Raw genomic sequence first — 72089 nt, 5'->3', positions numbered from 1 at the left:
GCCAGCTGACGTGACCGCAAGGTAAGTACTTTCTTTTTCTTTTTTATTTTGCAGGATTTTTTTTTCATTAACAGCGCTGCCCCCCTTGTCACAACCAAAACTGCTGGGCCACATTTACAGGCGTGCTGGGCCGCGGGTTGGACAACCCTGGTTTAGATGAAATAAGCAGCATGTAAGGTCCTGGCCGTATCTGTAATTCTTATCACTGGATAGTCCACATTTCTGTCATTCTCAGATTGCTCTATAGCAGTAATACAGAAACCTTAGCTGTCGTGTCCGATTGTTTCATATATGCCTCCCTATTGCACTGAAACACTGGAATTAGTTGTTAAACAATGGCAGCCAAGCATTCTAAATTGCTTCAGCTTTGCAAAAGCATTGCCATACATACATAGTACACCAATCCAAATAACAGAAAGCAGTGAATTAATAGTTTCATCATCATGATAATGTCTTCGACAGGTGGACTGTGTACCAGGAGCTGACCAGCAGCAACTAAAGCCAATCACTAGGGCATTCCTTTTCAGACTTTGCTTGCTCCTACTACCGATAAGACAGACATCTAGTTTACGTGTCACCCTGCTTCTGGTGGGCGCACACGGTCTCTGGGTCTTGCAGCATTCAGGTAGGTCCAATCTAATCAGTCCAGCCTGTTAGCTTCAGCAGTCTGACAGGAGCTTTAACTGCTGTCTATTCAGCCTCTGCTATCACAGTTGCTCATCTTCAGCCGCTCGTAGCTTCCAGACTTCCCAATACTCTGTACTCCTGGACAGTCCAGCAGCAGCATTAGTACCCTGGTAGCCATGTCCAGAGGACAGTCTCCCGATGCCTTTGGTCAGTGCGCTTATCCCTGCTTCAGTTCACTCAGTGACTGTTTCTGGGTACGGAACGGGAGCTCCTGTCTGGCTTCTCGGTGGCTCTTATCCAGGTGCTGGATAAGGACCAAGGTTCTGCCCATCTCTCTTCTGGACCACAGCTAGAGGTGGGTCTGCAGATAACTCAATGAAGGATCCTAGTCATTGCTGATGCAGTCAGTGATGGGACTGTCTATGGACTTACTTCCTCCAAGTTTCTCAATTCCGGGCTGACTGGCGCTTTCTCTGGAGTTGGATCGGCTGCTGCAAAATCTGGCACTTGGTGCACCTATGACAGTATAGGATCGGGCTTCCCAGAGTGGCTAAAGCATTTTGGAGAACATTTTATAGTAGAACATACAAAATATTACAGGGTATATAACAGACCTTTCTTGGTCTATGGGAATAACTGGGGTAGAGAAAGGAGTATAAAGTATCCTGGTCAGTCCATTCACTGGGAGTTGTGGTGTAGTTATGGCATTGGAAATTTAACTCCTCATACAATTATACATTGGGTAGCACAGTGGCTTAGTGGTTAGCACTTTTGTCCCACAGCGCTCGGGTCATGAGTTCAATTCCCGACCATGGCCTTATCTGTGTGGAGTTTGTATGTTCTACTGTGTTTGCATTGGTTTCCTCCGGGTGCTCCGGTTTCCCCCCACACTCCAAAAAAACATACTGGTAAGTTAATTGGCTGCTATCAAAATTGACCCTAGTCTCTCTCTCTCAGGGAATTTAGACTGTAAGCTCCAATGGGACAGGGACTGATATAAATGAGTTCTCTGTACAGCGCTGCGGAATCAGTGGCGCTATATAAATAAATGGTGATGATGCCAGGCTAACAACCAGCCCATCCTCCGCTGAATCCGCCCCTGATCTTACATAATATATAACCACCATTAAAAAAAATAAAAAAATATTCCCTCCTCCATCATGTTATTCAAAAGAAGGTTTCCTCCCCTCCACCTGGTTATTAAATATCAATGAAATGCAGAAAATCAAAGTTTAGGTTGTAACGTTCTTACCAGAGAAGACAATTGGAGCTACCACATCTCCCTGTTCACTACAAGTTGCCAGGGCTAAGTTAGACACAATTTTGTCTTGAAAACAAACCCATCACTTACAGGGACTGTAGGCTGCCATCCTGTGGGCTGAGCCAGTATTGAATGAAGCAGGTTGTTCAATAGTCAGCATTTTAGTTCACTGGAAACTACTGACATCACCAAGATATTTACAGAGTTCACCTTAAATATGAGAGTATTCATATAATTAGATTGATATAGATTTCCTTCACACATCTTTCTGTTCAGTGTCCCTAAACAAACTAACATGGCAGGAGAAACGCTGCAGAGAACACTGAGTGAGGGCCATTGTCCTATTAACATTGCTACAACATGTCTAATTCTGGCAGCAAGAAAAACAAAACTGGACTTCTGCAAAGTACTGAGCTGCTTAATTGCCATTAATGTTTTGGGAGCAACAAGGTTCCTTTCTCAACACAAACATTACTTACAAAAGCAGCTATTTATAATAGTAAGCGTTTTTCTGGTCATGTGAGCCACTACACCCAATCCTATTACGGAGCCCATGGCAACCTTATGTATGCATGAGCAAAGCTAAAAACTAACAGAAAAAACTAATTTCAAAGAGGTTAAACTCATATGGAAATGTAGATGTAACGAAACGCAAATAACTATATAAAGGATAATTGTACCACTGTATGGGAAGTACCCAATATCACTGAACTCATTATCACTGAATTGGGATTTTGTATAAAGCTGGAACGAACGTTCGAAAATAACAAACATCTGTTGAGGGAGTTTGTACTGTGCACTTTGTAGTATCTATGTGAGCACTCACTTGTCACTGTGTACGTTACATGATCCTATGGGAAATATGACCTTTGTATATTTTATGGCATCATATAGATAAACCTTAACATTATAACTGCCAGAGAAGTGTATAACTCGACAGCCCAAGGATCATCTGTTTCTCTGTATCAGGAAATCTTTAGCAAACAAGACTGCTGATCAGCAAATAATTCTTAGTGTTTAGCAGTAGCCAAATGGCCTAAAAAACACACAAATGACAGAAAATAGAGTTATAATTCATGAACTATAGAACAGAGGGAGCTCGCAAAATTATTTTCGGCAGTGATGCACATGGTCAGTAACAATACTCAGGTGTGGTATTTATTGAACACTGCTCAATTGGTATTAAGGAGCCTAATGTGTGCCAAGAAAACATTCCCCGCACCATTACACCACCACCAGCCTGCGCTGTTGAAACAAGGAAGGATGAGTTCAGGGGTTTATTTTCTTTACACCAAATTCTGACCCTACTATCTGCATGTTGCAGCAGAAATAGAGAACTTGCCTCTTACTAGATGTTTTTTTGCTTTCTCTGTAAATTCTAGATACTGTTGTGGGTGAAAATCAAAGGAGATCAGCAGTTTCTGAGATACTCAAACCGCCCCGTCTGCCACCAACAGTCATTCTACCGTCAAAGTCACTCAGATCACATTTATTCCCCATTCTGGTGTTTGGACTGAACCTCGTGACCATGTCTTAATGCTTTTATGCATTTGGTTGCTGCCACATGATTGGCTGAAAGTATCTTTCTGACTTCCAGATTTGTTTGCTTCCCTTGCCCTTGGATACAACATAAATTTGCTCTGTGCATACAACTATATCCAATGTACAGAGAGGAGTGGTGTCTTCTACGCGGGGAAAAGCAAATTAACATCTCGGCCTGGAAAATGTAAAGGCCTTGGTGCAAATTACACATGAAAGCAATAAAGATAAAACATTTTAGTGAACGTTGCAGTATGGCATGTTCACTGCATTAAAGTAATCAGAAGGTGTAACATCCTTATAACATACAGTTCTGCCTGTACTTATAATGCAACGTTACTTGATTATATGAGACTCAGCTGAAATGTTTTGGCAGATTGGTGACATGGTTTGGGCAAATCGGGTGTGTGATCTAATTTGTCCTGATTTTCCAATCGGTAATGGTATTTGGTAGTTATACCAAATTCTTCTTTGTTCCCTTGGATAATTCCATTAAGAACTTTTGTCAATCTATATTAGTGAGGTAAAGCACAAAGGAAGGAATAGTCATGACAATGAGTCCATAAAGGAGAAGACTATAGTCAGAGAAGTCTATTCTCTAGGCAGACTGCTTTATCTCCTCTCCCATGGGTACAGTAAAAATAAGCTTATCTCTCCTTATCTCTGCAATTTTATCTACACACAGATCTGTTGTCATGGCAACAATCTAAGAGCAACAGAAACAAATCTGCTCTGAAAATAGAATTGTCAAAATGTGGTCACCCCCTTTAATGTCTACTCTGTGCAAAAATATCACAATTTGTTAGTATGAAGTAGCTCAGAAACTGTGAAGGCAAATCACACATAGCTCTGTTATCCAACTTGGGTGTGGCTGTTTCTTGGGCAGGCAAATATATCGGTACAACAGGTTAGTTGTTCTTGGTGTAACATGCAGGAGAACTTCAACTATAACTACAGCATTAAGTGTTTTTTTCTTATTATATAATATTCTGCTTTTACACTGTTTGTCAAAGAATTGTATTGTTAGTCTGATGGTTGGAGGTTATTAGCAGGGCCGTCTTTCCCATTGGGCACAATGGGCAGGTGCCCGGGGGCTCTGCAGCCCAGGGGGGCCCGTCAGAGGCAGCGCAAGAGAGAAAAAAAAAACCTGACAAAAAAAAAAAGATGAAAATACTTACCTCGCGGTCAGCTGGCGATCCGGCTCCCTCCCTGGTCTCCTCCTCCATGCGGCGCTCACAGTGCATGTCAGGCGTGATGTCATCACACCCGCCCGACATCCATTGCGGAGCGAGACGGAGGAGGAGACCAGGGAGGGAGCCGGATCGCCAGCTGACCGCGAGGTAAGTATTTTCATCTTTTTTTTTTTTTTCTCTTGCGCTGCCTCTGACGGGCCCCCCTGGGCTGCAGGGCCCATACATATAATCATTCTTTATATATATATATATATATATATATATATATATATATATATATATATATATATATAAATGTATATATAGGGGCCCCGGTGCACTGCTTTGCCCGGGGGCCCAAAATGTTGTTAAGAGGGCCATGGTTATTAGAGGTTGATTCAAATCGCTGATCGCATGTGTCTGTTACCCATACACAATCAGTGTGTATTTGTAACAGGGACAGATAGTTGGCACTTCAGAAGTAGTTTAAGATAGGATTCCACAGACCAGGTGGTATGGTACGTAGAGAGGCAAAGGTTATCCCAGGAGTGTTGGAATTAAACATGGGACAACGGGGTTAAGACTGTATAAACTTGTGGGTTTATTCTTTTTGCTTGTTGCATAAGGTTTTACAACAGCGGCAGATAAGTAGTAGTGTAGAGAAGTAATCATCATCATCATCAGCTATTTAGTGTCACTAATTCCGCAGCGCTGTACAGATACTCACATCAGTCCCTGCCCCATTGGAGCTTACAGTCTAAATTCCTTAACATATACACACACAGACTGAGAGAGCCTAAGGCCAAGACAAGACTTTCAATATGCAATGTTATTCAACATTACACAATATAAATAACTTATTTCAATATTATCAGCAATGTGCAAACATAAATCATTACAACACATAGGTCACTGAATAAGTATATTTTTCTGGGAAGTTAGGCACTAGTGCTTCAGTGAAATGGGTTTCACTGGATAAATACTTTAGAGAGACAAGTGATTGCTTACGGGTTAATTAGACAATTACACAAGTGCTTCTCCAGCAGATTATCTACACAAATCAATCACAATAGACATACGCAATTACACAGATTTCACTTATTACACAAAAATCAGTAGAGATGCAACAAGGATTAATCCAACTTGATCAAGTTAGACGCTTTAGAAGTAATGACTGCAGACTAGGGTAACTTTACAATAGACAGAACCTTGGGGTAAATTGTAAACTGCAGTTTAAAGCAAAGTTTCAGCAGGACACATGAAGATTATTAAATCAGTAGTCGACTTGACACATATGTGACTCCTCAGCTTGATGTCTCATTTGTTTCACTTTAATAACTTGAACATAGCAAAGCAAAATAAACCATAAACTTATCTCTCTTCAAATGAGTCCTGCTGACATCTGATGGGCCTTTTCCTTTACTTCAAAGATGTTTCCTTCTGGGCTGACTTTTACATCTGGAATTTTAGCTACAAACATCCCTCAGGGCAATAGTCCAGCAGCAGCACTCTATGGCTCCTGTGGGTAGATCCTCAATGAACTCAGGCATCAGTCACACAGCACAACTCACAGAAATCACCCACCAGCCTCCAGAAGTCCCTTTTTGGCTCCTCTCCTTTCCCCCATAAATATCCTGGAGCCTTCTAGTACATTCTGGTGACAAAATGCAATTTTTGCTGTCTTTTTGTAACTTTTTGCAGTGTCTGTCTCTGCATGCTTCTAGTGCAGTATGGGGCTCTAGTGTGCTGCCTGGGGCCATAGTTTGAAATTTGTCCATCCCAAAATGGCCAATACAATTTGCAATGAGTGCATTCTGGGATAAGTAGATTTCTGAATGAGTGCATGCAGTAATATACCTGTGATTTGCAGGGTATTATATATTGGCTGCATATCCAGTATGGCTATATTGCGTATTTTGTTCAAAGTGTGTTTATTACAAGTGTATGTAAGAGGAGGACACTCTACCTGATATCACTACTGCAAGAGGACATTATTGAGCATTCTTCTGTGAGTTCCTGCTAAGCCTGCAATGCCTAATGACCTGTTAGTATGGATAAGAACACTGCTGAATTACAGAACCACTTGCTAACCATATCTCCCATAACTGCTATACAATATGGTCCCTAACTATTATTGCTGTTCATGTCGCCAGCCTCCCCCAGTCTCCCAAGTGATTCCCTGGCTCCCCTGAGTGCTCCATCAAGTTCTATTTTTCTCTTCAAGTGACCTTCCATCTTAAGGACATTGACACTCACAGTTGTACTTACTTGCCTTGTATGTATTGCTGTGTCTACTACTTTGTATAGTAATTTATTGCCAAAGCTTGTATGTTTTCTCTGCACTCATCTCACCTTATAACCTGTCCTACTGGCCCTATTCCATCCCAATTTCTAGACTCCCTCTCCCCCTCTGTATGCCAACCTCTAGCTCACCTCTTCTTCCTATCTCTCTCCACTGGCACATTTCCATCCTCTAAAGAAACCACCTCTCAATCCAGCCTCTCTATCCTACCGCCCTATTTATCTCCTCTCTTTTGCCTCCAAACTACTGAAGCGATTGGTGTACAAACACCTGTCTCACTTTCTCTCCTCTCATTTCATTCTCGACTCTCTGCAATCAGGCTTCCACCCCCAACATTCCACTGAAACTGTGCTCACAAAAGTGAATAATGAACTACTTACTGCAAAGTCTGACAGTCATTTCGCTATACTCATTCTCCTGGACCTCTTTGCTGCTTTTTACACTGTTGATCACCCTCTTCTCCTACACACACTTCACTCCATTGGCCTTCGTGACACAGTACTTTCCTGGTTCTCTTCCTACCTATCAAAAGGCTCCTTTAGTGATTCTACCTCTGGCACATTCTCCCCTCCACTCCCATGATATGTTGCGGTCCTACATGGCTCTGTTCTTGGCCGTTTACTTTTTTCACTGTACACCTCTTCTCTTGGGGAACTAATTTGCTCATTCAGCCTCCAGAACCAACTCTGCGCTGGCGTCACCCACATCTATATCTGTTCTCATCTTGTGTAACCAACTGTATTTCTGCTATCTTCACATCGGTGTCGTAACACTATCTAAAGCTCATACCCAAAAAACAACTTATCACCTTCCCACCTCCCCTGAATTCTCCCTCACTGTCAGTAACACCAAAATTTCCTCAGTCTTCAAAGCCTTCTGCCTTGGTGTCACACTTGTCTCTGCCCTCTGCTTGATTCCTCACATCCAGACTCTCTCCCAGTCCTGTCAACTCCACCTTAGAAACATTGTCAGAATACTCCCTTTTCTTACCCAACATGCTACCAAAACTCTTATCTATCTCTTATCTCATCATCTCCCATCTTGACTACTGCAACCTCCTGCTATCTGGTATTGCTGATATCCATATATCCACAGTTCAATCCATCCTAAATGCTATTGCAAGCCTGATCTTCCTCTCCCACTGCTCCACATCTGCTGCACCACTTTGCAAATCCCTACAAATCCAATTCAATTTACTCACCCTTACCTACAAAGTCCTTAAAAACACTACCCCTGCATACATTTCAAATCTAATTTTTAAAATGCTCACCCTCCATCACACTGGACACCTCTACTAGACAGGCACCTCCTTGCTCCATATTCAGCTGCCCTACATTAAGCTCCTTCAGCCCCACCTTCTCCCCTACTGTCTGCCTTTACCTTTGTCAACTCATCAACCTTTCCCTCTCCCCGCACATTCCCCTATTCCTTCAAACACGTCTTTTTCTTCCCCATTCTCTAAAAGTCCTCTCTTGACTCTGCCTCACTGTAGAACCACCAACCAATATATCTCCTCTCTCCTCCCTTTGCCTCAAAAATATTTGAGAGTATCGACTACACACGCCTTGCCACCATCTTCTCTGACAACTCCTTGACCCTCTTCAATCTGGCTTCCAACACCTCCACTCCACTGAAAGTGCCCTGCCCAAAGTCACCAATGATCTTTTTGCCGCAAGATCCAAAGGTAATTTCTCCATGCTTATCCTTGTGGACCTCTTTGGGCCTACCTTTTGACAGCACCGAAGATATTTTCATTGATCTTGGCAGTCATGACTGTCCTGAGATCCAGGTGATTGACTGTCATTCTCTACCTGGACAAGACCTGCTCTCCAGCCTTGCTTCTGCCCCATGTGCAAGAGATGGCTTACACCTTGGATCTCACAGTTGGATCATCAACTACAAGAAATTCAATTTGATTCCTTCCCAGCAGATGGTCTTCTTTGGGCTGCAGTTCGATACCTGCCAGCAGAGGGTTTTCCTGCTGGAGGACAAAGTACTCTCTTTACAGGGACTGTTAAACTCCCTTTAACCCTGCCGACTGTCATCTGTTTCCTTCTGCTTGAATGTACTAGGCAAGATAGGCTTCAACTTCAAGGTGGTTCAGTTTCCACAGTCCCATTCAAGAGAGTTTCAGATTAAACTAATTTCAAAATGGAACAAGTCTCTCAGCTGTCTAGTCAGTGTCTCCAAGGGTGTGTTAGTTGCTCCTTTGGTGATTGATGCACAATAACATCAACATGGGTTGCCCATTCTCCATTTGGGATTGGACCATGGTGACCACAGAAGCCAGCATTCAGTACAGTTTTCAGGGCCTTTGAACATCAGAGGATGGATGTGAAGGTCAGAGCAGTTTTCAATACCCTGGTTAGTGCTGGTCCATTCCTGCGAGGAAGGGCTGTAAAAGTCAGACAATACCACCATGGTACCTCAATAATCAGGGAGTCGCCAAGAGTGCCCTGGCCATGACAGAGACCAGCGGGATCATTCACTGGGGAGAGCAAAATGTTCTGCTATCAAGACAATGTTCAACAGGCAGTCATTTCATCCTGTGGAATGGTCATTTTACCTGGAAGTTTTACAGCAGCTAATGGACATGTGAAGTCAGCCAGATATCCACATGACGGTATCACGGTTGAGCCAGAAGGTGGAGCACTAATACTCCAGAACAATGGACGCACCGACATTATTGGTAGACGTCATGTCGGAACCCTGGAACTTTCACTTGACTCTCAGCATGGCAGAGGACCTTCTGCGGTGTCTCCCTCTAAGACCAGACCTGCTAAGTCAGGTTACTTTTCTGCACCAGACTTTACCTTGGCTGACAGCGTGCCTGCCTTATAGGTTTTCTTTCAGAGAAAACAACCGCCTTTACCAGAAGTGCAGACCTTCTTACAGGGAGTGATACATGTGCAGCCTGCCAGTTCCGGGGGATGTTAACTTGGTGCAGACAGCACAATGGTCTAGTGGTTAGCACTTCTGCCTCACAGCACTGGGATCATGAGTTCCATTCCTGACCATGGCCTTATTTGTGTGGAGTTTGTATGTTCTCCCCGTGTTTGCCTGGGTTTCCTCCGGGTGCTCTGGTTTCCTCCCACTCTCCAAAAACTTACTAGTAGGTTAATTGGCTGCTATTAAATTGACCCTAGCCTCTCTCTCTCTCTCTCTCTCTCTCTCTCTCTCTGTCTGTGTGTGTGTGTTAGGGAATTTAGACTGTAAGCTCCAATGGGGCAAGGACTGATGTGAATGAGTTCTCTGTATAGCGGAATTAATGGCGCAATATAAATAACTGATGATGATGATGACAGCTTGAACCATTGGATTCGGTGGACGTAAAGTTCCTAACCTGGAAGACTAACTTTCTCTTGGCTATCTCCACAGTTCAGAGAGTTTCAGAGCTGGGGGACTGTGTCTTGTGATTCTCATTTTCCTTTCATGAAGACAGAACTGTCCTTTGGACTAAGCCTTCTTTTCAGCCTAAGGTGGTTTCCAGGTTCCGTTTCAATTAGGACATTGTGATCCTGGCCTTAGTTCAGGGTAGGTCTCCAGAAAAAGAGGGCTCTCTTCATGCTCTGGACTTGGTCAGGGTCTTGAGAACCTATATCTATATGGTGATGATGATGATGACCGGTGAAGCGGGCAGGACCAATGACCCCTCTTAGTCCCCTATGCAGACCATTGCCAGGTGGATTACTTCAGTAATTCACCAAGCTTACAAAAGGGCAAGTAGCCTGCCACGAAAATGTGACTGCACATTCTATCAGGTCGGTGGGTGCCTCCTGGGCATCACGGCATGGAGCCTCTGCTGAGCAGCTGTGTCAGACAGCCCCTTGGTCTTCAGTAGCCACTTTTACTAAGTTCTAGAGATTCAACATTTTTGATTCCAAAGATATCAGTTTTGGACGCAAGGTACCATACCCTGTTGTTTCTGAGTATTATTTCCCTTATAGACAGTTTTGGGATGTCCCCAGCATTTCCAGTGTCCCCTATAGGGTGAAAATGAAAATGGCATTTTTTTATACTTACATTAAATCCTTTCTCTGAGTCCAATGGGGAACACTGGATGCCCACCCTTTACCATCCTTGTTCAGTTCTTGATCTTTACTATTCTTATTGTTAAAGTTCTCATTCCAGTTGTTTTTTTGCAGAACCTTGTCCTTTCCTCTCTCTCGTTCTGTACTCCTAGCTCTGTCCCTGGGGCTTTGGTAGTAAATACTGGAGAGACCCTGGCAGCCCATGCAGTGTATTGGGGGATGAGCTTCAGTTTTTAGGAGGAAATTTCAAAAATGCCCAAGTTCCTACACTACACTCTATACCCAGCGTTTCTAATGTCCCCCATTGGACTCAGAGAAAAGGATTTAACATAAATATAAAAATACCATTATATGTCCTGATTCAAAACTGAATGCAACTTGGATGTAATTTCCATGTTTAAAAAAAGCATGCAACTTGTGCGTAGTTCCGCCTGCCTTCAAATCCAAAATAAAAGCGGATCTTTTCAAAGGATTGAAATTGACCGCATCTGCGATAACACGTCCTAATCAGTTCATGGCCTACGTTAGTCCGACCCGCTCCCTCCCCCTTTCCGCCTCTCAAGTTATAAGGATTTGTAAGTGTCAGATGCGTGCAAATATGAATTTACCTGCAATTGCGCTCATTGGCGTAGCGTCTGTTTCTGGGCTTGCGCAGTGTGCAATCAGGCAAGATACGCTGCACATAGAGACGGACATCCGAGCGTGAATAGGCCCCCTGTGTGCAATATGAGGCAGGTACAGTGTGTTCATATCGCCCATTGTACACATTCTGGTTCATTCATACACGAGACTTCAGCTAGGTGCAATGATATGAAAGACGAGGTCAGGATTAGTGCTGATCTTCATAGATGACCCTAATTGTGTCCAAAGAAATATATGTGCAACAAATAAAATGAAATGAGTTTCACTAAATGTATCACATTTAATCGTAGCAATATATATCCCCTAATTCTCTCTAGGCCTAATCTGCTCTTGAACAAATTTATCTGTCCACGAACATATATATGATATGTGACAGACATTATCATAGGCTCTATGAGAGAACAGTATGCATGCTAAGTGGATGGAAAATGCAAATAAAACCACAATGAGCTATTTATGCCCACGGAGTCTGGGTGGAGCAGTGACAGAAGGTTAATCCAAGACACAGTCACAGTTCTATGCCCACAATGATCAAACCACAGTGGCATATGCCTATAGATGTAAAGCCCAGCATCATAGAGAATATACATTACAATGATAGCATTGCAGATTACGATACCCACAAGAGATGACAGATAGCATATGGTATTAAGTAGCTGAATACATCATAAAGCAGAATACAGTGGTACAGTACACCACAGGCTGTGTCTCAGGGAAGCACAGAGTCGCTGACTAAATCAAAGGACAACCTGTGGTATCAGAAGATTCTGAAGAGATTGATGGTATTACCAGTGTACAGCAGCACAGTGCAGTACAGGAGGTATCACACAGAGATACACTGCATTAATGGTAGTAAATGGTATCACAGAGCTGTACAGTGAGGCACAATACATTACAAAGTATCAAACATTTCTAAGGAGATGCATGATATCACAGAGCAGTATACAGTGATGCTGACATCACAAGTGATGGATACTAGTAAGATATAGAGCATTCACTGCCCAGGGTATAATTATCGAAAGACCTAAAACTAAAGATAAATGACTTGTTGACACGTCCTTTAAAAGAGATGTCATCCCAAACAGCCTCTCACTTCCCAAATATTGGAAAGGCAGGAGAGTTACCCATTAGGGAGGCAGCAAACGGATGAGTTTCTCCTGGATGTCCGGTGATTCAGGCCTCGGACCCCTGCAGTAGTGACACCTAGTGGGGGTTTTGGGAGGAGGGGGTAATATTAAAGTTTGAATGTTTTGGTTGGACGTTTCCTTTGACGTTGTTAAAATGTGTGTGAGGACACTGGATTAATGTTAAGCTCTTTTACCTTGCCAGTTGACTGGTTTGCCCTGGGACACCCTTATGTATCGGCTTGGACCCCCTGGTACCTTTAGGGGGTTCAAAATCACTTAGACAATACTTGGTTAAAAACAAATACAGGCTTTTCACTAGAAAAAATACTAGGATGTTTAACACACTACTAACCTACTCACAAACCCTAACCCAAAGTAGATATTATCACCGTTTCCCAGAGCCAGGATCAAGATAACGAGCCCACGATTCACTACTCTACCAGCAAGGTAGGGACCATGCCCAATGTCTTTCTGCTTTTGGCAGGTGTACAAAGTGATAAAGTCCGAGGAGACTTTCGAATCCAAAGTATCGGTGACGACCCACGACTAGTCCGGCAGGTGACGTAACCCCAAGTCAGTCAGAGGGCGAATCCCCTCTTTTATCCCTGGACCCACCGGACTGGTACCTACTTATCAGAGGGGCTGTCTCCTTGCCTTACCCTGTTCCCCATATAGCAGTAGGTACCCTACAGTTTTTGGCTCCGACAAGTCTAGCTGACTTATTTGTGAAACATTGATCTCCCATGTAACCATAAAAAGAAGCATGACCTCCTGGGTATCTGAGCATCTTGAGCCTTGACCCAGTTTATTCCATTAAAGTCTCTTCAGGTGATTTCATGCTCAGGACTGCCAACACATGAATGACCGCTAATGGAGGAAGTCCCCCACAGTCTTAAGCCATCAGACTGCACAACTTCTCAGGGTGTCTCTGGTTGGCTGGGAACCCTGATGACCTCCAGGGTGAATATTGCTTGTAGGGAAAAAGTGACATATTTTAGCGGTGTCTGAACAACCCGCCTGGCAACATTTAACTACAACCATAAATCACATAAAGTAATATTAAGTGCAAATATACAGTATACAGTTACCGGCGATAAAGGATGCCAAATGGGCTTAACCTTTATTTTCAAGTTGTCTGCCACCCTGCTCTCTGCTCTCACCACAGTGTGTAATTGTGACTAGAACGGCTGTTGCTGTAAATGTGTTCCCAATTTCTGTCTCTTTATATGTAGCATGACGTGCGTGCAGCCAACTCACAGATTCCGAACATGTCTCACTCTCCCGCTTTTGTTTGCATTCACAAAGTAATGTGCTCGTCTCACTTCCCACATTTCACAACTTGTGATTTAGGTATAGGGTTACAGAATGGCACAATATGTCAATGGTAGATTATGGTACTATTGAGCAGTATTGTGTGTCACTATGTGTTAAAAGTGCAGCTGCCATTTACACATTTCTCTCCTGAACCAATCTGCATCTTATTAATTCACTAAGGGCTAGTGGCTTCTCTGAGTGCTTCATGCCATAGTGATACCACAGTACCAACCGAACTCATAGGCTGTATTGTCATAAATATTGGTTCAGCAGAGAAAATGGCTGCCTCCATTGTGTGGACAGGTGCGCATCACATGGTATTAATTCTTTCTGATACCAGGAAACACCACGCTGTCAGAGTTGTTAATTAATGTCCTGGTAATTCATACTCTCTTATTAGCTGTCCACAACTACTGTTGTCTCCTGGGCATTAACCCCTGACACTGAGAGCAGTGATCCTAATCTTTGGTGCCGATTTTACCAGGCTAATTTTTGTCTGGACTATAACTGCAAATACCATACCAACTCCAGTTGGTCATATTCTGGAGATATTCCAAAGTTGGCGCAATTTATTAACTATAACCGTTGTGCAGCCACCGGTCATTGGGGTCCATTGCCTCAAACGCCAGCTGCACAGATTGTCACCAGCGGTCATTCCACCTAGCAGCACGGATTTATTGGGGGAAATTATGTTAAACTAATCTGAAAAAAATGTTCAACTGGGTGACTTAGCTGTACGTGTTGCATATCTAGATTTTAGTCGGCCTTTGACACTGTCCCACATTGAAGACTGATAAATAAAATGGAATTCTTTGGATTCAGAGGTGGTTACAGGAATATGATATCGGTAGCAGGATAGATGGCAGAGTGATGTAGTGGATGGAATGCATTAAGAAGAGATAGCAGTTACTAGTGGAATACACCAGGGATCTGTACCGATCTTTATTGGCAACAGGACTACTAGTACTGAAGTATGAAACAACTGAATGATTGAATAAAGCTATGTGAATAAAGCATAATAATAGCATAATCTTCCAATACAGATAGCAGAGGCTAATATGGTAGAGGAATTTAAACATGATTGGGATAAACATTGATTGTAATAGTCATACAGCCATGCTAAAACTGCAAATCTCTAAGGGTCAAATAGGGTACGAGGTTTTTAGGCATAGAAATGTTTGTCTGGTTCTTGTTTGCCATGAATGTTTCTATGTTTTACGTAGATTTAAATCAAACACAAAACAAATTAAGAGCCAGTAAAAGTTTGTATGCAAAACAGATGGGATACAGTCAAACAGAAGAGTGCCCCCATCGCCTTCATTGATCTGGTAAATGTAAGAGAGTGCCCCCATCACCCTCATTGACTTGGTGAATATAAGATAGTGCCTTCATCACCCTCATTGTCCTGGTAAATATGATAGTGTCTCCATCACCCTCATTGTCCTAGTAAATGTAAGAGAGTGCCTCCATCGCCCTCATTGATCTAGTAAATGTAAGAGAGTGCCTCCAACACCCTTGTTGTCCTGGTAAATTTAAGAGAGTGCCTCCATCACCCTCATTGTCCTGGTAAATGTACGAGAGTGCCTCTATTACCCTCATTGTCCTGGTAAATGTAAGAGAGTGCCTCCATCGCCTTCATTGTCCTGGTAAATGTAAGAGAGTGCCTCCACCCCCATCATTGACCTGGTAAATATAAGATAGTGCCTTCATCGCCCTCATTGTCCTTGTAAATATGATAGTGTCTCCATCACCCTCATTGTCCTGGTAAATGTAAGAGAGTGTCTCCATCACCCTCATTGACCTGGTGAATATAAGATAGTGCCTTCATCGCCCTCATTGTCCTTGTAAATATGATAGTGTCTCCATCACCCTCATTGTCCTGGTAAATGTAAGAGAGTGTCTCCATCGCCCTCATTGACCTGGTAAATGTAAGAGAGTGCCTCCATCGCCTTCATTGTCTTGGTAAATGTAAGAGAGTGCCTCCACCCCCCTAAAGACCTGGTGAATATAAGATAGTGCCTTCATCACCCTCATTGTCCTGGTAAATGTAAGAGAGTGCCTCCATTGCCCTGGTAAATATGATAGCGTCTCCATCACCCTCATTGTCCTGGTAAATGTAAGAGAGTGCCTCCATCACCCTCATTGTCCTGGTAAATGTAAGAGAGCGCCTCCATCACCCTCATTGTCCTGGTAAATGTAAGAGAGCGCCTCCATCACCCTCATTGTCCTGGTAAATGTAAGAGAGCGCCTCCATCACCCTCATTGTCCTGGTAAATGTAAGAGAGTGCCTCCATCACCCTCATTGTCCTGGTAAATGTAAGAGAGCGCCTCCATCACCCTCATTGTCCTGGTAAATGTAAGAGAGCGCCTCCATCACCCTCATTGTCCTGATAAATGTAAGAGAGTGCCTCCATCACCCTCATTGTCCTGGTAAATGTAAGAGAGTGCCTCCATCACCCTCATTGTCCTGGTAAATGTAAGAGAGCGCCTCCATCACCCTCATTGTCCTGGTAAATGTAAGAGAGCGCCTCCATCACCCTCATTGTCCTGGTAAATGTAAGAGAGCGCCTCCATCACCCTCATTGACCTGGTAAATGTAAGAGAGACACCCTCATTGTCCTGGTAAATGTAAGAGAGTGCCTCCATTGCCCTGGTAAATATGATAGCGTCTCCATCACCCTCATTGTCCTGGTAAATGTAAGAGAGCGCCTCCATCACCCTCATTGACCTGGTAAATGTAAGAGAGCGCCTCCATCACCCTCATTGTCCTGGTAGATATAAGATAGTGCCTCCATCATCTTCATTGTTCTGGTAAATATAACACAGTGCTTGAATCACCCTCATTGTCCTGGTAAATGTAATGTCTCGCTGAGGGAGATTTAATGAGAAATCGTGTGCGTAATAAAAGGGTTCTCACATCTGAAAGCGGACATGTTTATTATCATTCCATTATATGTAACTACATTATATAAACACCTACATATTATTATAGCTAGAGGAATAGGAAGAAGTGAAGGCAATAAACTGATTTATGGGTTAAGAGTTCAGTCCATAGGATCCAAGTCAGTTAATACCAGTGACCTGCTAATAGCTTCAAACACCCTTTGTTTAAACAACTTAAAAATGTAAGTGTTACAAAATACAGGTTATTGCAGTAAATCTAATCTTTTAAAGGTGTGTGTAAACTTCACTTCATGCTCTTAAGGGAAAAAAGGGGAATGGCAGACCTTGTAAATAGGTTTTCAGCTTACACAGTGATAGTAAGGTCCATAAGCAGATAACAGACATACCTTCTGAATTCCAGCAAAGATGAGCTGAGTGTTACTCTTTATAATATATATATATATATATATATATATATTATTGTGCATTACTATTACTAGCAACTTATTACTTCTGTTATACTGCTAGCCATTACTATACATATTACTGTCTCTTACTGTTCGTGCTGTACTACATACTGCTGGCCATTAGTGCTCCTGCTGTACATACTACGGGACATCCCATTGCTGTTATACTTAGCACTGTGCTTTTCTCTGGTAATTCACATGTAACATTGGGCAGATCAGTAGATCTGGGGGCTAATGGTAATTAAAAAAAAAAAAAGTGTGACCCTGTGGTGTGGTCGGAGTCTACATGTGAGGCCCCATAACCTAGCAGGTTGCCCAACGCTGCTCTAGACTCTCTGTTCAGAACCTTGTGATAAGTGTACCCCATCGGGTACCTCCGAGAGATTGAAGGGGTACTTCAGTCTGTTAAATATAACTCAAAATAATATTAAAAGTATTAGTAAATAACTATACAGATGTGCAACATGTGTTTTATATGCGCTGTTTTCCAATAGCTGCCGTCCTCACTGCAGTCTCCACGCAACCTATTTTTCCTACTCTCTCTCTCTCTGGCTTTGGAGTGGATTTGATTAATGCAATTTATTGGGAGCAACCCTGCTGCAGCCTGAAATTATATTACTCCCAGCTGCTACAATTTGCTATATTCTGCTCATTGAGGTCGATGAGAGGGGAGCGTAGGAGTGAGAAGGCTAATTGGCTGCTGACTACAATGGACCCTATGTGTGCATTTAGATTGTAAGCTCCAATGGACAAGGACTGATGTGATTGATTAAATATAGCGCTATGGAACGAAACAATGATAAATATGAGATAATTAGACAGATTGACAAACATGTATGGTTCTGCTGGCTTTCTGATTTTAGAGCATCTGCCTGCAGACTCCTATGTATTATTCTCTGATTTAGGGCTTTGTGTAAGAACAAAAATGTTATATTGAACTGCATTAGAATGATGCCAAGGTGTGTCTGTCTATGTAACCTGCACATACATCAGTGCCAAACTTCTGATACAATTCCCAGATATTACTAAAGAAATCACACATGGTGCAGAGTACAATACAATGCATCCAACATACAGAATAATGGACATTATACAGTGCAGTTGGTCAATCATAAGAATAAATTAAAGTAAGAATTTAAATTAGTGCTACTTGGCAGCTACGCACATACTAGTGAGCTAATGTGGGCAACAGTGGATGTGTTTACACTAGTCTGAGAAACAATACAGAGGAGTGATGACATTGAGACACTGTAAGTACAGCTCTCTACTACCTACTATTATATTGTTAGTTTCTGACACTTCCCCTTTCTGTAGTCATTCTTTCCCTACATTTGTCTCTCTGGAACCACTTTATCCTGACGTTCCAGAACTTTTTCCTTCACTTGTGTTTCTCTCCCTGAGTCACAGTGTTCTTCTCCTCCCTGTCACATTCTCCGCACATTCTCTCCTTCTCCCACTCTCTCCATCAGTTCCCTTCCTCCATCTAATACATTCACATCTTTCCCCCTCTCCCTGCAATCTGTTCTGCCCCTGTACTACATCTCTCTCTCTACATCCACATCTAATCTCCCCTTATACTCCCCTTATACTCCCATAGTCCTCAGGCATCTCGCTCCTGCCAGTTAGACCTTTGCTGTAGGAGTTCCCTGCTGTTAAACATTTATCTGGGCTCTGAGGGCAGAGTTCAGAGGGTGGGTGTGTGTTACAAATAGGACTCTTATGGCAGGAGGAGGGTGTGTGTATATGCAGGGTGTGTGCTTACTTTCCCTTTGAAGAATAGACACGAGTGCAGCAGTATATACATACATACGTGTGTGACAGGAGAGCTTGTGTGACTGTGACTTAAGACTGTACACTGTTGTGTAACGTGTGTGTGTGTTTGTGTATTAGTTTGGTGATGGATTGCCAGCCAGGATTGTAGACTGGAGACACAGTGCTGTGGATGTATTGCCTCAGGTAATGGCTGAAGGTTTGTGTAGGAGATTCGTAATAACAATAGATGCACAACAGTGTGGGGTCTGTGTAGTGACTTGATGGGCTCACAAGTGCGAGCAGGCAACAGGTGTACTGATGTATGTTATGTCCCTTCCAGCAGATGGCGCTGCAATGGGTAGATACAGACCTCCCTTTATCACTGGATGACTTCATCCCCCGTCACCTGCAGAGGGGACCCTCACAGGACCACAATGAACACACGGTAAGAAGAGGACAGGGTTTACTATCTACCACTGCCAGAATATATTCCTGGTGCCAGCAACTAATGCATTGTTTATATTTGAGCTGAATACTTTTATAAAAGATTTTGAATCCTAATTTAATTATTTCAATTAAGCCAGATGGTGATGATGTAGTTTCAGCTGTGTGCTCCACGCTGACATTGCACAGAAATCAGGATTCAAATCTGTAGTATTCAACGTAATCCAGGATTGAAGTACGGATTTAGTACACCCCTTTTATTCCCCCAATGTTCCTTTCAACCAGACATTAGTTTTTGAGATTCTGACACTTGACCACAAGTTCTTCAAACGGTGACACCGGCAAATCTGTGTCTGTGTAATTGTTGTTGTCATTGAAGAGCACCCTTAGAACTTGTATTGTTAACCACTTTGTCCCTCACAGTAACGAAACTGTTTGTACTATATATCATTGTATTATTCATCAGGAAAGCTCTGCTGAGAATGGTGTATTCTACAAGGCCAAGGCCACAATGGTGTTTACCAATGATGATGAAGTGGATAACACGAGCCCGCGTGTAGAGAGGCGCTGGATCCGCTATGATGGCATTGGACCCACAGATGAAGATGGGATGCCCTTCGCTTCCAGATCTGTAAGTCTGCATCAGGCTGTGCTCCCATATAATATCTCTCCATACTCAGTATATGATGCTGCTCCCATATAATATCTCCCCATACTCAGTATATGATGCTGCTCCCATATAATATCTCCCCATACTCAGTATATGATGCTCCTCCCATATAATATCTCCCCATACTCAGTATATGATGCTGCTCCCATAATATATCTCCCCATACTCAGTATATGATGCTGCTCCCATATAATATCTCCCCATACTCAGTATATGATGCTGCTCCCTTATAATATCTCCTCATACTCAGTATATGATGCTGCTCCCATATAATATCTCCCCATACTCAGTATATGATGCTGCATCCATATAATATCTTTCCATACTCGGTATATGATGCTGCTCCCATATAATATCTCCCCATACTCAGTATGTGATGCTGCTCACATATAATATCTCCCCATACTCAGTATGTTATGCTGCTCCTATATATCTCCGGATACTCAGTATATGATGCCGCTCCCATATAACATCTCCCCATACTCAGTATATGATGCTGCTCCCATATAATATCTCCCCATACTCAGTATGTGATGCCGCTCCCATATAATATCTCCCCATACTCAGTATATGATGCTGCTCCCATATAATGTCTCCCCATACTCAGTATATGATGCCGCTGCCATATAACATCTCCCCATACTCAGTATATGATGCCGCTCCCATATAATATCTCCCCATACTCAGTATGTGATGCTGCTCCCATATAACATCTCCCCATACTCAGTATATAATGCTGCTCCCATATAATATCTCCCCATACTCAGTATATGAAGCTGCTCCCATATAATATCTCCCCATACTCAGTATATGATGCTGCTCCCATATAATATCTCCCCATACTCAGTATATGATGCTGCTCCCATATAATATCTCCCCATACTCAGTATATGATGCTGCTCCCATATAATATCTCCCCATACTCAGTATATGATGCTGCTCCCATATAACATCTCCCCATACTCAGTATATGATGCTGCTCCCATATAATATCTCCCCATACTCAGTATATGATGCTGCTCCCATATAACATCTCCCCATACTCAGTATATGATGCTGCTCCCATATAACATCTCCCCATACTCAGTATATGATGCTGCTCCCATATAATATCTCCCCATACTCAGTATATGATGCTGCTCCCATATAATATCTCCCCATACTCAGTATATGATGTTGCTCCCATATAATATCTCCCCATACTCAGTATATGATGCTGCTCCCATATAATATCTCCCCATACTCAGTATATGATGCCGCTCCCATATAATATCTCCCCATACTCAGTATATGATGCCGCTCCCATATAATATCTCCCCATACTCAGTATATGATGCCGCTCCCATATAATATCTCCCCATACTCAGTATATGATGCCGCTCCCATATAATATCTCCCCATACTCAGTATATGATGCTGCTCCCATATAATATCTCCCCATACTCAGTATATGATGCTGCTCCCATATAATATCTCCCCATACTCAGTATATGATGCTGCTCCCATATAATATCTCCCCATACTCAGTATATGATGCTGCTCCCATATAATATCTCCCTATACTCAGTATATGATTCTGTTCCCATATATTATCTCCCCATACTCAGTATATGATGCTGCTCCCATATAATATCTCCCCATACTCAGTATATGATGCTGCTCCCATATAATATCTCCCCATACTCAGTATATGATGCTGCTCCCATATAATATCTCCCCATACTCAGTATATGATGCTGCTCCCATATAATATCTCCCTATACTCAGTATATGATGCTGCTCCCATATAATATCTCCCCATATTCAGTATATGATTCTGTTCCCATATATTATCTCCCCATACTCAGTATGTGATGCTGCTCCCATATAATATCTCCCCATACTCAGTATATGATGCTGCTCCTATATAATATCTCCCCATACTCAGTATGCAGTACATGTCCAGTGTTGAACAAAGCTACCAAACCTAATTAAACCTCATCATTTACAGTTACTGTATTCCATTACCCAATTTTTAGTGTTTGAGTTGTTTAATTTTACCCATAGCAGCACCCCAGCCTCAATCAGAACAAATCATACCTCCTGTTCTCCAGCTCTACTGGACACAATATATGTGGGCGCTACTGGGCATCATGTCTGGGCGCACAGGCTGCATGTACAATGATAAAAGGAAGTTTGAGAGCGGTATATACAATCGGCAACACTATTATATACATCACACTTTTCTGTAACTGAAGAGTGGACCTCCCAATAATTCCCTCTGAGTGGGCCAGATTAGTCCAACACTGGACCAACTTTCATCCTTCCCCAAGCCCTCCGCATAGAAAAAGATCCCACTAAATGGCATTCAGATCTCTGCTCAGTCTCTGTCAGTCTTGTTGGAGAGAGAATGGGGATTTGGAGGTGTGAAGTTGCCTGATTTCCTCTATGTTCTTCCAGAGTGTGGACAAACCACGGCAGTGGTATAAGAACATGTTCCGGATTCTGCATCAGATGTCAGGTCAGTGGTCACAAGTTATTAGCGCACACTGCATGGGGCCTGCATGGGGCCGTCATGGGGGGGACCTTTATGAAACTGTTCTACAGGTAGAAAAAGTGGCGTTAGCAATAGCAACCAGTCAGATTGTAAAGGTTATTTTCTAGTCTTACTGCTATGGGCAACAACACCTGTTTTTTACAGTTACCTCTGGAATTGTTTTCATAAATGTCCGGTAATGGGCCACTGTGGGGGTGACCTTGTAATAATTGTTCTTTCAGATTCCGAGGACAGTGACAGTGAAGAGGTGTCTAAGCTTCCCGATCATCAGACAGAGTCTCTCAATGTGCCAAACAAGTCCAGGTAAATATCTGCAGTGCATTGCATCTCCTATCTCAATTTGTTTGTTCTATTCTTTAGTTATAAACGTCAAATGTTCTGTTTCTACCATAAGGTCACTTCATTGATATCACTAGGAGGACATTTTACCATTCCTCAATGTTATACCCATCATCATTTCATTTATATAGAGAACTTATATTTGTATAGATTATTTATCTTTTCCACTTTCAGTCGTAGGTTTCTAACGGATGTGGAAAATGATCAATCCAAGCTGGAGGACCAATCCAGATCAAGAAGTCAGGAACCTAAAAATCTGCAGATAACGTTCAAGTCCACCATCAAAGAGTCGCCAAGCAAAACTATCACCACCTACAACACTCAAACATCTCCAAATCCATCTTTCACCAAGCCACGATCCACTACTCTGCCACGTCATTCATCTAGTCAACCAGCAGAGAGACAGCTATCTCCACGCTTCTCCTCAGAAGGGCCACAGTTTACAATAAGCTCCAACAAGGCACACTCGCCAAACTCTTCCACCTCACAGTCTATACGAACACGAACCAATCACAGCCACACGTATCAGGAAAAAACGAAACCTGCTCCACTTCCTTTGGTCTCTGATCGTTCCTTTCACAGTTCAAAAGTCTCAGACTCAACTCCCGTTGTATCACGTCCTGCAAATAAGGATACACCCTCTACGCAAAGCATTAATAAGAAGGATAAATACTCTTCATTGGGATCCACAACTACTGCAACAAGCACTTCACACCGAACCTCCAGGGAGTCAAAGAGATCCTCTTCCAAAATCTTGGTTAGTAGTAACTGAATTCATGGGAATATAGTTTAGCAGTGTTTTAGCCGACAATCACACAGTTCAAGTGTACCAATCACCTAAACCGAGGAGAGGCAGTCATTTTTTTGCCTGAACCAATATTTATCGGAATGTGGTGTTTTAATTCACTTAGTGCCCAATCCTCAGTGATGACACCCCCCGTCCCTCCATCTGCTTTTTACCAAGTGGGGAGTGGGGGCTGGTCAGCATCTTCTATCCTTGTGTGGCACTGGGCTGTGACATAATAGCCAAGCTCTACACCCCCAGCCCATAACAAACATGGAGGAGAGCAGTCATCAGCTTTACAGGTAAGAAGCTCCATGTTAGAGGCTGGCACTAAGTGTAGGGGCGCCCAGTTGTGACAATCAAAACACTGATTGAGTGACATTATGTGTGCCTCAGTTTTCTCCTCCCCGCTTCCCTTCACCGGGGCCCACAGCTCGCTAGTTCCGCCTCTGACTTGAACTGTGTGTTTGTCAGGAAAAATACGCACTATACATATATATGTGGTACACTATATATACACTATATGTGGTACACTATATGTGGTACATGTATGCAAATATCACCATGGACTCAATCCAGTATTTTTAACCATAGCCCTAAGCATGCTGGGAAACACCCGCACCACAGACAAGGCAGCGCTGGTTTCACCTTTACTGGTAGAATGTCAATTGATCAGGTGGCTGTATGTAATTACCTATTTCTGTATAAATATAAGAATACAAACACTACCCAAGCCCTCATTGTCCCACAGGAGGCGCTGGAGACTGAGTTGCGTCAGTTCACAGATGAACTGGACAAAGATCTGGAGGCCTGTACACAGCGCTCCGAAACTACCATGGAACAGTGTGAGGTAAGAAAAGACGACCTCGCACCGGCTCTTAAAGTACATTTACAAACTCGTAATTCGTCTCATGATGGTGTTACTTACCTTGCCCAATAGAGTGCCGAGGGGATCCTCTTCTCTGGCTGCCTGCTCCGCCCTTCCTTAGGCCAGAGTAGACTCTTCTACGCATGCAAGACGAAATTGTGACTCTGTCACTTTAATTGAGCCTATCCCTCTGATAACGAAACAAGAGTTTCGTTGCGGAGAGGGTTTTTCATTGAGGATTGGCCACCAGATAACTATTCTTAAATAGCGGCGATACAACAATTAGCAGCGATACAGATCCTTATGTACAAGTGTACACTGACCACCAAAGTTAAATAGACCCCTAGGTTTTGGTGTTATAAATAGAGTACAACTGAATAATTAATGGATCCTTAATTACTTAGTTGGTGGTTTTGAGATAGATATATATATATATATATATATATATATATATATACTTTTATTTTATTTATTTTTCTGTAGTAGTTGAGTACAGCTTAGCTGCCTTTGCAATAAAGTAATAGTAAATTGTGGCAATAAGTGAGTTTATTGCAGTGCTAGATGAGTTACACATTTCACCATGATAACAGTTATGATGATAAATAGAGCCCTTGGCTTCTTAAGCCCTTTGAACCGTGAAGTAGTTTCCTGGTTGTAACATAACAGGGCCAGGCCATGAGGTAGTAAGAAGAGGTAACTGCTCTGTGTAAAGTGTGAAAGGGATGGAAACAGCCATTTTGCTCTCAGTGCTAAACTCCTTGTCATATATATATATATATATATATATAGGTTCTAGAACCTCTGGGAACCACTACAAAGCCACCTTCCATAAGAACTGATGTCCTGCATTGGTCAGATGAAGGAACTGACATGGATTTGCTGTTATGGTTTTGGCTGAACCATAATGACCAGCATGCCTACAACCTGCTGGCTGCCTCTCTCTGGTTAGCAGACTAATGGAACATAAAGCGGAACTATTTGAATAGTTTATTTGAATATTCTGATTAGTCTCTGTCCTGTCAGGCACGTCCCTTCAGCCAGGGGCTGGGGCTGGGCCGCTCTCCTCTCACAGTCCGTGTGTTTTGGCTGCTGAACATATCAGAATGGATAAAATTAGGTGTTTTTATCTGACTCATTGGGGTTTTGGACGAACTTTATTGTTCTTGGGCCAGAAGCAAAACGTTTGCCCAGTTCCCGCTATAGTGTTTTGTTATAGTGCAGTTTGTTTTTCTCCTAGACATGTCCATATATGAGGCTTGTAACCAGGGTCACCTCGTGTGGGTGGTAGGATGTGATTTTTTTTACTGGGAAGTGTGTGAATTTATTCAGGTGTATAAAACCGGCTGCCAGTTCTGTGACTGAGTTATCTGCATAGTGAACAGATTGAGTATAGTGCAGTATGTGTTAGATTCGCCCACTCTGTGCCCCGGCTGGGTCATATAATGGCTGCTCTCTGTAACATAAAGATCCTCTGTGATGGCTGCGTACAATGGCTGGTGTGCACTAAACACTCAGACCCTGAGTCATTAAGGAGAGCAAAGCGAAAAAAATAAGTAAATTTGGTCCTGGACAAACCATGTTACAATGCAAGGGGTGCAAATTAGTTTATTCTTTTGAACATAAGTTAAATACTGGCTGTTTTCATCTACCACACAAATACTTGATAGATTTATTTTTACACTGAAATTTAAAGTAGATCTAGGACATGCCTTATGCCAAGTAGAAATCTTTCACCGCATTTCAAATTGACCTCCCCCTCCAATGCAACATGGTTTTGCCCAGGTGCAAAGTTACTTCTTTTTTATGCTTTGCTCTCCCTAATAACTCAGGTCCTCTCACTCTGACCGATCTGGGGTCTAGATCAGCCTGCAGCCATGACGTGTTGCTAGTTAGGTGTCATAAGCCTAGTTTTCACACTTACCTTCTTTTCTCGTTTTTCAGGAAATTTGCTGACGCTAACTTATTACAATGTTTTAATATATGAACATGTCTCATCTATATTAGATAGAACTAGATTGGTTTATTATTTTTCTGATATTTGTGCATGCTAATAATTTATTTCTTTATTTTTCCTTCTTCATTGTTTTGTGATTGCTTCTTATATAGATTGTAAGCTTGCGAGCAGGGCCTTCTCACCTCTTTGTCTGTTTTACCCAGTTTGTTTATTAGTTTACTGTGTTTGTTTCCAATTGTAAAGCGCTACGGAATATGTTGGCGCTATATAACTTAATGATGATGATATAGCCTTTTTGGAATGTGTACAATCTCAGCTTTGTTCCTCTGTAAGTAGTATACCCAGTGTACAGTACGTGTGCACAGACTAAGGTCTGCAGCCTCTCACTCGCCCTCTTTCTCCACAGGAACTTCTAGTCCGGAGGTCTTCATACCGGGCAGGTGAGGCGGAGATTGTAATGCCTGTATAAAGGGTGGTGTGAGGTGCTACCTGGACGGGGCTAGAAATGATGACGTTTGTGAGGTATAGGTGTCTACTAAAGAGATTTGTTTGTTGGAGAGCGTGGTTGTCCTATAATGAAGAAGAGGATAGTATCGATGGAACATCTTAGTGTCAATTGCTTGTCTTTACTGTAGGACTAAAAAACAAAAAAATGCACTAAAGGGTGGGGTACATTGCGCTCCTCTAGAGATGAAGAGCCCTAGTCTCCGACCCCCGGAACCAAAATGTCCCTTATGGGGCAAGGATCGTCAGACTCCCTTTTCCGCAAGGCTAGGGGAATCCCTTTGGCTTCACCCAGGGCACGACAACTGGCCCAACCCTTGGAAGGGAGAGCAAACGATGGGTTCAGTGGGGCCAGAACCTCAGGGCCACACAGCCCCCAAAGAACCCCCCCCCCCCAAGATTTTTTAAGGATAGAGCCCATAAGTTGGGTTTCTGCAATAGTAAATTAAGTAGAAAGTTTGGGAGCAGAGCACTTTGTACTGGTTAGAAAGGGTCAGGGTGAAGGGCCTGGAACTTTGTGTAAGGGACAGTAAGTTCAAGTTCAGTTTTAGGAAACATTAGTAGAAGACTCTTTCCAAGAGCACAGTAATGTTTTCTTATTTTATTAACTGATATGGATGTAACTGAGGTTGGGATCATTACACTGTGGAGTAGATAAACTTTTTCTGCTCTGTGAGACGACCATCAAAGGGGGGACCCTTGTGTATGGGAAAAAGGTACTTTAATCCATACCAACCAATTAGACGCTATTATTTTGCTAGTACAGTTTGGAATATGAAAACAAACATCTCTTTGGTTGCCGTGGGTTACAACACATTTTCCTGTGCACCAGTTTTTAGAATTATCCCTGAGAGGTTTGGATAGTGTATAGGAGGCGGTGAGGAACTGTAATTAGGGGATAAATGTATCAAGCTGACAGTTTTCCGGCGGGTTTGAAAAGTGGAGATGTTGCCTATAGCAACCAATCAGATTCTAGCTGTCATTTTGTAGAATGTACTAAATAAATGATAGCTAGAATCTGATTGGTTTTTCAAACCCGCCGGAAAACTCTCAGCTTGATACGTTTACCCCTAGGGCTCTTATGTGATGGAGTTAGTGCATGTTGTAACAACACCACATCTCTCCAGCAGGTGGCAGCCCTGAGACAAACAACAACAGAAAGAAGTTGAGCAAGTATAACACAGAGGAGGAGGTGAGTGACACAATCTTCTTCTTCTGACAGTGTTTGTTTAGGAGGCAGCGGCTGCCACAGATAACCCCTGTCTCTCCAGCTAGTGTGGAACTACAAGTTCCAACCTGGGAGTTTCCCCAACAGCTGGTGAGCCAAAGGTGACCTACCTGTGTAATAGGGACTGATTGAATGTAATGGTTTCTCCTTTGCTTATAGATCTAATATTGAATAAAAAGACAGTATATATTGTATTGTATTTCACATTGCACTGCAGGAAGCTATTATGCTGTTTCACATGAGATGCAGATGCCACATCAATGTCAATGTCTTAAAACTGCCCGACTGTCACTTCCCTGACACTGTCACACGCTCTCTTTCTCAGGCTGTCTCGCCGATTGCAAAAGCTGTATTAAAGTTTGACTTTGTGGCTGAGTCAGAGAAGTGAGTATCTGGGATTATATTTTGTGCCTCTCAAACATACGCGCAGGACTTGTGCTAAATTATAGTCAGTAATCCCTTCATAGCGTAAGATTTATCCCGGGGGCTAATTAATGCACGTATGTGAGATGATAAAACACATATTAATGCTAACGGCCTGGTGTCTTGTATCACTACATTCCTTATAGAAGATAGTTTTCCCATATTCTGCATGGTGACATTATTATCTATATATAGCGCTGACATAATACACAGCGCTGTACAGTGAGAGGATTGGAACACAAATAAATATAATATAATGACATGGAAGGTAAAGATGGCCCTGCCCAGGTGAGCTTACACTCTAAGAGGTGCGGGGAACACGTGATACATAAGATAATAGAACAACAACTGTAGTTGCTGGAGGTTATTATAAGTCAGCTGCATTATCAGCTGTCATTAATAAAGCAGCCATTTGTGACTGGCTGTACAGCTAGCCGTGGTGTGGTTGGGTGGAGTGAGGAGAGACAGTGCGAGACGGAGACATGAAGGATGAACCAGTCTGTGGAGGAATCTTCAGAGAGTCAGCAGCTACAACCACAACAGTCCTTCACCATTATCTGAACTGTACGTCCTTCCTCTTCTGGTTCCAGAGAAGTCTGTCGCTGACATTATGTCACTAAGGAGATAACTGTCTACAGATATAAGGCTGCAGCCTGGTGCTTACAGGGCTCAGCACTCTGATGTCTTACTATATAATATACAACTCTTAGTCCAGCAGGCCTTACTTATAGCCCGATTGAAGAGAAAAGATTCCACTGCACCAGGTGATCGCTTTTGCAAAATCCAGATAATTTTAACAGTTATTACTTGCAGATATCATGTTACCACTGGATGGTGCACTCCACATAAAACTTCTAGTATCAAGAGAAAAAGAAAGAAAAGTGAAATGTGCTTATGGAGGCACTCTGCGATCTTTATTATTGATAAAATATCCAATTCTTTATTAATTTTATTTAAAATTGAAAATATGATCCCTCCAATTGTAATAGAGAAATATAAAAACCAACAAAGTGAAACAAATGTGAATTAAAATAGCAAAAATATTTTGCTATGCCCCGCTACTTTATATATATCAAATATTTATATATCAATTGATCATACTGTCCAATCTATAATATCTACACTCCTTACTAATACTGACAGTGTCAGATAGAGGTTTATTTAATTAGTGTAATGATCGTTCTGTTAATAGTATCACTAGGACTGATAACTTCAGTTCATTGGTTACTCTACATTAGTAAATATTAATCCTGCATATAGGCTTAATGAGATTACTCTTTGGCAATAAATCTATGATTACTTGGTCTAATTATACCTTGACCAGGTAATCTTGTATAATCACTTGTATTGCCAATTGAAGGATACCTAATGTGATATTCGTAACTACTGCTGTGTCTCAGTCCTGTGGTTTGTACGATCTCACACAACCATGCTGTTATATCTCACTGATTAAAGATGAAGCGTTATCTATAAGTATCTAATAGTATAGTACTTGGATGCCATAAGGTTAATCCCCTGTTTTAATTATTCACATATAGACGTTGTGATTATCAGCTACGTGAGGATTCTCTTATGAGACACCTGATAAAATGCTGATGGCTGCTGCCAGACCCCGACCGCACACTGTCACGATCTCACACGCCCACCATGCATACAGCCTATTGAAATAAGAACGCTGTCTATAATCTCTATTGATAGAAAGGAGTGAAGACATTTAGTAGCGAGGCGGACGCCAACGCGCGTTTCGCTACTCGCTTTATAGCCCGCAAGCATCACATATAAAAAAATATTGCACTTTCTGATAGGAGTTTTCAAATACTACCATTATTCTTATGGCAGATACACCGTTTTTGGTTTATCTTATTTCAATTTAATCCATACTTACCCACTTTTCATTTGGCCCCATCAGGAGATGCTGGATGGGAGGACCGGTGGCAAGTGTGTGGGAGGGGGTGAAGTGGTGTCATGTCACCATAACCCCGCCTCCTGTCGTGATTCTTGGCATTGTGATGTGGGGGTGGGGCTTAATAAAGCGAATCACACCTGGAATCCGGGAGTGTGTCTGCTCTTATGGGCGGACTCCCCAAAATTCGGGAGCCTCCCTGACATTTCGGGAGAGTGGGCTAGTATGATTTAATGCATTTCTGTAAATCACATTAACTTAATTCAAGGAAATCATCTGTTCCAAATGCACATAGAATAAACATGCAGTTACTTGTTTTGTAGACACATATCTCTCGGGCCTCTCAGCAGTTCTGTTCTACCTTGGCCCAGTGATGTCTAAATGAGGTGTGTAGGCATCACCTGTAATTGAAGCCCACCTCACAGTTTCAGCACCACTTCAAATGTTGTGTCCTTCAGTGATGTCTCAGGTGCCTGGTTGGTTCATCCCACAGAATGTCTGCATCCACTGTGTCTAGGTGAAGTGTGGAGTTCAAAATATAGCCAAGAGTGATGTTCCACATTCCATCATGATAACCAAACATTTGTCCTTTTAAATGTTTAATTCCTATATCCAATATCTACCTTTTATTTAGGTGTACAGCAATAGATTATACATTCCTGGTCCCATATTACGTGAAACAAATATCCCTTACACTTTATACTTACATTTCATAGTCTTACTAAAATAATACAGTTCATTGTATGCCTATGCACCACACAATGAAGAACATATACTAGAATACCAGGAATTGTATTGTTGTACAAAAATATAAATTCAAATATCAAGAGTTAGTATAATGCTCTCTACATCTTAAGTCCAGCCCACAATATATAGTTTTGTACATTACCTTCTGGTGGTTATACACAGCTCACACATGTTACCTACAACAATGGAGGCTGGTATTTTGAAGATGCAGCCGATCCAATCTCTTGGCTCCTCCGTGATATCACTACTACCTGGATACTGATTCTTTCATGTCACCATTTTAGTCCTTCTCATCGCAATTCTTGTTCCCACTTGCAGAGAACTCTCATTGCAGCGCGGAACCACCGTCAACATCCTGAAGAACGTGGACAAGAACTGGCTTCTGGGAGAGCAAGATGGACGGAGGGGACTCTTTCCTGCCAGTTATGCCAGGGTCTGTCATACCACGTATACATTAATCTCCAGCTATCAGTGTGCTTTGTGTCTACGTTTTATTACCTGTCTAATGCTGGCCTTGTACATGGGTCAGTCCGGGAGCCCGACCTGAGGGCCAGCGACAGAATCAATTTACAATATGGGCACACAGGTAGGAAGATAATATACACAGGTATAGGACACAATGGGCAATATCAGTGTCTGTGCGGCCAGCTTATAATCTGCCTTCCTCTCTGTCCCAAAGCTTTCAGTCCACATAGTTGCCAGCTGGCAATCATTTTCTGGAAGTTGTTTGTCCCATTTTAATATCGATCAATTGCCTAGTAATATAACCCTTGTTTTTGGTTATTGGATGTAATTCCATGCATTTATTTTTATGTTGTACTATCTTAACTTAACCTCCTTCCTCTTCTTTCCATCTTGAGATTATTTTTTAAATACATTGAATTGTGAAGTGTAGTGTCCATTCTCTCATCATCTCCCGTCTTGACTACTGCAACCTCCTGCTATCTGGCATTCCTGACACCCATATATCCACACTTCATTCCATCCTAAATGCTGCTACAAGATTGATCTTCCCTCACCGATCCACATCTGCTGCACTGCTGTGCAAATTCTACACCGGTTCCCTGTGTAATAATCCAATTCAAATTACTCACCCTTACCTACAAAGCCCTCAACAACAACACCCCTGCATACATCTCAAATCTCATATCATCACAATACTCTCCCTCCCACCCTCCTGACCTCTGACCTGCGCCTTGTCTCGTCTCTGATAACCTCCTCTCACTCCTACCTACAAGACCTCCCGTGATGCTCCCCACTTATGGAACTCCCTCCCATGCTCAATCAGACTTTCCCACAGCCTTCAAATCTTTAGTCGCTCTCTGAAAACCCATCTCTTTGAAACAACCTTATCCCTGATGATACTATTCACACTAATGCACTCTCACAACTGTCCCAATCTCCACTCTGAGCCACACTCGCTCCTCGTTTCAGCTGTGCCCTCTTCCCCATAGAATGTAAACTCTCTAAATAGCAGGGTCCTCCATACCCTTTGTTTTCATGTTTGCATGTATATTGTCTGCCTTGTATGTCCTTGTTTTATGTATGTACTGTTTTCCCTACAGTACGGCGCTGCAGAGCACTGTGCTGCCTTACACATCTATGATAATAGTAATAATGTCTGAATAGTGTGTAATAAAATTGTATTATGGTCAGTGGTCAGGTCATGTTGGAGGTGTAGTGTTCTATATCTGTATAGAGTGTAATAGAATTGTATTATGATCATGTACAGTGGTCAGGTCATGTTGGAGGTGCAGTGTCCTATGTCTGTATAGTGTGTAATAGAATTGTATTATGATCATGTACAGTGGTCAGGTCATGTTAGAGGTGTAGTGTCCTATGTCTGTATAGTGTGTAATAGAATTGTATTATGATCATGTACAGTGGTCAGGTCATGTTGGAGGTGCAGTGTCCTATGTCTGTATAGTGTGTAATAGAATTGTATTATGATCATGTACAGTGGTCAGGTCATGTTGGAGGTGTAGTGTCCTATGTCTGTATAGAGTGTAATAGAATTGTATTATGATCATGTACAGTGATCAGGTCATGTTGGAGGTGTAGTGTCCTATGTCTGTATAGAGTGTAATAGAATTGTATTATGATCATGCACAGTGGTCAGGTCATGTTGGGAGGTGTAGTGTCCTATGTCTGTATAGTGTGTTATAGAATTGTATTATGATCATGTACAGTGGTCAGGTCATGTTGGAGGTGTAGTGTCCTATGTCTGTATAGTGTGTTATAGAATTGTATTATGATCATGTACAGTGAACAGGTCATGTTGGAGGTGTAGTGTCCTATGTCTGTATAGTGTAATAGAATTGTATTATGATTATGGTCAGTGATGAGGTCATACTGGGGATAGTGACTGATCTCTATATAGAATACTGTGCACACACAGCTTGGATTCACTGACATGATTTAAATGTATAAGCTCATTGCTTGTATGTGAGGAATGTTGTCTATGTCACTATCATTCGGCCACCTACAATGTAATATCTATGTCTTTCGTCCATGTAACTAAGCATAGTACAGCTCAGTGTGAGCCTTATAGTGTTACTACATCAGTCATTGTTGGCTTTCCCCCTACAGGTCCTATCCCCAGGTGAGTCTGAGCCAGCAGACACACCCCTGCTGTCAGCGATCGCTCTGTACGACTTCAAGGCTGACTCTGCCGCGGAGCTACCTCTCCGTAAAGTAAGGGAACGTCAGTCTTATTACACCTGGGTTATAATACCGCCTTCTCTCTCTGTCACTCTCAATGTGCAAACAAATAAAAGAGAAACAACCTTAGCAACTCAGTCCTTATATGGTATCCATCATAAAACGACTGTAAAATCATATTTGTGTTTCATTTGAATTACGTGCTGCTGTTTTATTGTCTTATATATAGAATTTAGCAAAATGATTTATTATGTCGCATTGTTGGGATTCTTCAGGGGTGCTTTGAAATGTTGTCCCTTCTGTAGTCACTATTAGTGATAGGATCCCTTTAAATATACATGACAAACATTTATTTGCATGATGTTATATATGGTCATTTTCAAATTGTTGAATATTATATTATATTTATATTATTATATTTATATATTATATATAATATATATACTTATATTATCTTCAATTTATCGTCTTCAGGGTACAATATCTATAGAGCTGCCAATTGATCAGAGGGTTGCTTACCAAATGGCAAAATGCCCTATTTAAATATAAGAAAGGGTAACTGTCTCTGCCATCATTCTCTGCAGCAACCCTTGACCACCCGCAGCTTGGATAGGCATATATGTGTCTCAGTCTGTTCGCAATTGTGCGATCACTGTACTAAATCTACGTTTGAACGCCCCCTCCCTCCCTCGTCCCACCTTTCCAGACAAAAACGGGCGTAAGTGCCATAATCACGGAAATCGACACACACACAGCGATTTCACTGAAGATACACTAACAGGCATAGTACTCACCCTGCTTCACCCCCACTATCTAACAAGGACAAAACATATGTGATAAACTGCTAGATAATCATTCCCCAGGTAAAGACGGGATGAACTTGAAGTAAATGTTGTTGCCATAGGAACATAAACATGAAACAACACCATGGGTTTATCACTAACAGGATGACAACCAAAACATGACACATCCACTCAGCCCTGACGGAACATTCCTGTGTCAGGGGTGTAATACCGGACAATGTGAGGGAGAGGTGCTGGTAATTTTAGAAGGGAGGCAATGAGGCACAGAATTCAGTAATATACAGAAGCAGAAAAGTGAATGTACAGAAGAATATCAAGCAATCGTATTTCTGTTTCCACTAGTGTGACTTGTTTCTGGGGGCTTTAGTAAATGTCTCTATTTGTCCTCCTGGGTATAGGTGGGCTCAGGAAATTACTGTGAGGGTAGGGGTGTTTCACACTACACGCTATCCACCATATTGGGGTCTGCCTTGCATGCTAGCTACCAGATATAACCTACTCACCATATAGGGGTCTGCCTTGCATGCTAGCCACCAGATATAACCTACTCACCAGACTGAGGTCTGCCTTGCATGCTAGCCACCAGATATAACCTACTCACCAGACTGGGGTCTGCCTTGCATGCAAGCCACCAGATATAAACTACTCACTATATAGGGGTCTGCCTTGTATGCTAGCCACCAGATATAACCTACTCACCAGACTGGGGTCTGCCTTGCATACTAGCCACCAGATATAAACTACTCACCATATTGGGGTCTGCCTTGCATGCTAGCCACCAGATATAACCTACTCACCATATAGGGGTCTGCCTTGCATGCTAGCCACCAGATATAACCTACTCACCAGACTGAGGTCTGCCTTGCATGCTAGCCACCAGATATAACCTACTCACCAGACTGGGGTCTGCCTTGCATGCTAGCCACCAGATATAAACTACTCACTATATAGGGGTCTGCCTTGTATGCTAGCCACCAGATATAACCTACTCACCAGACTGGGGTCTGCCTTGCATGCTAGCCACCAGATATAACCTACTCACCAGACTGGGGTCTGCCTTGCATGCTAGCCACCAGATATAAACTACTCACTATATAGGGGTCTGCCTTGTATGCTAGCCACCAGATATAACCTACTCACCAGACTGGGGTCTGCCTTGCATACTAGCCACCAGATATAAACTACTCACCATATAGGGGTCTGCCTTGCATGCTAGCCACCAGATATAACCTACTCACCATATTGGGGTCTGCCTTGTATGCTAGCCACCAGATATAAACTACTCACCATATTGGGGTCTGCCTTGTATGCTAGCCACCAGATATAAAATACTCACCATATAGGGGTCTGCCTTGCATGCTAGCCACCAGATATAAAATACTCACCATATAGGGGTCTGCCTTGCATGCTAGCCACCAGATATAACCTACTCACCAGACTGGGGTCTGCCTTGCATACTAGCCACCAGATATAAACTACTCACCATATAGGGGTCTGCCTTGCATACTAGCCACCAGATATAAACTACTCACCATATAGGGGTCTGCCTTGCATACTAGCCACCAGATATAAACTACTCACCATATTGGGGTCTGCCTTGCATACTAGCCACCAGATATAAACTACTCACCATATAGGGATCTGCCTTGCATGCTAGCCACTAGATATAAACTACTCACCATATTGGGGTCTGAATTTTACTACTGCCACCAGAATTTGTTCTGCCTTTGTACAGTTGCCACCACTAAAACTGAGTTTGATGGCAGAAAACAATTGACTGGTCTATCTAGTCTGCCCATCTCTGCATCATGTGCCTACATAGTGATCTCTGCATCAGAATGGAGTCTGTTCCATATATTAATCAACACAATTGCCTCAGTTTTGCATAGACTGATAGAGGGGAATTCAAATGGCCGCATTACTGTAAAAACTAACGCAGCCTGTGCACTATTACAGATACGGTAAAAGTGAGCATAATTACCGTTAATAAGGTAATTTCAATGCCGGCTTTTTGACTATCTGAGCTGTGAGCAGAAATCTGTGTGATAATTACCGTATTAACAGTAATACAATTAGCGCCGTGATATTCTGGGGGGAATAGAATTCCCACCATAGAGTTGTCCTTTGCAGCTATTGTCTTTACATGCACACGGGTTTCAGGCGGTGGGTTTTGGGAGGAATGTGTAATGGGACCCCTCCCCAAATGGCTATATGTTGGGAGCAGGAGGGCATGTAGATGAGGTTTGTCCAAAAGTAGATAACCCCATTTATTTATTTATTTTAGTAAGAGAATGGAAAGTTGTTAAACAACAGCTCTGCTTAAAGGGGTTCTTATCTTTCTGTGCTCAGGTGAGGATGGGTGCGGGGGTGGCGATTGGACGTGATTGCACCACCCCTGGGTGTATTGTGGGCAGCTGTCACTGGTAATAGTGAAATATATTGTTATAGTTGCCACATTCTGACTGGTCAGTAAAGACAGGGATGTATCTCACTATACCCATGTATTATACACCATATACTGAGGCTCCATTATGCTGTATTAATTCACATTATGACTCTCTTGTGTCCAGGGATACCAGGTTCTCAAATGCCCAAAAAAAAAAATAATCCACACAAACAAAGGGCAGACTAGTTATGTACTTTACTCATTGCTATCAAAGTCTATTTATATCACTTATGTAAATCTGGGCACAAATACTTTGCTGCAGTGTAATTGGGTCATATAGATGCTGCCTACATAGTATAATTATCTGCAGGGCTACAGCATGTGTAATTCATACATATATATATTTTTTTATTGTGTTTGGCAAACAATAGAAACCAAGGTGTGGCTATATATAATAATAGAAAGTAAGTATATATTCTGGATTTGAAAATGTTGGTGTAAAATGTACATGGGGATATTTATGAACATTTGACAACATAAAAATCTGCTGTTTCCCATGGCAACCAGTCACATTCTATTTATAGTAGGGTTTTAAAAAAATGGAAACTCATATCTGATTGGTTGCTATGGTTACAGCAACACTTTTTATGAAAGTCTCTAACATTTCTTAAAATATCTTTCTTAATCTGCAGAAACAAAAGTGGAAATAAAATAAATGAATGAATAAAACAATTTCAGCGCTGCCTTAATGCTCAGATTCTGTGGACACTTAAATGACCTCCCGGCGGCCTGGGGGGTATAGAGGGGGAGGAGTTTCAGGTTATGTAAACATATTTCAAAGTGCCCAAATTCCTAGCTGAGCCTTTATACTCCAAGGTCCTGCCAGCTAAATAAGGCAGAGTGTGGGCCCAGGCCACGGTGAGCCCTTTATGGGACTACCACCCAGATGGTGTCTCTGTGCATACTAGCCACAACATTGCAGGTATGTTTTGTATACTAGGAACCAAAACAGAGGTCTGTTTGTATACTAGAGTGTGGGTCTGTATTGTACACTAGCCACCAGCTTAGAGAGCCACTTTGTTTTCTCCCTACGAGATTGGAATATTTTTAAGTAGCACAACTAGCTACTAGATTGATGGCCTACTTTATATACCAGATACCAGATTGGTGGTCCGCTTTATATACTAGCTAGCAGATTGAGATTTGTTTATATAATAGTCACCATATTGTTAGAATGCTGAACACAGTAGCCACCAGATTGGGAGAATGCCGAGCACACTAGCCACCCAATTGGGAGAATGCTGAACACAGTAGCCACCAGATTGGGAGAATGCTGAACACAGTAGCCACCCGATTGTGAGAATGCTGAACACACTAGCCATCAGATTGGGAGAATGCTGAACACAGTAGCCACCAGATTGGGAGAATGCGAACACACTAGCCACCAGATTGGGAGAATGCTGAACACACTAGCCACCAGATTGGAAGAATGCGAACACACTAGCCACCAGATTGGGAGAATGCGAACACACTAGCCACCAGATTGGGAGAATGCTGAACACACTAGCCACCCGATTGGGTGAATGCTGAACACATTAGCCACCAGATTGGGAGAATGCTGAATACACTAGCCACCAGATTATGAGAATGCTGAACACACTAGTCACCAGATTAGGAGAAAGTTGAACACACTAGCCACCAGATTGGGAGAATGCCAAGCACACTAGCCACCCAATTGGGAGAATGCTGAACACAGTAGCCACCAGATTGGGAGAATGCTGAACACAGTAGCCACCCGATTGTGAGAATGCTGAACACACTAGCCATCAGATTGGGAGAATGCTGAACACACTAGCCATCAGATTGGGAGAATGCTGAACACACTAGCCATCAGATTGGGAGAATGCTGAACACAGTAGCCACCAGATTGGGAGAATGCTGAACACACTAGCCACCCGATTGGGTGAATGCTGAACACATTAGCCACCAGATTGGGAGAATGCTGAATACACTAGCCACCAGATTATGAGAATGCTGAACACACTAGTCACCAGATTAGGAGAAAGTTGAACACACTAGCCACCAGATTGGGAGAATGCCAAGCACACTAGCCACCCAATTGGGAGAATGCTGAACACAGTAGCCACCAGATTGGGAGAATGCTGAACACAGTAGCCACCCGATTGTGAGAATGCTGAACACACTAGCCATCAGATTGGGAGAATGCTGAACACACTAGCCATCAGATTGGGAGAATGCTGAACACACTAGCCATCAGATTGGGAGAATGCTGAACACAGTAGCCACCAGATTGGGAGAATGCTGAACACACTAGCCACCCGATTGGGTGAATGCTGAACACATTAGCCACCAGATTGGGAGAATGCTGAATACACTAGCCACCAGATTATGAGAATGCTGAACACACTAGTCACCAGATTAGGAGAAAGTTGAACACACTAGCCACCAGATTGGGAGAAAGTTGAACACACTAGCCCCCAGATTAGGAGAAAGTTGAACACACTAGCCACCAGATTGGGAGAATGCCAAGCACACTAGCCACCCAATTGGGAGAATGCTGAACACAGTAGCCACCAGATTGGGAGAATGCTGAACACAGTAGCCACCCGATTGTGAGAATGCTGAACACACTAGCCATCAGATTGGGAGAATGCTGAACACACTAGCCATCAGATTGGGAGAATGCTGAACACAGTAGCCACCAGATTGGGAGAATGCGAACACACTAGCCACCAGATTGGGAGAATGCTGAACACACTAGCCACCAGATTGGGAGAATGCGAACACACTAGCCACCAGATTGGGAGAATAAGAACACACTAGCCACCAGATTGGGAGAATGCTGAACACACTAGTCACCAGATTAGGAGAAAGTTGAACACACTAGCCCCCAGATTAGGAGAAAGTTGAACACACTAGCCACCAGATTGGGAGAAAGTTGAACACACTAGCCACCAGATTGGGAGAATGCTGAACACAGTAGCCACCAGATTGGGAGAATGCGAACACACTAGCCACCAGATTGGGAGAATGCTGAACACACTAGCCACCAGATTGGGAGAATGCTGAACACACTAGCCATCAGATTGGGAGAATGCTGAACACAGTAGCCACCAGATTGGGAGAATGCGAACACACTAGCCACCAGATTGGGAGAATGCTGAACACACTAGCCACCAGATTGGGAGAATGCGAACACACTAGCCACCAGATTGGGAGAATAAGAACACACTAGCCACCCGATTGGGAGAATGCTGAACACACTAGTCACCAGATTAGGAGAAAGTTGAACACACTAGCCCCCAGATTAGGAGAAAGTTGAACACACTAGCCACCAGATTGGGAGAAAGTTGAACACACTAGCCCCCAGATTAGGAGAAAGTTGAACACACTAGCCCCCAGATTAGGAGAAAGTTGAATACACTAGTCACCAGATTAGGAGAAAGTTGAACACACTAGTCACCAGATTAGGAGAAAGTTGAACACAGTAGCCACCAGATTAGGAGAAAGTTGAACACACTAGCCACCAGATTAGGAGAAAGTTGAACACACTAGCCACCAGATTAGGAGAAAGTTGAACACACTAGCCACCAGATGGGAAGAACTGTCACAGTCCCCATACCCACAGTGAGGCCTATGCAATACGAGACACGATAGATACAGAAGGTCCTGTGATACTGGGACAGTAATGATAATATATATCCTGGATCTGTCCTGGATCCTGCAGGCTTGAAGAAATGTTTTTGAGGGTTTCATGTAACATGAAAGCATCAAAGTGTATGTAGAGTTTGCAGGGTCTTCTACCATATTCAAGGGTTCTACAAAATCTGGGCACCAGATTGCCATGGCGCTTAGAAAACACAACCTTGCAACTTGTCTACAGGGGGCTCCCCAAGCTGTATCTCTCCTGTCATGGTCACAGACATTACATCCCAAGGCCAGTCTCTCGCTGCGCGGGTGGAGGTTCTGGTGAGACCGAGAGTATGGCAGTGGATCAGAATGAGGTAGCTGCACTCTGATTTGCTGTCAGATTGTCACTGGCATACAGTAATGAAGTCTCACAAGAGAGGCAGGGTCATCTGGAGAGACTAAGCTTAGCACCACACCGCAGTGGGCTTCAGCTAGCTAGTCTGATCCTTATCGCTGCCTGGCCCATCTTGTGGTAAAAAAAGAGTATTTTTTTATTTATTTTTTGCTGGTCCCTAAGTTTTGACCCTGGCTTCTAACTCCTGGGGGAATTTATTGAGCCCTGCGCTGTGGTATGTGTCATGCCTCAATGATGTGACTGGTTTATAGTAAATTGATAGGCTGCATGCTCATGAATATTGATTCAACCCACATAACGTCTGCCTCCACTGTGTGTAGGTGACAGGTCCTCTTTATAACGCCAGTCCTAGCCTGTGCTTAAGCAGGAGACACTTTATTTGAATTTCAATAATAAACAACATGCAGCACAGTATTCATGATTTGCTGTAATACACTAACACCAACTGTATCATTTATTGCTTTATATTTTAGCTTTAATTCTTGCCATCATTACTTAATGAAATAGTGTATCTTGCACTTCTTTACATAATGGATTTTGGGTGTTTTGTCCGTTCCGGCACCAGCTGCAAATGCGTGAGGGAGTTCAGCCTCTGCTGTAGGTGAATAGCCCGTGTGTACTTAGCATTGATATTCTGATGCGTTATCTTACGTGAAACTATCCTGTGGTTACTTAGTATCAGCATAACATGAACATTGTACTTAGGATAATGTATTTCCGTCTGTATGAGCACGTCGTTATGTCAGTCATATTAAAAGTGAATTACAGGAAATGCCCCCAAAATTAAATATAACATTTTAAACCACTACACCAAAAATAGGAGAACAGCAGTATGTCTCCCTGTTTCCTCCCTCTGCACCTCTATATAGTCTGATTTGTTTCTCTTGATATAAAGGTGTTTTTTCCAGCAATTATGTTATTTTAGACCTAAGTGGCCAAAGCTTTGATTGCCCATCCAGTGGGACAGTGACTACATCTCACATCTCGTTGGGGCTTTTGGGATGGTTTAGCAATTGATACTGCATCTGTACTGTAATCCTACTTTGGCTTGGTGTCACTTACTGTAGCTTTATAAGACACAGTGCATCCTGCACACACTGTAGTATCAGTGGACGGCACAGACACACGCTCTGTGCGGACCTCTGTTTGCGCAGTGAGATATGTACGTTATGTACTGAACACATCGATTAATGAATCAATACTGGTCATACCACAGTGTTTTCAATGAGCCGTTGCTTGTCTGTCATGTTGGTTTTATAAATAAACAACTTCCCCGCCCCCCATGCCTCCGAAGCCAGAAATGAACATAAAGGGACATAGAAAGTTAATTATGTCTATTGCCGCCAATTACCGCCAACCTAATATTACATTGTCTACTGATTGGGAAAGCACAAATGTAAGCACAGCGGAATCAGTTTCATCAATTTAAGCTTTAAAGGTGTTTTCCACCCTCAGATTACTATACACACTCAGATTAATTTATTTATGCTGTCCTGAAATCCTTACGAAATGTCTTGCATTTTAATTCTTCTTTCCATAACGTTTTCAGCCATTTATTTATATCATCAGCTAACCGTTATCTTCGCCCTGGGCTGTGACAAGAAGCTGTTCTCTGGACAGTTATACAGTTACTGGAGCTGAATTTGCACAGGGCCCATTGGCCCCTGCTGTGTTACTGACCACAGGGCCTGTACTTGTCACTGTGTCTGTAATAGCGTTGCATGGTGTGTGTGCGATACAAGGTCAGTGAACCCCTATCAGGGGCAGACGCTTGATTTGTAGAGGGGGGTTTCCACACCATGCATCCAGTGGGCGTGACCAGCATGCATGGGGGCGTGGCTATAATTTGACACAGTGTTTGGCTGCTCTCCAACCCTTCCTATAATATACATGGGCAATGCTGCGTGCACTACTATTAGGTGCATGCAGCTCTCCCTTTTCAAGCAGAGTTGTGTGAAGCGGGAGCAGGAGCAGGGTCCAGCCACCTCAATACAGTGCCCCATGCTTTGAGGGGGGTTTCCAGGTACTAGGAACCCCCCCCCCTCGGTTTGCATATGCCTATCACATACCTTCCAGGGATACACCACCTATCTTACAACAGATTTATACACTGCAGGTCTCAGCGCTCTTTATGGGGTAGCTCATGAGTAGTTTTATATTAATTATATTTACTTGTTTCCTTTTAAATGCACATGTGGGGCTATAATTATTCATTTTATTATGCCTTCACTACACTGAATCAAATGTTCATAGATTTTCCAGTATGGACGTAATCCGGCGGAATAAACATCTTAGTGCAACTTCTCAAGTTTCCTCTCCTTTATCTATCTTAGTACTGTACAGAAACAGCACTGATTGGGACAATTGTGCCACTAAAAGGGCTTATTTAATAGATTGATGCAGTCAGTACACACACTGTAACCAATAGCAACCAGGTATTGGCTGTTATTAGTCTGACTGCACCAAACACTTGTCACATGTCCCATCTGCCCACCAATCATCATCCAGCCTACTAAGGAGATGTCCCTGTTTGTCTGACCCTGAGTGTAATCATAAACAACTGGAGTGGGAGTAGGAAGATGATGTCTTCACTCATATGTCTCTGTGCAATGCACAAACAGCTTCTCCGTGGACAATGTGACTTACTGACACCTCCAGAGCAGACAGCAGCTTAAACCGTGTGACTGTGTGTGGTACGGGAATGGATCACACAAGACTACAACCCTCTGACCAACATTGCTACACACACAGCCCACTCAGTACTTTCCAGTGTGCAATATGATTTAGCACATGTTCTTGTGTTTCAAACTCCCATTGTCCCATAGATTGTAAGCTTGTGAGCAGGGTGCTCTTACCTCTCCGTCTGTATGTATTACCCAGTATTGTTTTATTACTGTTTGTTCCCAATTGTAAAGCGCTACGGAATTTGCTGGCGCTATATAAATAAATGGTGATGATAATGATAAGTTACTGACATTAGTTACCTTAAATATCAGATAGGCACAACCGTCTTAATGATATTGCATGTTTGCACGGGACCCACATTTATTTACACCTTTAAACACTATAAAACACATTTTCTGTACCTAGCAGTGGTCAAAGTGTAAATTTACAAGTGGCGGTATGCAAATTGTAATGCAGGTGTAGGTGAATGGAATGTGATAGTTCTAGCAGAAACATCTAAACATTAAAATACATGATGGCAGTGGCCCTAAAGTGCACGTGTGTTGTACTTTGTAGTGATGCCACAATAGTGGGTCCTTCCACGTTTTATTGAGCAGTTCCACGGACCGGGAGGTGGGCATGCATCGTGAAATGCATCGGACAGCCAATTAGATGCACATATGTAACATTATTATTGGTTCATGTAGTATTCCTAATTTAGCATTTGTGAATTGATGCTTTTCTATTGCTTGCTGTGACTCCCATAGTGTGCTCAAACAACTAATCCCTGTGTGCTCTTCCCACATGGTGAATTTTCATTTCATGGTGACTGTGTGTTCATTGTTTGAGATTCGCTCAGTATCTACTAATAGTGTATATTAGATAAATACAATGTACTAGGAAGATTAGTCTCCCTGCTATCCAAAGCAGCAACAGGGCAGTCCATTATGTTGCTTGTGTCCACGTGTTTATGTGCCTAAATCAAATTCAGTTTGTGATCAGTCCGATCCCTGCATGCATTGTCTATTATGTAATCCCTCCAGTTGTGCCTGGGTCTATGTGTCTATCTGTGTCAGTCAGTGTGTCTTTATCTGTCCCAGGGCCAGCATGTCCTTATAACTAAAAGGGTTGATGGCAGCTGGTTTGAAGGGCGAGTTGAAGGTTCTGGACGCCTTGGTCTGTTTCCTGCAAGCTATGTGCAGATCAAAGAGGGGCGCTTGCAGGAGAGGAAGGGGATCTCCAAAATTAGAGGAGCATCAGATACTAATTCTGTAGAGCAGGTCAGTACTAACTCTGTCTAACACAATGACTCATACATAGTTATCTTTGTAATGGTATTCTCATATCTGCACAAACATAGAGACAACTAGATGAAACATTACAGCTTAACACTGCTAGATCTCTGGCACCAGTACTACACCTCACACTGATCTCTGCGCCGCACTCTGCTCTTCTCCTCACTCTGTTCCCAAACCAGGCTTCTCTCCATACTAATCTGAACCTACTGCCCACAGTGCTCTCTGACCCTGCTCTTCTCCTCACTCTGTTCCCAAACCAGGCTTCTCTCCACAGTGATCTGTGACCCCGTTCTTCTCCGCACTCTGCTCCCAAACCAGGCTTCTCTCCACACTGATCTGTGACCCCGTTCTTCTCCGCACTCTGCTCTCAAACCAGGCTTCTCTCCACAGTGATCTGTGACCCCGTTCTTCTCTGCACTCTGCTCTCAAACCAGGCTTCTCTCCACAGTGATCTGTGACCCCGCTCTTCTCCGCACTCTGTTCCCAAACCAGGCTTCTCTCCATACTAATCTGAACCTACTGCCCACAGTGCTCTCTGACCCTGCTCTTCTCCTCACTCTGTTCCCAAACCAGGCTTCTCTCCACAGTGATCTGTGACCCCGTTCTTCTCCGCACTCTGCTCCCAAACCAGGCTTCTCTCCACACTGATCTGTGACCCCGTTCTTCTCCGCACTCTGCTCTCAAACCAGGCTTCTCTCCACAGTGATCTGTGACCCCGTTCTTCTCTGCACTCTGCTCTCAAACCAGGCTTCTCTCCACAGTGATCTGTGACCCCGCTCTTCTCCGCACTCTGTTCCCAAACCAGGCTTCTCTCCATACTAATCTGAACCTACTGCCCACAGTGCTCTCTGACCCTGCTCTTCTCCTCACTCTGTTCCCAAACCAGGCTTCTCTCCACAGTGATCTGTGACCCCGTTCTTCTCCGCACTCTGCTCCCAAACCAGGCTTCTCTCCACACTGATCTGTGACCCCGTTCTTCTCCGCACTCTGCTCTCAAACCAGGCTTCTCTCCACAGTGATCTGTGACCCCGTTCTTCTCCGCACTCTGCTCCCAAACCAGGCTTCTCTTCACACTGATCTGTGACCCTGTTCTTCTCCACATTCTGCTCCCAAACCAGGCTTCTCTCCACACTGATCTATGACCCCGCTCTTCTCCGCACTCTGCTCCCAAACCAGGCTTCTCTACACCCTGATCTCTGACCCTGCTCTTCTCCGAGCTCTGCTCCCAAACCAGGCTTCTCTCCACAGTGATCTATGACCCCGCTCTTCTCTGCACTCTGTTCCCAAACCAGGCTTCTCTCCACACTGATCTGTGACCCTGTTCTTCTCTGCACTCTGCTCCCAAACCAGGCTTCTCTCCACACTGATCTATGACCCCTCTCTTCTCCGCACTCTGCTCCCAAACCAGGCTTCTCTCCACACTGATCTATGACCCCGCTCTTCTCCACACTCTGCTCCAAACCAGGCTTCTCTCCACATTGATCTGTGACCCTGTTCTTCTCCACACTCTGCTCCCAAACCAGGCTTCTCTCCACACTGATCTATGACCCCGCTCTTCTCTGCACTCTGCTCCCAAACCAGGCTTCTCTCCACACTGATCTGTGACCCTGTTCTTCTCTGCACTCTGCTCCCAAACCAGGCTTCTCTCCACACTGATCTATGACCCCGCTCTTCTCCACACTCTGCTCCCAAACCAGGCTTCTCTCCACACTGATCTATGACCCCGCTCTTCTCCACACTCTGCTCCCAAACCAGGCTTCTCTCCACAGTGATCTGTGACCCCGCTCTTCTCCGCACTCTGTTTGAAAACCAGGCTTCTCTCCACACTGATCTATGACCCCGCTCTTCTCCGCACTCTGCTCCCAAACCAGGCTTCTCTCCACACTGATCTATGACCCCGCTCTTCTCTGCACTCTGTTCCCAAACCAGGCTACTCTCCACACTGATCTATGACCCCGCTCTTCTCCACACTCTGCTCCAAACCAGGCTTCTCTCCACACTGATCTGTGACCCAGCTCTTCTCCGCATTCTGTTCCCAAACCAGGCTTCTCTACACACTGATCTATGACCCCGCTCTTCTCCGCACTCTGTTCCCAAACCAGGCTTCTCTCCATACTAATCTGAACCTACTGCCCACAGTGCTCTCTGACCCTGCTCTTCTCCTCACTCTGTTCCCAAACCAGGCTTCTCTCCACACTGATCTGTGACCCCGCTCTTCTCTACACTCTGTTCCCAAAACAAGCTTCTCTCCATACTAATCTGAACCTACTGCCCACAGTGCTCTCTGACCCTGCTCTTCTCCTCACTCTGTTCCCAAACCAGGCTTCTCTCCACACTGATCTGTGACCCTGTTCTTCTCCGCACTCTGCTCCTAAGCCAGGCTTCTCTCCACACTGATCTGTGACCCTGTTTTTCTCTGCACTCTGCTCCCAAACCAGGCTTCTTTCCACACTGATCTGTGACCCTGTTCTTCTCCACACTCTGCTCCCAAACCAGGCTTCTCTCCATACTAATCTGAACCTGCTGCCCACAGTGCTCTCTGACTCTGCTCTTCTCCTCACTCTGTTCCCAAACCAGGCTACTCTCCACACTGATCTATGACCCCGCTCTTCTCCACACTCTGCTCCAAACCAGACTTCTCTCCACACTGATTTGTGACCCAGCTCTTCTCCGCATTCTGTTCCCAAACCAGGCTTCTCTACACACTGATCTCTGACCCTGCTCTTCTCCGAGCTCTGCTCCCAAACCAGGCTTCTCTCCACAGTGATCTGTGACTCTGCTGCCTTCAATGCTCTCTGACCATGAACTAATCCACACTCTGTCTCTGACCCTGCTCCACTCTCTGCTTCTCTCCACACTGACCTGTGACCCTGTTCCCTGCATTCATTTTCTGACCCTAATATCCTATACACTGTACTGTCTGACACTGCTCCCATCCACCCCACATTCTGCTCAGTGGCCCTGATCCCTTCCACTATCTAATCTATGACCCTTCATCCATCCACACAGTGAGACCCTGCCATCCAGGCTCTGCTCTGTGGTCTGACTTCCCTACACCCTCTGGTATTCTGATTATCTCTACTAGTATTGTGAAACTTGTCAGTCCAAGCCCTCTATACTCACACTGTATAACCTTGTTTTCCTTAACAGGACTCTGCTCGTATCACACTCACAGAAAAACCCATTACCGTGAAAGCCTCTGCATCCAGTAAGCTCCAGAAGCTGGCTGGGAGCCTGTAAGTACAGTATGCCCATGAGACTGACCAGCATTTACTGCAGACATGTACCAAGTGTAGTGTTTCCAATGTTTTTGTTTTATTATTTTGTACTGCTTTGTGTGTTGTTCATAGCAATGGACTGTCAGTTCTTGTTCTCACTTGCAGGTACCGGGTAGTGTACAGCTTCTCCCCAAAGAACCCGGATGAGCTGCAATTGAACGTCGGGGACATAGTGACAGTGACTCAGCGTTGTGAGGACGGTTGGTACGTAGGTAAGTATCTCAGTCCAGAGAGATGACCATGACAGTGACCATAAGTCCTGCATGTCTCATATCACTGCTCTCTCTGTCTCACAGGTGTCTGCTGGAGAACAAAAAAATTTGGAAGCTTCCCTGGAAATTTTGTTGCCCCCTATGTGACTTTAGAGAATACTCCCTCATGAACACTGTGCGCACCATTTATAACATCATGCAGATCTGGCAGTGCCCACCAATGAGCATGAAAAATGAAATGCTTGTCCAATGGGAATGTTAGATCTCACCCTCACCGTAGACTGTGTTTTTTGGCATGTGCATATCTGTGTGTGTATATAAGTGCACCTTGTCTGGCTAAATTACATGTTGGGCGGTATAAAAAATGTACATATTAACAAAATATAACAAATATGTGATCTATTACATGGAATGTTCGGAATAGGGTATTGCAAATTAAAAGCTTTCTTTTTTTTTTTACGTAATTTGGAGCACCATGCCTAAAATGTACTAAATTATGTATAAAAATGATCCGTGTAATTCCCCATGCTGCCCCAACATTTCTGTTCTTATTCCCTTATTTATCAGAGCTCCTGAAAATCACTGTAAGTGGAGTGACTTGGGAATCATTGTCAGGATACTACGTAAAGGTTTAGCTCTTTTCCCCTGGCAGCTAACTGGTCTGCACGGAGGCAGTCTTAGGTGTCACCCTGGCCCATCTGGTAACCCTAATATGTTCGGAACCACTTAGGCAAACAGTTGGTTCATTTTCAAATTACAAACACAAAAAGTCTTTATTTGCAAAATAGCACACTCCGTAAAATATAACACTTTAACAGAACAATTGCCAGGGGGTTTACCAAGGATGCCACCCTTCCTAAATAAGCTATAGTCACCGTCACCAACTAGCGCTGTCCTAGATGATGAGCTACGAACGTCTATCCCTCTACCAACTTGGTAGGGATTGGATTGAGTCCACTATCTTCCTGCTTTTATCAGACCCACAGATGGTTAAGACCCACAAAGACTTCCACGATCAGTCCAACAGGAGTTGGAACCCCAAGTCAATGTTGTCCAGGCAAAAGACTCACGTTGGTGCGGTGACTCGTCCTTCAGATCCCCGCTCTGGTTCCCATGCTGGTGTGGCTTCAGCATTGCCGTCTTTAGATATCCGACCTGCACAGGATTGATACCTGCTTATCAAGAGGGCTTTCATTTAGCCTTCCCAAAGTCTCAGAGTGATATAAGGCACCCTGCTGTGAGTGACTCCGGGCAGTCTAGCTGTGCATGAAGTTGGACAATGGGTACCCACTTTACCATGCAATGGAGCATAAACACATCAATCCTTGGGCACCAAGAGCCAAACACCAATTAACCCAGGATACTATTTTTTGGTGATTTGCTGACCTGGACAAACTGATAATTCTGGCACAACATGGCTGACCGCTGGAGGAGGAAGTCCCGCAAGGTTAAAAGTCAATGGCACAACTGCTTGGGATGCCTCTGGTTGGCTGAGTACCCTGAAGCCATAAGTGATATTGGCTCCTTTAGTGGATTTGTTAACATACCTGGGAGTGCTTAATGACCAGACGTAGTGAAATGTAAGAACTGTATAACACACAACAGACATATAACTGATATGGCAGCACACAATAATAAGTATTAACGAGAGAGGATGTCCTATTTTCAGCAGCCCAACACCCTGCTCTCGCCCTAAGCATGTTTGTGCATGTGCCCATCTGGGATTATTGCAGTAAAGGGAAATATATGCAAATATGATTGTGGTAATAATAAAAGTAATAATAAAAATGGAAACTCGTATAACATCTGTCAGTCTCAGATTTCTGCATAGCCTTCACCTGTCTATCTCTTTCCACTTACCTGACCCCACACATCCCTTTCTGATCCCCTTACTATATTTCCCACCATTTTCATCATTATCATCATCATTATTTATTCATATAGCGCCACTAATTCCGCAGCGCTGTACAGAGCACTCACTCACATCAGTCCCTGCCCCAATGGAGCTTACAGTCTAAATTCCCTAACCCACACACACACAGATAGACAGATACACAGACTAGGGTCAATTTGATAGCAGCCAATTTAACTATTAGTATGTTTTTGGAGTGTGGGAGGAAACTGGAGCACCCGCAGGAAACCCACGCAAGCACGGGGAGAACATACAAACTCCACACATATAAGGCCATGGTTGGGAATCGAACTCATGACCCCAGTGCTGAGAGGCAGAAGTGCTAACCACTTAGCCACCGTGCTGACCATTTTTCTATTTTCCCTCCCTCACTCTTCTTCATCAACATCATCATCATCTATTTATATAGCGCCACTAATTCCGCAGGGCTGTACAGAGAACTCATTCACATCAGTCCCTGCTCCATTGGAGCTTACAGTCTAAATTCCCTAACTTACACATACACACAGCCCGAGAGAGACTAAGGTCAATTTAATAGCAGCCAAATCACCTACTAGTATGTTCTTTCCTATTCCCTTCTTCATCTTTTTCCCCATCATTTTCACTTTCCCTCTTTTACTACGGTGTATATCCATGATTGATAGAACTTAATAAGGGACTTATGATGAGGATGACATGGGAGACAGCACATACACACAGCTGCAGTGTGTTCTCCTTCTGTGCTGTGTTGAGTATTCCGCCTGTATTACCCCCAGTGGTTGCATGAATGGCCCTTGTGGCCACCATAGAGATCTATGATCCCTTTTTAGATCTGCATTCTGCACCATTCAACTGAACGCAGTGTGGACTGTGCTCTGTGTGCATGTGCCTCTAAAATAGCCTTTCCCACACTGTCTCTCCTCTCTTTCCTTCTGCCCTCCCCTGGGCGTGGTGCCCTGTATGTCTTACGTAACTGCCCTGCCTCTCCCTGTCTCTGTGCCCAGTGCCCGAGGCACTTACGGGTTGAGGCGGCAGTCATGAAGATGTCTGCTTGCATTCCACATCTACACAATGTGAATCAGATCGCCTCAGATTTCAGGACAGGGCAGTGACCAGCTCAGCTCGCTGCACCTACACTAATAGTTCTAGTTTCTTATATTAAAGGCCGCTGTTATACAGGAGCACACTTATCAATCTTCTCATAAGTGAAAAATAGTTTTCAATCCTTATCGCATTGATAAGGATTGAACTATTTCTTAAATTTATGAAGAACCCAACACAGAAACAGCAGTTCCGATAAACTGCTGTTTCTGTGATAAAAAAAAATCGCACTTACCACTGCCTCTTCGGAATGCGCTGTCTCTGGATCTCCTCCTGGTCCTCTTTGTTTCTTTTCTTACAGCAACTGTGCATGTGCACGTTGCAGAGAGCGAGCGGTGAGTGACAGGGAGGGATCATGTGATCCCTCCACACATGCGCTGACCAGCTCTGCTCTTCGGAGCAGAGCTGACAACACTGACATTTTTCAATTATGATAATGTAAGCCAGCTTCAGCTGATGTACATTATCATGAGAAGTTACCGAAAAAAAACATTTTTTCGTAATTTGTTAAATTGCGGTAGGGAGCAGTCACTATACTGTTGTATGGTGACTGCTCCCCAAAACTAAACAGAATGCAAAGCAGCAGATATCCACGATATCTGCTGCGATGCACCTTTCTTAAATATGCGCAACACTCCAACTTGCGTTGGAGTTCCAGTAACTGAGTGCAGCGTTGCTAACACTCCTTCATAAATATGCCCCACAGTGTCTTACCTCTTTATGTGCATGATGCAAATGCAGCCCAAGTAAAACTTGCTTCACTACGAACGCCATCATGACCTGTTTAGTGAATGCGATTATAATGTAGTTTTTCTATATATACATCTTTAATAAATATTTACAAAGCCCAGAAAATTACACCTTAAATACACAATACAGGATAACAGAAATTGAATTGTACAATTGGTCAATATAGAAAATAGGGACATTTCCAGTTAGGGACAATTGGCAACTAAAGTCTATGCAAGTGTGTAACTAGTATAGCGGCTGGGGGCCCCTCTATCAAAGCCCCAGGTGTATATGTAGGTTTTTCACCCTTAGGCAGTATATAGTGTCCTGTGTCTATGTGCAGATCTCAGACCATATACAGATACATGTGCACACTTTCAAATATAGTATGCAAGCTATCAGAAATGTATGTACATAAATGTACATAAATGTATGCAGTGAATTTATCTGCCCTTTTCAAAGTCCCGTTTTATGACCGGCAGTGTGTGGAAGGTTTGTTTGGCTGCTTGTTTTAGTAACATAAGTGGACTCTGTACAGCAGCAATGTCCACAAACAGCCAGGAGTGAGATGAAACCAGCAAAGAATGAGAAACACAAAGCAGAAACCAAATCCGCCTGTAACTCAGCGTATTTCCTACAAGAGGATACATTTTCCATGTTCACGATCGATCGCACTACTGGGGATAGTCTAGGAAGCTGGAGGAAGCTGAACTTGTTCTTATAAATGTCTTTAATGGAGCGACTACATGTGTTGTATTCTGTTATAGCTGCATTTTATTGTGACATTAACTAAACCCTGACCATTTTTTAAGTATCCCTAAAGACAAGGTGGTAGTGGCAGAAAAAAAGAAGCTATAACTTTACAGAATGTGGAGTAATAAGAAATCTTAGAGACAACTGAAGACAGACTTACACCCCTCTTTTATACAATATTCCCCCGATAGCAGGGGCGGGGGAGGGGGGGGAGGCTGGTGGTGTGTGTGTGTGTGTGGGAGGGGGGGTATACTTAAACAAAGGCTTATTTATTTATTTATTTATTTATTTAAATAAAGCCTTTCCTTGAATGGTCCAATTTAATTACTTTTTTAAAAAAAATATTTTTATACATTTGATTGTTTTTTTTACATTATTTGCAATTTTCTTAACAAATTTAAAGAACCAAGGGGCATATTTAACAATTGACGGTATTGCACTATCGTGCACTTACCGTGTAATTAGGTCATGGAAGTCTCAAATTGATATTTATGAAAGCTCCATCGGACTGTTCAATCTCGAAAACCATTAATTTTCTCTGCACTTCGTTTTTTCTAGCAGTCACCATACAACAGTATGGTGACTGCTCGGGGCCGGCATTTAACAAGTTCCGAAAAAATTAATTTTTCGGAAACTTGTAATGTAAATGTACTACATCATCAGAACTGTTACAGAATCCCTTCTTCCTCGGTATGTCCAGCTCTGCTATGGAGAGAAGAGCTGGACAGCGCATGTGCAGGGAGTGGTCTTGTGATCCCTCCCTGTCATCTGATCTCATTTCAGACTACAGATGCAGAAACACTAGTCTCGTGTCTGTGCACAGCCTGGAGGTCTCTAGACTGCACATGCGCAGTTGCATCTACAAATGAAAAAAAAAAGAGGAGGAGGAGATGGGAATACAGCGCGTCCGAAGAGGCAGGGGTAAGTATGATTTTTTTTTTCACAGAAACAGCAGATTATCGGGACTGCTGTTTCTGTGCTCCGGTTTTGATAAATTTGAGAAATGAATCAATACTTATCCGTCCAATAAGGATTGATAACCATTTCTCTATTTCAACGATAAATGATAAATGTGCCCCCAAGTCTGGACTTCCAGCTCCATCGTCAATGCGTGAGCCAACATCAGAGATGGAGAAGACTTTCTGACGGAACAGTCAGAGTCCTCTTCCCGCCAACAGCCAGTGTCACCGGAGAACTGAGCATCGCAACAAGCAGCGAAAGAAAATCTATGGATAGACTCCATAGTCTGTAACAGAGGACAGCGGCTTCAAGACCACTGTAGGATGGAGCACATAGTTGAGGTGTATGTGAGGCTGTTCATATATCACCAGCACCACCATCATCACCATCGTTTATTTACAACAGTCTGCAGCACAGGACAGTTTACAAAATAAAAATTATACATAGAAACAGAACATACGAGGTGATGGAGAAGGTGCAGAACGAGTGTAGAGCGATCCATGGTTGTGAGAACTTACAATCTAGATGGAGAGAGTAATGTTGAGACAGTAGGAGCGAGCGGGACGGGTTGGAAGCTGGTAGTGCCCAAAGCAGAGTCAGGAGGGGGTGAGGTCGCCTATGAGCGCTTCACAGATGGAAGGTTGGAGGAAAGTCTGGTCAGAGAGGATAGGGAGTCTCAATAAGTAGGCAATATAACATAGGCTACAGAAGGGGGGGGGGCACTTTGGCTCCCCAACTAATTCAGCGTTGCTCGATAAATTTCCAGTACGACAGTTACCTGGACATGTATAGTTACCTATATAACATGACTCTCAATGGACTTTAGAACGTTTCTGTGAACTGGTGCCAAGTTGTCACCCCTGTATCACTCTGCTGAACATCAATTCTGATAATGAATAAAAAGAAGTGGGCAATAAGGGTAACACTAGGTGTAAGGGCCGAGCAGCACTAATGGATGCCACATCCATACAACATGCGAGTGGAGATGTGCAGACTGCACATTGGGAGAGAACAGAATGTTTATTTCATAGTTTCGGCACATTCTTCCCAGCAAATGTAAGGAATGGTCTAGTGAATGCCAGAAAGGAAGCGCAGTGACAGACAGGGTAGTGTGCAGTGTCTCAGCCGCCATGGTAATGACAGGGTCATCTATGTCCCTTATATATTACTGCTGCATTCTTCCAGTATATCCATCCCTGTATCTATCTGTATGTCCAGCATGGTTCTTCTTCTTTACTGCTCAGGACAGGTCTGACTCTTCACATCTGCTGAGCATGAGACTAATGGGCCTTCAGAGATCAGGGAACTAACATATAATTGGAGGAAGGGTAACCTTACACCTCTACACTTTACCCAAACCTGTTCCTCTGCATAGGTTACCGGGGTCAGTAACATTCCACATTTTAACTGATTTCTCTATATTTATTTTAGCCAGTAGATAATGGTTAATTCATTTTTTTTTACTTCGTTTTAGTATCCTCGATGGCGGTGAGAGTGCCGTGTTGCAATGGGGTTTGTTGGCACAAGTTATAATGCAGTTTATAATGCAATATATTGCTGCTGGGCACTGATAGTCCTGTATCCCAAAACATTGGGATCCATGGTTTTGAATTAAAAAGCCGGGACAGCAAATTACATTACGTTTGCTCAGTCTGCAAAACAATCACTTCTTTTTGGGTGACAAATGTAGTCAAATATTACAGAACCTTTTTTCCTGAATCCTGGGAAAATTCAGAGCACTCGTTGTGGATCAATTACAAAGAGAAGTACTTGCGTAAGTAACCCCTATTTACTGGGGTAGGGTAAAGGGGTAATAGTTTTTCTCCGGCTTTGTGGATCAACTGACCAGGGTCATTTTAACAGCATGTGCCCAGTGGGAAAGATGGCCCTGCAACTGACAGGTGTATCCACGAGGGTACCCAGGGAGACCATGCCCAATGAACTGACGTGTCATACATAAAAGCCCGCTGCCGTGTTTATTACTGTGGTAAAAGGTCATAGGAAAACAGGGATCAGGGATGGGAGTGATAGATTATAGAAAGTGTTCAAAAGGGATAAAACTTTACAGTAAAATAACACAGCTCAAATAGGGTCAGTAAATGTGGTCAACAATAAGGAGTATATTGTCGGGGCCCTGGCTCTGCTCACCAAGCACACGCTGGGCCCTTTTACTCTCCCACAGTAATAAAACACACTCAGCGCACACACTCCGCTAATCCTCCCCTGGAGAGGCTTCGCTGCACAGTCCGCAGGCTACACTCCTTGGGACCAACTGCAGCCAGTGATGCTAGAAACATAGAACATAAAAACATAGAATTTGACAGCAGATAAGAACCACTTGGCCCATCTAGTCTGCCCATAATCAGACTATGTAGACCGATAATATAATCTTTAATAGCAGTCCTGTAATCACCCATTACATGTATCAAAATCATGTTGGAAGGGGATGTGTAATGCTTTAACATTGCTTAATCATCCGGGGACTGTGCATACAAAGCTGATCCGGAGATGCTGTGGAAGCCATCAACAGCAGTATACTAATATAATACGTGTTCCTATAATCAGACTTTACACAGAACAAGTGACCTGGTCAGTAGTGGTGTAGAAGTGAGTATGACCCTGTTCTATTGTCTGTGAACAATGTCGTTATTTCCTCTGGTTTTTAAAATTAATCTAAGAGTTTAAGGCTAGGTGCATGCACTGAAGCTGCTGGCAAATTAATAGGCGAGAAGAATGAATGCGGCACAGAGGTTGTAAGGCTATCCTTATGTCTATCCCAAGCATGTTTAAATTGCTCTATTGTATTAGCCTCTACAACCTCTGATAGGAGGCTATTCCACTTATTCACTACCCATGCTGTGAAGCAGTTTTTCTTCACATTTCCTCTGAACCTACCTCCCTTCTCTTCCCCCCCAGTGTCAGTGCATGTCCTCATGTTCTAATACTTCTCTTCCCCCCAGTGTCAGTGCATGTCCTCGTGTTCTAATACTTCTCTTCCCCCCCAGTGTCAGTGCATGTCCTCATGTTCTAATACTTCTCTCCCCCCCCCCCAGTGTCAGTGCATGTCCTTGTGTTCTAATACTTCTCTTCCCCCCAGTGTCAGTGCATGTCCTCATGTTCTAATACTTCTCTTCCCCCCAGTGTCAGTGCATGTCCTTGTGTTCTAATACTTCTCTTCCCCCCAGTGTCAGTGCATGTCCTCATGTTCTAATACTTCTCTTCCCCCCAGTGTCAGTGCATGTCCTCATGTTCTAATACTTCTCTTCCCCCCAGTGTCAGTGCATGTCCTCATGTTCTAATACTTCTCTTCCCCACAGTGTCAGTGCATGTTCTCATGTTCTAATACTTCTCTTCCCTCCCAGTGTCAGTGCATGTCCTCATGTTCTAATACTTCTCTTCCCCCCAGTGTCAGTGCATGTCCTTGTGTTCTAATACTTCTCTTCCCCCCAGTGTCAATGCATGTCCTCGTGTTCTAATACTTCTCTTCCCCCCAGTGTCAGTGCATGTCCTCGTGTTCTAATACTTCTCTTCCCCCCAGTGTCAATGCATGTCCTCGTGTTCTAATACTTCTCTTCCCCCCAGTGTCAATGCATGTCCTCATGTTCTAATACTTCTCTTCCCCCCAGTGTCAGTGCATGTCCTCATGTTCTAATACTTCTCTTCCCCCCAGTGTCAGTGCATGTCCTCGTGTTCTAATACTTCTCTTCCCCCCAGTGTCAGTGCATGTCCTCGTGTTCTAATACTTCTCTTCCCCCCAGTGTCAGTGCATGTCCTCATGTTCTAATACTTCTCTTCCCTCCAGTGTCAGTGCATGTCCTCGTGTTCTAATACTTCTCATCCTTTGAAGAATGTTTCCCTCCTGTACCTTGTCAAAACTCTTGATATATTTGAAAGTTTCAATCATGTTCCCCCTTTTCTCTTCTCTGCTTCAAACTATACATATTAAGATCTTTTAGTCTTTCAAGGTAAGTTTTGTGCTGTAGACCATGATCATTTTAGTTGCCCTTCTTTGTACAATCTCTAATGTATTTATATCCTTCTGGAGATATGACCTCCAAAAAGTATTCTAGATGAGGCCGTACCAATGACTTATACAGTGACATTATTACTTCTTTCTTTCTGCTACTGATTCCTCTCCCTATGCAACCAAGCATCTGACTTACCTTTCTCACTGCTTTGTTACATTGCTTACCTGCCTTTAAGTCACCTGTCATAGTGACTCATAGATCCCTTTCCTCCTCAGTAATTTCCATTATAGTCCCGTTATTACTATATTTAGCCTTTGGGTTTTTGAGATTTTGAGGTTTTTGCATGATTTTGGCATTAAACTGTAGTTACCACTCTCTTGACCATTCCTCCAGTCTACCTGGATCATCAATCATTTATTTTACCCCTCCTGGTGTGTTTGCCCTGTTGCATATCTTTATGTCACCTGCAAAAAAGGCATACTTTCCCTTCAATACCATTTGCAATGTCACCAATAAAGACATTAAAAATCACTAGCTCAAGTACAGATCCCTGGGGTACTCCACTGGTAACCTTTCCCTCCTGTGAATGTATCCATTTACTATAACTCTCTGTGTTCCATCCTGCAAACAAGATCTTATCCATTCAAACGTCTTAGAATCCAATCCCAAATCTTTGGAGTTTAAGAGTCAGCGATGTGGGACACTAAAATCTAGAAAAGCTAGGGCCCCCTTATCTTTGAGCTACTGTGAGTTGAAACAAATAAGGTATGACTGTGTAATGTCAGCTTCCCTGTTTTCGTACAGGATGAAGTGTGTCCACTAGGGGCAGGACAAACGTGTGCTACACATGGAACAGCACATCTCTATAGCTACAATTGTGCCTATTTTCCAGGACCCGCAGTACAGAGGTGCGTGCCCCTTTAAGCAAGTTTATGATCCAACATTCTTGTACATTCTCTTACAGCCCTCTATGTTGTGTTTCTATCACCCCTGAAATCATGGGTCACTGAGGCTGTCTATACATAATGCAGAAATTATGGCTGCTTAAAAGAAAAAAAATATATATTTCCGAAAGTTGAGTATTATCTGTGCTTAGATGGGACAAGATCCTTCATTTTATCGGAAAATTACAATTTCCCCAATCTCTCAGGTGTTTTAAGTTTCAGGTCCATTTACTCTACAGAAAAAAGACAGCAGCGCACTGCAAATAGGGAACATCTGTAAATATACATAACATCCAACCCTTCTTTATTATTTCAGTATCCCATATCTCAAAAAAGTCTAATGTTTGCATATCGGCCAGACCCACCACCCGCATAAAATGTGCCGATTCTGCAACTTGCACTGCAGCTCCATGCTAGGTCCTATGAAAGAAGACAGACACAATCTGATAACACAGCTCCATGATATGTGGATCTATCGCACAGAACTGTGGGCTCATAAAGTCCCCCAGTGTCTTATTTGCTATGTGACTTACAGTCTAGTTTCTAAACAAAGTCTCTCTTTCTCCCCCCTGGCAGTCTCAGTCTCTCATCCTGGCTGTCTCTCAGACTCCTGAGCTTTCCTAGTAGTTTAACTAAAAGCAGATGTGAGAGGCTCTTATATGGGGACTGAGAAACTGAGATCTGGCTATTTGGAGGCTAACCCAACTCCTGAGTGCCTCATTGCTCAGCCGCAGAGGGGCACTGAGAGAAGAGGACAGAGGGTGCAGAGAATGAGAGGGGAGGGGAGGGGTGAGTGTCAGGAGACAAAGGTGTGTCTGTGGTAAGAGGAGGAGACAGACACAGGCGGGGACAGAGAGAGACAGGTGTGTCCTAAAGACAGGAAGAAGAGACAGAGAAGTGACAGAAAGACAGCAGTGAGAGTGAGAGAACCGAGAGGTGCAGACACACTGGGTGACCTGAAGGCAGAGAGCCAAGAGAGAGGCACAGAGAAGAGGACTGGCAGAGACAGAAGGGGCATCACTGGCAGAAGAGACGTCTGTTTGACATGTGAGTCTATCTGTCATATAGACAGCCTAAGGGCAGGGAGGGGAGTGAGGGAGACACATCAGCTAAGAGGGGGGAAGAGAGTTATAGAGGCAGAGAGAGAGAACAGTGTAATAAAGTACAGAGGGAAGAGTGCACAGGGTGGGGATGAAGTGAGAGACAAAATAATCTGAGAAAAGAGCTGTATAGAGAGCAAAGATCAAGAGACAAACAGGGTGAGAGAGACACAGGGCGGGAACAGGAAAGAACTAGATTAAGAGAAAACACAGCTTAGTACAGTATAATACTACAGCGTGAGCAGTAACAGTCTTATAACAGTCTTCTAAACTAAACGTTTCAGTCCTAGGGGTGAGAGCAGACTAAGGAGAGGATGAGCTGGGCGCACGAAGACTCGGAGGTGTATAAGATGCTGCAGGGGAACCAGGAGACAAGGACATCCCCCAGGCAATCCAGCAGCTTCAGGCTACTGCAGGAGGCTCTGGAGAGCAACCCTGATGGTACCTCTAGGACTGGACTCTGACACTGCAATCTGCACAGCTGGGTGTTCACACTAATACTGCTACTAACAGACATTGCCCACAACAGTATGTGTCTGTGAGTGTAAGGACTAAAGATCAATGACACCACCACTAACACTATCACTAACATAACACTACTAGCAGACACTGCCACCACTAATACTATCACTAACATAATACTACTAGCAGACACTGCCACCACTGACACTATCACTGACATAACACTACTAGCAGACACTGCCACCACTGACACTATCACTGACATAACACTACTAGCAGACACTGCCACCACTGACACCATCACTAACATAACACTACTAGCAGACACTGCCACCACTAATACTATCACTAACATAATACTACTAGCAGACACTGACACTATCACTGACATAACACTACTAGCAGACACTGCCACCACTGACACTATCACTGACATAACACTACTAGCAGACACTGCCACCACTGACACCATCACTAACATAACACTACTAGCAGACACTGCCACCACTAATACTATTACTAACATAATACTACTAGCAGACACTGACACTATCACTGACATAACACTACTAGCAGACACTGCCACCACTGACACCATCACTAACATAACACTACTAGCAGACACTGCCACCACTAATACTATCACTAACATAATACTACTAGCAGACACTGACACTATCACTGACATAACACTACTAGCAGACACTGCCACCACTGACGCTATCACTGACATAACACTGCTACTAGCAGACACTACCACCACTAACACTATCACTGACATAACACTGCTCCCAGCAGACACTGTCACCACTGACACTATCACTGACATAACACTGCTCCCAGCAGACACTGCCACCACTGACACTATCACTGACATAACACTGCTCCCAGCAGACACTGACACTATCACTGACATAACACTGCTCCCAGCAGTCACTGTCACCACTGACACTATCACTGACATAACACTGCTCCCAGCAGACACTACCATCACTGACACTATCACTGACATAACACTGCTCCCAGCAGACACTGACACTATCACTGACATAAGACTGCTCCCAGCAGACACTGACACTATCACTGACATAACACTGCTCCCAGCAGACACTGTCACCACTGACACTATCACTGACATAACACTGCTTCCAGCAGACACTGTCACCACTGACACTATCACTGACATAACACTGCTCCCAGCAGACACTGACACTATCACTGACATAACACTACTAGCAGACACTGCCACCACTGACACTATCACTGACATAACACTACTAGCAGACACTGCCACCACTGACACTATCACTGACATAACACTACTAGCAGACACTGCCACCACTGACACCATCACTAACATAACACTACTAGCAGACACTGCCACCACTAATACTATCACTAACATAATACTACTAGCAGACACTGACACTATCACTGACATAACACTACTAGCAGACACTGCCACCACTGACACTATCACTAACATAACACTACTAGCAGACACTGCCACCACTAATACTATCACTAACATAATACTACTAGCAGACACTGCCACCACTGACACTATCACTAACATAACACTACTAGCAGACACTGCCACCACTGACACTATCACTAACATAACACTACTAGCAGACACTGCCACCACTAATACCATCACTAACATAATACTAATAGCAGACACTGCCACCACTGACACTATCACTAACATAACACTACTAGCAGACACTGCCACCACTGACACTATCACTAACATAACACTACTAGCAGACACTGCCACCACTAATACCATCACTAACATAATACTAATAGCAGACACTGACACCACACTGACACTATCACTAACATAACACTACTAGCAGACACTACAACCACACTGACACTATCACTAACATAACACTACTAGCAGACACTGCCACCACTGACACTATCACTGACATAACACTGTTCCCAGAAGACACTACCACCACTAACACTATCACTGACATACCACTGTTCCCAGCAGACACTGCCACCACTGACACTATCACTGACATAACACTGCTCCCAGTACACACTGCCACCACTGACACTATCACTGACATAACACTGCTCCCAGTACACACTGCCACCACTGACACTATCACTGACATAACACTGCTCCCAGTACACACTGCCACCACTGACACTATCACTGACATAACACTGCTCCCAGAAGACACTACCACCACTAACACTATCACTGACATACCACTGTTCCCAGCAAACACTGCCACCACACTGACACTATCACTGACATTACACTGCTCCCAGCAGACACTGCCACCACTGACACTATCACTGACATAACACTGCTACTAGCAGACACTACCACCACTAACACTATCACTGACATAACACTGCTCCCAGCAGACACTGTCACCACTGACACTATCACTGACATAACACTGCTCCCAGCAGACACTGCCACCACTGACACTATCACTGACATAACACTGCTCCCAGCAGACACTGACACTATCACTGACATAACACTGCTCCCAGCAGACACTACCATCACTGACACTATCACTGACATAACACTGCTCCCAGCAGACACTGACACTATCACTGACATAACACTGCTCCCAGCAGACACTACCATCACTGACACTATCACTGACATAACACTGCTCCCAGCAGACACTGACACTATCACTGACATAACACTGCTTCCAGCAGACACTGTCACCACTGACACTATCACTGACATAACACTGCTCCCAGCAGACACTGACACTATCACTGACATAACACTACTAGCAGACACTGCCACCACTGACACTATCACTGACATAACACTACTAGCAGACACTGCCACCACTGACACTATCACTGACATAACACTACTAGCAGACACTGCCACCACTGACACCATCACTAACATAACACTACTAGCAGACACTGCCACCACTAATACTATCACTAACATAATACTACTAGCAGACACTGACACTATCACTGACATAACACTACTAGCAGACACTGCCACCACTGACACTATCACTAACATAACACTACTAGCAGACACTGCCACCACTGACACTATCACTAACATAACACTACTAGCAGACACTGCCACCACTAATACTATCACTAACATAATACTACTAGCAGACACTGCCACCACTGACACTATCACTAACATAACACTACTAGCAGACACTGCCACCACTGACACTATCACTAACATAACACTACTAGCAGACACTGCCACCACTAATACCATCACTAACATAATACTAATAGCAGACACTGACACCACACTGACACTATCACTAACATAACACTACTAGCAGACACTACAACCACACTGACACTATCACTAACATAACACTACTAGCAGACACTGCCACCACTGACACTATCACTGACATAACACTGCTCCCAGAAGACACTACCACCACTAACACTATCACTGACATACCACTGTTCCCAGCAGACACTGCCACCACTGACACTATCACTGACATAACACTGCTCCCAGTACACACTGCCACCACTGACACTATCACTGACATAACACTGCTCCCAGTACACACTGCCACCACTGACACTATCACTGACATAACACTGCTCCCAGTACACACTGCCACCACTGACACTATCACTGACATAACACTGCTCCCAGAAGACACTACCACCACTAACACTATCACTGACATACCACTGTTCCCAGCAAACACTGCCACCACACTGACACTATCACTGACATTACACTGCTCCCAGCAGACACTGCCACCACTGGCACTATCACTGACATAACACTGCTACTAGCAGACACTACCACCACTAACACTATCACTGACATAACACTGCTCCCAGCAGACACTGTCACCACTGACACTATCACTGACATAACACTGCTCCCAGCAGACACTGCCACCACTGACACTATCACTGACATAACACTGCTCCCAGCAGACACTGACACTATCACTGACATAACACTGCTCCCAGCAGACACTACCATCACTGACACTATCACTGACATAACACTGCTCCCAGCAGACACTGACACTATCACTGACATAACACTGCTCCCAGCAGACACTGACACTATCACTGACATAACACTGCTCCCAGCAGACACTGTCACCACTGACACTATCACTGACATAACACTGCTTCCAGCAGACACTGTCACCACTGACACTATCACTGACATAACACTGCTCCCAGCAGACACTGACACTATCACTGACATAACACTACTAGCAGACACTGCCACCACTGACACTATCACTGACATAACACTGCTCCCAGCAGACACTGCCACCACTGACACTATCACTGACATAACACTGCTCCCAGCAGTCACTGCCACCACTGACACTATCACTGACATAACACTGCTCCCAGCAGACACTACCATCACTGACACTATCACTGACATAATACTGCTACTAGCAGGCACTGCCAACACACTGTGGTTTACAGATAGTCAGTTGTGCCAAAATATTACATATATAAGAGAGACATATTTTAACCAATCCATCCTTGTAGTTATGAATTGAGCTACAACTGGTCCATGTAATACTCGGTCTGGCTATAAAAACTGTAGTTTCGGACACAGAATGCAAATACTTGATACAAACATCACTAGGACTGTGCACTGACACAAGTAAGGTGGTCACATGTTCTCTTAACACTTAGAATAGGTACATTTTCTAGGCTCTGCTCAGTTACTCTCTGTATAGGAATGTAGCGAGGCTGGACAGACAGAAACATGCTTCCTTACAGGTACTGAAACACACGTCTTGACTTGAAAGTGACACTGACTGGCTCTCGCTACGTGAGGTCCAAGATCACAAGGATCACTAAGGGCCTTGTCTTGCTGTATTACAGGTATTTCCACAGCTATGCCCAGCAGATTGTCACCCAATGTTCAGAAGCCTGTGGCCAGCGCCCTCCATAAACCCGTCACCAACACTGCGACAACTCCCCTGCGCTTGTGCGAGAGGTGCAACATGGGCATTAGGTGAGTGTGTGAAATGATGTGAGTGTGCGAGAGAGGCTGCACCTTTGTGCACAAGACATCAGGAAAGGGTGTCACTTTGGGAGAGTGTACACGTTGTCATCGGATGAGTGTCACTGTCATCCATTGAATGTAGTGAAAGTGGTAAAGATGTGTCTGTGCTGTACCTTGACATGTGTTGAGTGTGCAATACTCAATGCGTGTGCCAATACATACTTTTAGTGTATGTCATAATAACAATGACATGGATCGTGTTTGGCACTCCCATGTTAATTGTTTAATAAGGAAAAAATGTGTGTATTTGTCATAGTGACAGACCTGTTATGTACAAGGTGAACCTCAAGTGTGTGTCATAGCGACAGACCTGTTATGTACAAGGTGTACCTCAAGTGTGTGTCATAGTGACAGACCTGTTATGTACAAGGTGTACCTCAAGTGTGTGTCATAGTGACAGACCTGTTATGTACAAGGTGTACCTCAAGTGTGTGTCATAGTGACAGACCTGTTATGTACAAGGTGTACCTCAAGTGTGTGTCATAGTGACAGACCTGTTATGTACAAGGTGTACCTCAAGTGTGTGTCATAGTGACAGACCTGTTATGTACAAGGTGTACCTCAAGTGTGTGTCATAGCGACAGACCTGTTATGTACAAGGTGAACCTCAAGTGTGTGTCATAGCGACAGACCTGTTATGTACAAGGTGTACCTCAAGTGTGTGTCATAGTGACAGACCTGTTATGTACAAGGTGTACCTCAAGTGTGTGTCATAGTGACAGACCTGTTATGTACAAGGTGTACCTCAAGTGTGTGTCATAGTGACAGACCTGTTATGTACAAGGTGTACCTCAAGTGTGTGTCATAGTGACAGACCTGTTATGTACAAGGTGTACCTCAAGTGTGTGTCATAGCGACAGACCTGTTATGTACAAGGTGTACCTCAAGTGTGTGTCATAGCGACAGACCTGTTATGTACAAGGTGTACCTCAAGTGTGTGTCATAGTGACAGACCTGTTATGTACAAGGTGTACCTCAAGTGTGTGTCATAGCGACAGACCTGTTATGTACAAGGTGTACCTCAAGTGTGTGTCATAGCGACAGACCTGTTATGTACAAGGTGTACCTCAAGTGTGTGTCATAGTGACAGACCTGTTATGTACAAGGTGTACCTCAAGTGTGTGTCATAGCGACAGACCTGTTATGTACAAGGTGTACCTCAAGTGTGTGTCATAGCGACAGACCTGTTATGTACAAGGTGTACCTCAAGTGTGTGTCATAGTGACAGACCTGTTATGTACAAGGTGTACCTCAAGTGTGTGTCATAGCGACAGACCTGTTATGTACAAGGTGTACCTCAAGTGTGTGTCATAGCGACAGACCTGTTATGTACAAGGTGTACCTCAAGTGTGTGTCATAGTGACAGACCTGTTATGTACAAGGTGTACCTCAAGTGTGTGTCATAGTGACAGACCTGTTATGTACAAGGTGTACCTCAAGTGTGTGTCATAGTGACAGACCTGTTATGTACAAGGTGTACCTCAAGTGTGTGTCATAGTGACAGACCTGTTATGTACAAGGTGTACCTCAAGTGTGTGTCATAGCGACAGACCTGTTATGTACAAGGTGTACCTCAAGTGTGTGTCATAGTGACAGACCTGTTATGTACAAGGTGTACCTCAAGTGTGTGTCATAGCGACAGACCTGTTATGTACAAGGTGTACCTCAAGTGTGTGTCATAGTGACAGACCTGTTATGTACAAGGTGTACCTCAAGTGTGTGTCATAGTGACAGACCTGTTATGTACAAGGTGTACCTCAAGTGTGTGTCATAGCGACAGACCTGTTATGTACAAGGTGTACCTCAAGTGTGTGTCATAGTGACAGACCTGTTATGTACAAGGTGTACCTCAAGTGTGTGTCATAGTGACAGACCTGTTATGTACAAGGTGTACCTCAAGTGTGTGTCATAGCGACAGACCTGTTATGTACAAGGTGTACCTCAAGTGTGTGTCATAGCGACAGACCTGTTATGTACAAGGTGTACTTCAAGTGTGTGTCATAGTGACTGGCATTCCATAAGCTGTATTTATGACATATATATATATATTACTGTTAGGCCAATAATAAGGACTATATTTAACATCTAGGCCAAGGAAGGCCTAAGGCAACCAGCCTAATAGTGCAGGGCAACATGTTTTGGCTTTTAGATTTTATTAATTTTGCTTAAGTTGTTGTGTCAGAGCCTCTGGGACGTTTTAACAAAGGGGCAAAAGGTGTTCTGCTGTGTGCACAACCATTAGACTTCTTAGTACAGATCCTGAATAGGACAGGACACGTCCATTGATGTCAGTAACACCTTGTCTCACAGAGGGGAAAGTCATTTTCGTGAAGCTTTACCAAGATGATCCCAAGATCTCTTAGGTCACATAAAAAAACCTAATCTGAAATGTTACCTATAATAGTCTTTATTATATCTGTTACACATCTGTAACATTAGCTCAAGCCCTGATCAGACTATGTAGACCAATAATATAATCTTTAATAGCAGTCCTGTAATTACCCTATTACTTTAGTCAAAATCATGTTGGAAGGGGATGTGTAATGGTTTAACATTGCTTAATCATCTGGGGACTGTGTATACAAAGCTGATCCGGAGATGCTGTGGGAGCCATCAACAGCAGTATAGTAATATAATACGTGTTCCTATAATCAGACTTTACACAGAACAAGTGACCTGGTCAGTAGTGGTGTAGAAGTGAGTATGACCCTGTTCTATTGTCTGAGAACAATGTCGTTATTTCCTCTGGTTTTTTAAATGAATTAAGGGTTTTGGGCTAGGTGCATGCACTGAGGCTGCTGGCAAATTAACAGACGAGATGAATGAATGTGGCACAGAGGTTGGATAGGTTTTCTCACTGTCATAGCAGCAGCCATACAGGATGGGGAATGTAGACTATGGATCTATTTTGTTGACAACCAAGTAAATAGGTTGTGCATATGTGGCCACGCCAAAATATATTTTTAGCTTGGGCGGTCTTTTAAATAGAACACCGATTGTGTTACATCCCTTCATAAATATGCTGATAACATTGTCATAGAGAGAAGACAGTCATTCCTTCTGCTAATAACAGTTGTCTCCTTGTCTCTCTTGTGCAGTGATGTAGCGGTCAGGATTACGGAGGGACGTTACCGCCACCCAGGGTGCTACGTGTGTTCAGACTGTGGCCTCAACCTACGTATGAGAGGACACTTCTGGGCGGGCGACGATCTGGTGTGCGAGAAACATGCCCGGGCCAGACACCACACATAGACCGGATCCCAGAGAACAGATAATCCGAGTGCGCCTTTTCTCCCACAAACAAGCCTAGTTCTGACCTCGCCACCACTGTAATAAGACAGTACTTGCCTTTCCTGCCAACATTCCTGATTGTGAAATTGGGACAATTCAGGTCACAGACCTGCTCCACCAAAACCAGGTCCCGGAGAGAGATCGGGCTGTTGGCAGTTCTATGATCAGGAACCACTAAAATCAATGTTCTTCTCAAACAGGCCATCGCTGACCTCTAAAATGGACTATGTGTAACTGTGCTTGAACACTGGTGAGTGGAGTGAAATACGTTGAAGAACCACTGATGAATTCACCTGTGTTCAAGCAGTGATTGACAGTAACTTTATTAAACTGGTATAAGTCATACTCTCCCTATCTCAGGTCCACGTGGGATAGGTGGAACTATCCACTCGCCAAATATTTTCCCAACAGTATATTTTAAGGATATTATAAGGCATGACGTTATTCCATGACAATATAAATGCACAAGATGAGATATAAAGTGACTTATAATATCCTTCTTAACGTGTAGCCACAGTTTATAATTGATGACTTCACTGCTCTGCAAATATACGAGTATAATTTACAGATGTGTCGCAACGTCAACATTTCTCATGCATTAAATTGTAAAAAAAATGTAACAGTGCCAAACATAATGATAATATTGACCATTTCAGTCGTTTCACTTTGCACTCTATATACAATAGGCTGCTTAGACATATCTATAGCCTGCATCGTCATATGGTAGCCGTGTTATTCCTCATGGTACGTTGTAACACTCACTATCCCGGGGTGTTACCAGCATGTTGTGAGTACAGAGTGTGGTCTCTGCCTTTTTTCTTATTACAGATGCTGTATTGTGTCTATGTGTTATATATGCTATTAAACTAATCTTTCAAATGGATTTATACCAAGTGTGTTCATTTAAGGATTACCCTAATGGTCGGGTAAATTGCTGCTTAGGGAGAAACAGGTTTCACCGATGCCATTTAAACATTAAAAAGGGTAAACAGGTATTTAGAATGTTTTGGTTTCTTTTTAGTATTATTTGCTGAACCTTCTTTATTAGTTCCTCTTGCTGATAGTTATGCTTTATTTGTGTTGGTAAAGGAAGATTGTGCTAAGACGTTGTTCATTACAGATAATTTGTATGAAGGTGTCTTACAGGTAACTGTGCATAACATTACCTGTGCTTCAGTCTCTATAAGTCCCCATTTTATTCTGATTTTTATACAATAATGTAGTCTCACATTTGAGAGGTTGTTTATATATAATGGTTTATAATCCCTTGGTTAGGTAAAGTAAGGCAAAGTTATACTGGCGTATATGAAACATGATTTATTTGAACTGGGCAGCAGAAGCGATATGGCTGCCCCCACTGAATTCAATAAATCCACTTAGATCACTTCTCATAGGAGTCACCCAATGTACAGCACACACGCTGTCAGGTCCTTTTTCAGGTTCAAACCTCGCCAGCATTATATACAGCATCAAGAGTGACGTGACATCATATTACCGGGAGTAGGAAATCGGCTTACCGGAGATTAATCCAAACCCCCCATTGTCATAAGCACCCCTGTCCACAAAACAACTATGGAATAATCAGCAACTGAATTGGACAAGACAAGAGGTGGGAAATCAGGGGATCAGCGGCCTCATAACAAAATGACTCCGTAACCAACACAGGGAAAAAAACAAACAATATGGTTTCAATTATTTAAAGGCTAACTCCGTCATCTAATCCTGTATGTGGGCATGTGACAATGCCAAACACAGACAACTATATACCTAGAAAACCTGAGGCTTTATTTTATGGTACCTGGATCCCTTGTGGCGCCTTCATTCTACTAAGACATTAATAACCTGCGACACATTAACACACTCAGCACTATGGATGAACTGATGGAAACAGATTGCTCAGGCTCCGACAAGTCTCCAGTTGTACTAACCTGTAACAGACGCACATGGGATTGGTGACCAGACCCTGCATTGTTCCTTAAAATTATTTTTTATTCTATACAATTATTATAAATGTCATGAAAGAAAATCCTGTACTGCATCATAAACGACTTCAGGTCGCCGTTCTCCTACACAGCGTGGATTCAGCCATGTTGTGGGTTAGACCAACAGCTATGGTGTAAATACAATATAATCCTGATTATTCTGACCTTGTACGGTGTAGACTGGGAAATGCAACATTATGTGAATGGCCAGAAAAACTGGTCTGGTTTTTTTAAATGACCCCCATGAATGAACCTGTCCGTAAGGTCAGGCCCTCTCCTAAATACCATAGCAGGCATCTGCTGACATTCAGCTATATGTAGGGAACAATCCCTCAGTAAATGCCCTGCCTACGTACAGTATGTTATTAGCAAAATGATTACTTAAAATGAAATTTGTGAATTCAAGGTGATATGTTTGTCTTTACATTGAGATTATGAGTCAGAGCTATTAAGATTACCCATAAATTATAGGTATTATTAACATTTACATATTCCATAGCGCTTTACAATTGGCATTCCTCAAGTACTGATGTAAAGTCACTAATTGTTTGGAACCTAGGCAAGGATGAATCATGTATGCTATGAAATTATAATAATAAATTACGGTTTGTCAATTTTACATGTAAATCGTAGTGCTCGGTCTCCTGGGATGTCCGGGAGACCCCCAAGAGGGCAGGCAGCTCTCCTGAAGAGGGTGCACATGCCACATAGTGGGCAGACACATGAGGAAAATTGCATAATCAAGCCCCGCCCAGTGCTTACTGAGGTGGGTTGGGCTTCACAGGGTAACTACCATGCCCACTTGATGCAAATTGCATCAAACCCCACCAGCGTCGGACTGGCCCACCGGAATACCGGGAAAATTACCGGTGGGCCAGGCTGCCTTATGGCCACACCCCCTTTTGGAAGTAGGCAGAGCTCACCTGGAGGCCCATTGTCCTCACCAGGGGGACCGCAGTCCTCTCCGGCATCC

The 72089-nt window shown here is 43.4% G+C and overlaps 2 protein-coding genes across 8 annotated transcripts; both read left to right on the top strand.

The window, feature by feature from the left end:
• Window positions 1-18763: 18763 nt before the first annotated feature.
• Window positions 18764-50670, top strand: SORBS3 (sorbin and SH3 domain containing 3). 6 transcript variants are annotated; one of them, XM_075207113.1, is made up of 16 exons: window positions 18764-19056; window positions 19461-19562; window positions 20028-20192; window positions 22671-22731; window positions 22989-23070; window positions 23281-23863; window positions 24642-24740; window positions 27119-27152; window positions 28344-28408; window positions 28770-28828; window positions 31836-31950; window positions 34107-34211; window positions 45198-45377; window positions 48546-48631; window positions 48779-48885; window positions 48970-50670. In XM_075207113.1, the coding sequence occupies exons 2-16, from the start codon at window positions 19461-19463 to the stop codon at window positions 49053-49055; spliced, it is 1929 nt and encodes a 642-aa protein (XP_075063214.1). In that variant the 5' UTR covers window positions 18764-19056; the 3' UTR covers window positions 49056-50670. The 6 variants fall into 6 exon arrangements, with proteins under 6 accessions (XP_075063214.1, XP_075063213.1, XP_075063215.1 ...); XM_075207112.1 differs by lacking the exon at window positions 18764-19056 and adding an exon at window positions 19108-19321; XM_075207114.1 differs by lacking the exon at window positions 18764-19056 and adding an exon at window positions 19108-19321 and having other exon boundaries at window positions 19458-19562; window positions 28347-28408.
• Window positions 50671-59898: 9228 nt separating this feature from the next.
• On the top strand, window positions 59899-70017 carry PDLIM2 (PDZ and LIM domain 2). 2 transcript variants are annotated; one of them, XM_075207110.1, is made up of 4 exons: window positions 59899-60020; window positions 60616-60772; window positions 65660-65792; window positions 68942-70017. In XM_075207110.1, exons 2-4 carry the CDS (start codon window positions 60646-60648, stop codon window positions 69093-69095), a joined length of 414 nt encoding a protein of 137 aa, XP_075063211.1. In that variant the 5' UTR covers window positions 59899-60020; window positions 60616-60645; the 3' UTR covers window positions 69096-70017. The 2 variants fall into 2 exon arrangements, with proteins under 2 accessions (XP_075063211.1, XP_075063210.1); XM_075207109.1 differs by lacking the exon at window positions 59899-60020 and adding an exon at window positions 60095-60278.
• The last annotated feature ends 2072 nt before the right edge of the window (window positions 70018-72089 follow it).

This window comes from Mixophyes fleayi, chromosome 4 (assembly GCF_038048845.1).
Source record: "Mixophyes fleayi isolate aMixFle1 chromosome 4, aMixFle1.hap1, whole genome shotgun sequence".
Lineage (NCBI taxonomy): Eukaryota > Metazoa > Chordata > Amphibia > Anura > Limnodynastidae > Mixophyes > Mixophyes fleayi.
The sequence above is the reverse complement of the archived record's forward strand: the minus strand, read 5'-3'. Positions and strand labels throughout refer to the sequence as shown.

Bases quoted from the DNA above. Each gene is read 5' to 3' on its own strand.
- PDLIM2 (XM_075207110.1), top strand. From the start codon at position 60,646: ATGAGCTGGGCGCACGAAGACTCGGAGGTGTATAAGATGCTGCAGGGG. The intron at 60,773-65,659 runs GTACCTCTAGGA...GCTGTATTACAG, and splicing joins TCTGGAGAGCAACCCTGATG to GTATTTCCACAGCTATGCCC. The intron at 65,793-68,941 runs GTGAGTGTGTGA...TCTCTTGTGCAG, and splicing joins AGGTGCAACATGGGCATTAG to TGATGTAGCGGTCAGGATTA.
- SORBS3 (XM_075207113.1), top strand. From the start codon at position 19,461: ATGGCGCTGCAATGGGTAGATACAGACCTCCCTTTATCACTGGATGAC. The intron at 19,563-20,027 runs GTAAGAAGAGGA...ATTATTCATCAG, and splicing joins AGGACCACAATGAACACACG to GAAAGCTCTGCTGAGAATGG. The intron at 31,951-34,106 runs GTCTGTCATACC...TTCCCCCTACAG, and splicing joins TTCCTGCCAGTTATGCCAGG to GTCCTATCCCCAGGTGAGTC.